The 61,996-nt window shown below is 39.3% G+C and overlaps 1 protein-coding gene across 1 annotated transcript; it reads left to right on the top strand.

Moving 5' to 3' along the window:
* The first annotated feature begins 23,690 nt into the window (after nucleotides 1-23,690).
* Nucleotides 23,691-58,649, top strand: LOC137272812 (glycine receptor subunit alpha-2-like). The gene is made up of 9 exons (XM_067805214.1): nucleotides 23,691-23,826; nucleotides 41,213-41,321; nucleotides 47,277-47,341; nucleotides 50,111-50,178; nucleotides 50,305-50,531; nucleotides 51,320-51,402; nucleotides 51,610-51,744; nucleotides 55,984-56,366; nucleotides 56,560-58,649. Exons 2-9 carry the CDS (start codon nucleotides 41,248-41,250, stop codon nucleotides 56,704-56,706), a joined length of 1,182 nt encoding a protein of 393 aa, XP_067661315.1. The 5' UTR covers nucleotides 23,691-23,826; nucleotides 41,213-41,247; the 3' UTR covers nucleotides 56,707-58,649.
* Nucleotides 58,650-61,996: the final 3,347 nt, after the last annotated feature.

The raw sequence follows: 61,996 nt of genomic DNA, 5'->3' as shown, positions 1-61,996 counted from the left end.
CTGGACTTACACTCACGTGCAAAAGATTCATGTCACCATGTATATTACTCTCTCAAACAACAGTAACAAACATAATAGTGTGTTCAAGGCTTTATAACAATACAAAGCTATGTTTTACAATTCTGTAGGCTATCATAGAGATCAGGCTTGATTCAACATGTTTGTAGGCTATGTTGACGAAAGACGGTTGATCGCTCGGTTTTCGGGCACATACACATCACAGCACTAAAAGTTCCAGAAGATCTCTATTAACGCGTGTAACCATCTCCGGCGTTAAGGCATGCCTCGACACGACGTCGCACAAGTCGTCTGATCACGTGATGTGGTACCTGTAGCCATTGTCCCTGCAGGACCTGAATCAACGCATTCCTGGTCAACAGAGCCGGTAAACGCTTTCGGGTGCGACGTTACAGATGGTTCGACAGGGGCTCAGTCACATACCCTACCATCAAGTCTGTTAAGTTAAAACCTACTTTCATTTGTGAAAAGAATTTCGTTGCTTCTGAGGAACATTCCAATCTACGACGTCGTTGTTCACGCGTCAACGTCATGCCCTTGAACGTTCGGTAGGCAGGGATACCATTTGCACGGAGACGTCTGTCTACTGTCCATCTGCTGACTCGATGCCCAAGACCTTTCGTCACTGGTGACGTCACAGTCTTCCGAGTGGGCAGTGACCCTTGGTCTTCCGCTCCTTGGCTTGTCTGCTGTCCTGCCAGTTTGTTTCAAGCGAGTGGCCAATCTTCCAACTGTTCGTTATGCGCAGCCATTGATTCTTTGAATCACGCCATTGAATCCATACGTGTTTTGTTGGTCATACGGGTGTAAGTGATGACAGAGAACAGTGTTTTATATATAGATTGCATACGGGTACTTTCCTGCACGTGCGGGCAGTTTTGGCGCCCAAAGTCATTTTCATCGCTTAAGACATGTAGCGAGTGTTTTTCCTCCACATATACAGTGTTCCCAGAAATTATTGAGAAAATCTTTGGTTTTTTTCTAATGATGCTAAGATTGGAAAAAGGGCTTTCACTATGCACTAAGCATACTAAATAAGGGAGACAACTCTTGAAGGCTTAGAAGGCACCTCATTACGTCAAGAGTTATCTCCCTTGTCTGAGCAGACGGCTTCCTGTGTTGACATGGCAGAATTTACAGCAAGAGGGAATCGAAAGCTCATTCTAGATGATTTTGAAAGGGGTGAGGCTGATGCCAAAGTGTTAGCTCGTAGACATGGTATTCCTCTGTCTACAGTATACAGAACTTTGAAGAATATTCAAACAGGAACCGGGATAGAGCACAAAGCAGGGGCAGGTCGGCCTAGGAAATTCAGTGTTGTGGATCGCCGAAGACTTGGGCAGATTGTGAGTAGGGGCAAATTCAAAAGTGTTGAGAACATCAGAAATGAAATGATTAGCAGAGTAAGTCCTCAGGTATGCAATGAAACAGTTAGGCAGGAAGTCGCGGTGGCTGAGCGGGCTAGGCGGCTGACTTTGTGTGCTGGCGATTAGGTGCCTGACTCTGAGGGTGCAGGTTCGAATCCCGGATGGGACTCAAACGAAAAAAAGCACTAGAATTTGTACTTTACTAAGAAAGTGAAATCCCAAATATGACATATGTTGCATTTGACCACTTTCTAAATGGCATCGTGTAATCATAGATAAGAGTCACTGTAATAAAACACTTTTAAACGATGATTGTAACGTGTAAATGTGGATGATTTTAATTCTCGCAAGCATAACATATGTGAGCGTGTGACGTAATCATTATCGTTTGGTGGTTATCGTCATCGGAAATGTGTTTGGATATCGCTGCACATTGGGGATCTGTACTTGTGTACCAATTTACGTCTAATGCTGTTCCATCAGCCGAAGCCAGCATGACCGTGTTTGTGTAATTAGGTGTAATCCATGTGCTTGAATGTGGCATTGCTACACTATCAGTGGGGGACTTTTATTTTTGGCCACAGCCTTCGCGTTTTCCCGAGCCAGAAACTGCCACTTGGAATGTTACTGATGTTCCGGTGTTGCTAGTATGAACTGTGACTTGATTGCATCCTGCATGTTAAGAAGACATGAAATTTTCATTATTAAGCGCCGGAGCAATAACTGAGGCAATGACTTGTGTGTAGATCAGTCGTTGCTGTACATGGTCGATTGGCTCGATACATCGCTATATGGCTGTAAAAGTGCCGATGCGATGTAAAACTCACCCACTCACTCGATTGAATCGAAAGGGCGTATGTCAGTATCTGCACTCATGAACCCTTGCTGTAACGTTCCATGTTGTACATTGCTTCAATGAGTGTGTTTGGGTTCTGATTAGCATGAGTGAATATGATAACATTGGAATCACGCAGTAGCTCGGGGCTGAAAGTGGATCTTTATCGAAAGAATCATCGTGTTTTTGAGAGTGAAAAATGTCATCTTCATCAATTCATCAAACAAATCACGGGGCAAACCGATGCCACAATGGACAGACACTAAAGTTATCGTGTCAGATATTTTTGCAAGACGATACATGACATTTGCTGCATACCTCCAGGAAAAGTACCAGAGTTGTACATTTTCAGCATTCGAAGGGACTCTTCGAAATATTCACGTAATTGTTTACACAGTTATCAGTGATTGTTCGAACCATTTTGAATGCGTGATTAGCATAAGAAGTTTTGATAAAAATAATGAGAAAATAGCTAAATTCGTGTTCTTATTCCAATTGTGTTTATGTAATCAGGAAAATAACAATAAGGTTTTAAGGTGCTTGGCACGAGTAACAGGTCTTCGATTGAAGCACGAGTAAGTTATCAGTGATATATAATCAGGAAAGTAGTCTGTCACAACCTGACCCTAGTTCATCACCATGGAGTAGCCGATGACTGGATTAGACATCAACCGACACACATGTGTGATGTTGGTTTTCTTACATGGGTTTCTCACCCACGGGTACAAGAAAAGTGGTGGACAGCGTCACAGAAAATTGGCAAATGAAGTCATGACAGTGAATACTCTAATACTGTTACTGAGTGACGTCAGTGCTGCAACTGTGCTGGAAGAGAAAGAATTGCTCAACTTTAAACATCAAAGCTTCTAATCATATACGTTACATACAATTTTGTCCACATTTTGTAAACTTTTACAAACAAACGTTGCTATATGACTCTGAAATGCCTGTTTTAAAAAGCGTCGATTTATCTTCCAGTCACTTCCACATCACTTGGTTCCTGCCCAACACGCTAATTACAAAACTTTATTGATAAATCTCTGTTACAAGAAAAACCCATTTCACAGACAGTAATCCACGGAATGAGTTGGAGTGAATTATAAAATACACATTACTTGTCCAACTATTGTGATATACAACAATGTCTGTCAATAACGTTCCGTTCGGACAGTACATGCGTTCCCACAGTACGAGGTTGCAAACGGACTGCACACTGCCAGTCGCAATAACGAGAAGCTCCCACGGAACTCCAGCGACACAGTAACACCTTACCAACACTGAAAGTTTACTAAGTACACTCGGTAATGGTAGTGAGAACACTGGTTTCGATCAGGCTCAGCGTTAACTCGTCAACGTATCTTTACGTAACGGTTCATTGGTGTATGTCGGACCTAACCTGTGGAATTGGTTTTCAGAAGTATGAACAATGGAAATGCGACCTGGGACCTGGGACCTGAGACCTGGGACCTGGGACCTGCGACCTTTAGAAGTGTTGAGGAAACCGTATTAAGGTGCATAAAAAATTAAATGTTTCTCAGGCCCTTTTTTTCAAAAGTGACGAGGGCTGTATGACCTTATTTATAATTTTTGATGGAAAAACATGACGGGGAACACATTTTTATTTTTTCTCTCTTTCAGAAATACAGCTTGGGAAATTTCGCACGTGTTTATGAGTTGTAGATTCAGTAAAACTCATTCTTGCAGACACTCATTCTTTTTGTCGACCAATGAATGATCGGGACGCGGCCAAGTCAACACTATTTTTTTGTGAATGGCAACAAAAATTGTTATGAGCACAAATAAATGTGACGCGTCGATGTCCGAGAAACAGTTCACTCTTTTATTTAGCCTTAAACTGCCATATTATCCGTTGTTATGTTTTATTGTGAAGTTTACATTATTTGGTTTCTCACAAATAAGTAGAGGCTGACCACGTGACAGGCGAAACGTGACCGCGAAATTGACTTCCTGGCACTGACGGACGTATTGCCAAACATGAAAAACAACTAGTCTAAGTAAACTCAGGATCAGTATTATTCGGTACACTGCTATATTGAGTCAGTTAACCTTTTGAATTAACCAATGAGAACACAGCTTACTAAATCGCAAAAGTTTACATTCGCACATACCGTTTGAACCTTTACCCTGAAAACGTTTGTAGGCGAACGATTCCGAATGCTATTTTCAACACGATCGCTTCCGAGTGATGCACACAGAGGACGCCATTAGTCGCAACAGTGAGTAAGTAACCAGTCGCTGAAAATAGCGTTTGTGTCAATATTCCAGGGTGTCATCTTGCGGAAATATATGCTAATAGTAACCATGTTATCAGAAACCAGCAAGCGCATATCCTGCATGTACAATATCCGTGTTATATATGTTCGTTTCTTGAGGGACCAAGGTCAAGACGAAAAAATCCAAAAACATATTTGTAAGAACCCAAAATTTTAACCGTTGTCTAATTGGTGTCTGGCGTTTAATTGGACGGTCAGCTGACGCGACCTTTTAGTGTGTGAGTTTAGTTTTACGCCGCACTCAACAATATTCCAGCTATATGGCTGCAGACTGTAAATAATCAGACCAGACAATTCAGTGATCAACAGCATGAGCATCGATCTGCACAAATGAGAACCGATGACATGCATAAACCAAGCCAGCTAGTCTGAGTCCGACCCCGTTAGTCGCCTCTTAAGACAATCTGCGTTATTGTGTGTACATTCTAAAGGGGTATCTCCTACTAGACACAGTATATCAGTACAACGAATAATACTGAGCCTAATATTAGTTAGACTGGAAAAACTGCAGTAGCCCTGTAGCTGTAATGATTAAGACCCATGAACTCTGGAACAGTTGGTAAACATGAGGTCACCTATAGCGTGTAAAGGTGAAGTCACATGTAATGTGTAAACAAGAAGTCACATGTAATGTGTAAACGTGAAGTCACGTGTAATGTGTAAACAGGAGCTCATATGTAGCGTGTAAACGTGAAGTCACATGTATTGTGTAAACGAGAAGTCACATGTAATGTGTAAACAAGAAGTCACATGTAATGTGTAAACGTGAAATCACATGTAATGTGTAAACGAGAAGTCACATGTAGTATGTAAACGTAAGGTCATATGTAATGTGTAAATATGAGGTGACGTGTAGCGTGTAAACGTGAAGTAATATATAGCGTGTAATTATGAAGCCACATGTAGCGTGTAAACGTGAAGTAATATATAGCGTGTAATTATGAAGCCACATGTAGCGTGTAAACGTGAAGTAATACATAGCGTGTAATTATGAAGCCACATGTAGCGTGTAAACGTGAAGTATTATATAGCGTGTAATTATGAAGCCACGTGTAAAGTGTAAACGTGAAGTATTATATAGCGTGTAATTATGAAGCCACATGTAGCATGTAAACGTGAAGTATTATATAGCGTGTAATTATGAAGCCACATGTAGCGTGTAAACGTGAATCCACATGTGGCAAGTCAACATGAATTCACGTGTGGCGTGTTAAGGTGAAGGCACGTGTAGCAAATGAAACTCTGTACGCTTCATGCGGGTTCTAGAATGGTGTATACAGTAACTATTAGATCTGGCATTAACTTTCACGTCCAGACATTTCGTCTACAATATCCTCAATATATGAATTTCACTATTTCGCAATTTCTTCTTTAGTCAGCCTTAAAACGAACCAGCTATTCGTTGTACATATCTGTAGTGTCCACGTGAGTGCTATAAATGGTTTAATAATTTAAAATTGGAAGTAATCCTATTTATCTCCCATCACCTGTTCCCATTTGTAAATAAGTGTGTTGTCCGATAATGTATACGTTTGCTTTTTAATGTCGAGCTCGACAGCAGTCCAATAAAGATCGGTAATTATGGGTAAACACTGGGTAGGAATGATCCTTATCAGATAATTATGGTGTCATGCACTGAACCAAATCACCTAGACTTACCATCTGGTCTATTCAGCCGTCTCTTACAGGACGTATAGCTATAGCTACATTCACCAGTATCGTCTTGCGATCAGTTACATCAACACAAGTTATTTTTGGCATCTGTGAAACTGCAGAAACAGACCTTGTAGAATACTGTCGACTGTATGTACTGATATGTTTTCTATCGGCATTCAGTATGTTGAAAGGTCACAGTCCTGGCAAAGTAAACATTTTAATTATTTACTCATATTCAGCTTGTCTTTTTGAGGGTTTAAGTGAAGATTCTCCCATCTCAGGTCAATATACATTGAGTGTTTTTCACAAACAATCTACAATATTAAATAAACGCAAAGTTTAAATATATAGATTATTTCCTTAAATCTAATCTAATGGTTTAATTCGAATTGGAAATAGAATAATATTCCTATCTCACTTTTCTAAGAGCATGTTAACAACAATCGGTATCCAGAGTTGACGTATTGAATTATGTTTGTCTGTCAGTTGGATCTAACTCATGAAAAGCCGACGTGTCTGTTGTATGGAAGGGCGCATAGCCCTTGTTGTTTTAATCAATCCGGTCCATGCCGTATGACTAGTGGCAGTATGAGTAATGGGCGTATTAGTAATGGACTACAACCTTCTTCCGGTGTCTTCGCATGGGTTCGTTGGTAAAAGTATTAATTCACGCATCAGCAGTGATAGAAATTTTTGCTCACTGATGATGATGATGATGATGATGATGATGATGATGATGATGATGAATTCTGCGAAGGATGATATAAGCTCAATTCCAGCAGATTTTCGCGTCCGCGTGCTTTTCCAGTGTTTGAAATGTCAGGTTTTGGACAATCGAAGGACTGTTGCTTCTTTTCGATTATGTATTTTACAATTACTTTTACCTATAACTTTTACTTGTAACATTGCCCAGCAATATAATAAGGCTATCACACAAAAATGCCGAAAATGAAGGTAACTTTCTAATTGATATCGATATTGTCACGAGGGTGTGTCGTTTTATTGAGTTTGTATTATTGATTAAGTAGCAGTTATTATTGGGTCACAATGTTTAGAGTTTTGAGTGATAGTTATTATAAATAACATTTCGTATCATAAATGTTTCGTGCTATTAGTATTTTAGCGGCAGGCCTTTAAAGTAGTTCTGTAGAGTTACCTCCCTTTGAGAATGGTTTCACTGCGGTAAATACGAGGTTGCCCGAGAAATGTCGCAGTTAATGGTTGATTGAGCTCGAATGTTCAAGAATCAGTGACTGTCTATATAAAGGCTGGTAATTATGTTGACCACGCACACACGGACGCAACCGGACGCACACGGACTCACACGGACAACTGGAGTACATCATTCGGCTAACGTCAATCTGCCCGCCTTTGTCAACGCTTGACTTACATGACCGCTGCCTAAACGCTCGACGTGTAACATTCACCATAAATGCTTCTCACTCTCAAACCATGACGATGGTGAGTTCATATTATGATTGCAACCTATAACTTTAGATTTGACACAACCTCGATTGTGAATCATTACATCTTGCTCTTTGCTCAGTGCAAAATATTGAAAATTTTAGACTTGCCAGTGTTATATTTTGCTGTTTCTGGGTGGATTTCTTAAACCACAAATGGCAATTTTTAACCGCAACGATATAATGTCGATATAATTACCTATAGCTAAGGCGCATTTGTAGCTCAGATAGATCGGTTTTACTATGAAATTGCATTTATTGCAATGTGGTTTAGCTAAATACCTTTAGGCGACAAAGAGTTTGTGCATGTCTATTTTGATGTGTATGGTTTGGACAAGTGGACGTAACCTTAACATAATACCGCATTTCATTCAGTGAACGAGGATAAGTACATGCCCTACATCCGATCTAAACTGCTTGCAAAGTATTCTCCAAGGAAACACTGTGACTAGTGATGCACTGGTCTTATGATTTCCTTGGTGAATACTTGGATGGATAATGAGAAACAGGACGATGGTATTGACTTTGGCCGGTATCCTCCCAATAAGGAGACCTCCCAAAACGCAGGCCCGATAAAACAACACTTGTTATGGCTTTTGCATCCGTGATTGGTAGGCTGATTAAGAAAAATGGTAGCATGCATGTAAAGAATTTTGACAACGTAGCAAGTGATCCTTTATTGCATCAACATATATGTAGTCAATAATACTTTAAAGTTGTAGAACAAAATTCATCTAGGCGATCCGATAAGAATCATCTTTTACTGGAAACATGACAATTCACACATATTTTAGAGGTTGATTCAATCCTCTATCACGTGATGACTTTGACCAGGAGTGGGATGTTTCCTTTTGAAAACTATATTACTGAACATAAGTTTGAACATTTTACTGATTGTGTAAATGATGAACTAACACCATTACAGAAATTATATCTGCAAGGGACGATGGTAAACTGAGTAAACCGTCAGGAGGCGACGGTATTCCAACAGATTAAGGAACAGACACTTAAGGATTTGGTTGCACCCTACCTTAGGTTATCGTTGTCACAAATATTATGTAAAGGTCATTTGCCACCTGAATGGAATACTGCTATTATGGGTAATAATGAACATGGTAACTATTTGGAGCATAATGTTGTTGAACACTTTGTTTAAATTATTTACGTATATCATGAACAAGGTAAGTAATATCTTTGTCGAAAATGAGGGCGTAATTGGTGAATGCCAAGGAGAGGGTTAGTAAACATCATTCAACAGTTGACACACATTCATTCTTCGATCTACTGTTCAAATGCATAGAACTTGATTCCACTGTGGTTTCGTGGATTTCTAGAAAGTCCAAATGAATTACTTTATCTCATTTTAAGAAATGGTATCCGTGAAAAAAATGTTTCGTGTTCTTCAACATTTACATGACAACGTGAAGTCTGTTGTAGTTGTCGGAGAAGGGGGAAAACTATGTGATTATTTTGATTGTTCCACTGGTGTTAGACAAGGATGTCCTCTTAGTCCCGTGTTGTTCTCCATATGTATTTAAGTGAGGGGCAGGCTTTTCATTAACTATGGGTGGCCGGCATGGCCCACTTTTAATTATTGTGCTTTAACTAGGTGACCTAAATACGACTGACCTTGGTAGTACCTATATACACTACCCATCGAAAGTTTATTGAGTTAATATTTATCGTCAACATCGGCAATATCGACAATATTGAAGCCATATCGTGACGAGAACAATCAACAATTACATTGTATATCAAGAATATTAGAAACTAAAACCCAGCTGACTAGGAACAGTAAAACCAATAGTATATCACAGATATCCACTTTAAACTAGTAAATATCGAAAGTTTAGACTCGCCAGTATAAATGTAGCCACTTACTTTAGACAACAGTTCTAACTAGAGTTCTTTGCAACATATTCCATTCTGTTTAAAGGATACTGTTTACACATGAACTGATGTATTTTAAAACAAATTCGTAAGATATTGACAGGATAAATGTCACGACTTCAGTAAATGCTGAAAGCCAGTGAAAAACTTTTAAAACCTTGCACCAAAACGCAGCTGTTCACATGCACGATGTTTGCACATGCTGTTTAGCATTTAGTTGCATAATCGTGCAACACATCTGCATACACTTTGTTGTTGCATTTTGGTGACCCCAAGTTAGTGGAGAAATACATTTTCCATGTAAACATATATATACACATACCATATAGTGAGTGACTTAAGTGCGGTTAAACATTTGATTGGTAGTATATGTTTACATTTCATCCGGTAGGGTGATGCATGACGCATTCGGCATGTTGCTCTAGCTTACAGTCATTAAGTTAACTCTGTTAATAGCATCAGTACACAATGAGGACAATTTCTTCCCAACAAACTTTATGAAAACAAAGTTATAGACTCTTCCAACATGTACGAAAGAAATGCAATGCTTAATGCAAAACAACACTGGAAGCAAAATACAATTTTCCCAAGATACCATAATAAGAATGGTATAAGTGCTTCCGGTTTATGCAAGTCAAGTAGTTTGGGTTTCATCTGGGAAACATTTCCTTTTTTCATAGGCACATTTGGCAGCTCAATAAAGCCACAACACAAGCTGAAATTAATCGGTTCAAAACATGTACTGTCGCAAAAAAAGATTCACCTCACCAAAGTAGAGATCGGCGTTATGTCCATTATTTCTCAAGCAGATCACAAAATGATATGTTCATGGTATTCTTACTGCTTACACTTAGTAGTGATACTTAGTGATACAAATCCCAGCTTAAAAGAATTGAATATCTTGCAGGGATATTTTTTCTTCAACATTTCCATGAACAGAAAGCAATACTTGTTTTAGCAACGTACTTGGCTTGCATACAGTTCACATTCACTAGTCTTTGAAGGTTCCTTGGATTAAAAGTCACCATTGTTGTGATGTTTGTTTGTAATATCCCTGGACATTTTCCCCAAGGCAGATCAGACTATTCGTTGATTGCATGTAAACAAGGTGAAGTTATAGAACCTTCACAATTTTATGTTCTCATTTGATCTGATATCGAAGTTTTCAATAACGAAAATGAAATTATTGCTTAATATGATTCTACGTACAAAGCGTGTAAAGGAACATTAAACCCAGCCTAGCAGATATGTGGTGAAATTATATGATATCGCGATGATTTGGTGCCTCGGTGTTTTAACGCGCGTCTGCTGAACTCCGTTTATCTACTTATTCATCCCTCTGTGCGATTTATGCGGAAGTGTGCACGGTCAAGCAGTCCATAGAAAGTGTTAGTTTATTATGTCAAAACTACGAGTGGATGTCAAAAAGTAGTGAGCGTAGCTATATTCTCGATGTCCAATGTTTGTAAAGTTACCATTTTATCTTGAAGGCCCATCCAAAGGTTTAGTTATGTGAGTGATGTGGTTCACGAGATATGAGTCATCACAACACATTGGGGTGTAATATTTGAAAAATATTTGCAGATAAAGAAAGTGATATGTCATTTGGATAATGGTATGTCCTCAGATATTGTTATATAAAATATGTTCAGAATGGTATTGAATGTGTTCCCGTCATAATCAACAGCCAAAGATTTGGATTGGTTGATTTAGATTGCGGGGCTGCTTTAAAGAACATCCCCACTTTGATCTTTTACAAACATTGTGTCCAGATATTCAAACTGGCACTGTTTACAATACAATGAGAGCTGACACTTGTGTGACCATTCAGCATTTAGCTTAAACAGTTAGCATCATGTATGAGTAGTGAAAACATTAGAATTAGGTATGTCCTTTTGATGACGTCATCTGAAAAGGGGTGGGCATGAAGAGGGTGAGTAATTTTGGCAAGCGATTGTAGTGTCAAATAATTTTGGCTTACTTATGCACTTTAATGTATAAGTTTGATTTTAGCGGACTTCTACTTACCTCAAACACAAAAAATGTTTCTTGTTTGTTTTGTTTTCCCGAAGTTTGTTATGCAATTATTGCAGATTTTTGTTTTTTTTTTGTTTGTTTGTTTTGTTGGGGGGGGAGGGGTACCAAGGTATAAACACAAACACAGTGCACGTCGTGAGGCTGGTTTATAGCAAACAGGTATTATGTAGGCAAATAAGGCATAAACAGCTGTATCAACGTGGTGAGGCTCACTACTTTTTGACATCCCCTCGTATGTGCTTTTACTTTGGCCAACAGGTGGGTAAATGCGATTTACGCCAAACTGTATCTGCATTCAGTTCAGTTCTCCCAACTGCGAGAATAAGACATATCGGACCTGAAACGTTTATACCACTTAATTATTCTGCCTTTATCCTTAAACACGTACTTGGAAGCTGACCTCTTGGGTGTGTCTCGAGTACACCTTCTCAACTGACACCCTTTACAGACCACCTCTACAGTGTAGCGGCTAGTGCGTGTGCCAGCAGAGCGGAAGGTGGAAGTTCGATCCTCGGCCGCTTCATACCAACAGACATTAAAATATGGTAGGTGTTGGACTCTGTCGGGTGCTCGACATTAATGGGTACTGGTTGACTCAGACTGAGTACAATATGCCTGAGAGGGGTAGTTTATGCTTAACTGCGGCATGGTATCTCAATAAACTAGCACAGTAAATACCGCTTGTCTAGACTAGTACAAGCAGCCACACATGCACACTCATGCACACGCATGCACGTCGTCATATCAGCGAAATCATCTTAAGTGCGACGTTAGCCCCCTTTCTCCTCACCTCTTTGGAACATGAAATCTTGGCGTGCTTCAAGTTTTACTAACACAGAGTAACATGTAATGTATGCTCGAGGCTATGTGGCTGCTGTAATATTTCCATATGTTTATATATTTCTAACGACTGACAAGGACCATACTGCAAGAACCTACCGGTAGGCATTATGTATTATACCTCACACGACACAGTTGGCTCCTGTGGCAGACATTGTATCCATGACATGGCACAAACTACACTCATGTCTTGGAGAAATAATGTGGCACAAACTAAATCCATGAGTTAGAGATATACTGTGGCACAAACTACACTCATGTCTTGGAGATATAATGTGGCACAAAGTAAATCCATGAGTTGGAGATATACTGTGGCACAAACTACACTCATGTCTTGGAGATATACTGTGGCACAAATTAAATCCACGAGTTAGAGATACACTGTGGCACAAACTACACCGTGTCTTGGAGATATACTGTGGCACAAATTACATCCATGACTTAGAGATATACTGTGGCACAAAACAACTTTATTGCTCGCATCATTTACCACAAACTAAACGCACCACACAAACCATCATTAAGTTATTGCTAGTTGTCACGACTCCCAGTGAAGATATATGTCTGTTCTCTGACCAGTATGACGGCAGTAATTTGAAGAATACACTATATATATATATATAGCTAGCATGGCATATAGAATGTGATCTCAACGGTACGACATTGCAAGTGTGTACATTAATCCAAATGTTCTATCTTTAATGCTCATGTGTTCCATACTGAAAACACATTTGCGGTATCGATAACTGCACTGACATAATGTTATCGGCGCTCCAAGTGTTTTCTCAAAGGTGCAACACCAACGTTAGCTTAGCAGACCTGGACGTTTCTCGACGGCGAGAAAACCGACAGCTTCATTTACTGGATGTGTCGGGATCTAGTAATTCAGCCTAATGTATATCCGGTTCCCTTCAGGAAATGAAGGACGGACACGTCTGGTTCATTACTTGTGTTTTAATATATGCAAGTTGATGTGAGGAGCTATTAACGACATCTTCCGGTTCGCTGTGAATACCTGCCGATCAAGCCAACTATAGTCAAGGGACAGGCGCGTATAAAGTACTATATGTCAGTTCCATCGCATATAACTGTACACAGTGGGTTTCTGTTACCATGGATACTGTTCCCATTGTGTCGAGAACATTCGGCTATGACTTTCATAGTGTTATCGGTTTCATGTAATGGACAGTGGTTCAGCACATGGTATCTGGTGGACAGTGATAATACTGTTAATTAGAGCAGCCGGTATATTCAATTTCAGGAAAGATTTCATTTCGACTTCGCACGGTTCAAATTTCATTGGCATTAGTATGAATTATGAATGTTCGTAAAAGTAATAGTGTGAATATATACCTGTAGCCACGCTTATCAAATCTATACCGTGTGAGACATGCGAAAACACTGGAATCACCACGATGCAAATATTCATATACCCTGTAATTCTGGTGACTACGCATTTAATGATGTGCTACGACCTTTGAAACATCTAAATTTGACAGTTTCTGCTGTAATATCGATATATTGATTCAACTGGCTTTATACTTCTCCGAATTCAAAATGATATCCCCTTCTAATGAGTATGGAATACTCCGATAGAACTTGATATTTTCAAATATGTGTTGGATCCCAACAATAGGTGTATGATAATAACGAACGAATGAGGAATACAGAATGTGAACCTGATGAACACGTCCGAAATTAATTCTGAAGAATGTTGCGTCAATGTACCTTCACTCTCAGTTCATTAATGGGCAATCACGTGTAAATAAAGCAATGCAGGGGCATGTTGCTAAAGTTAAAACACTCGGTCGGGCCAATGGACAGCCTCTCAATCATAACCCTTCTCGCCGATTCATATCGCTCGGACTTGGCAGACATACTGAATTTAGAAAGTCGTCGTCTGTGCTCGAAGCTGAATTATTAGTACGGATATTTATTTGTAGAATATTCAGTTTGGCAGGTTTGGAACCGTAAATAAAGTCTGGTACAAAGAACTTTAGCCCTGGGCGTGGTTGTCTACATCAGCGGCAATGGGAACAGCAGGCACTCTCTGTGAATAGCTTTTGAGACACAATGATTCCATTTACGTTTTGAGATTGATAGAACTTTATGGCGTGCAATTTTGTCTACTAAAGTCAGGGAAACCTGGTGAGATTCATACCAACAGACACACAGACAGATTGTTTATTTCTAGTCTCGCCTCATACATTTGTGCATTTAAAACATCGTCAACAGCTAATACATAAAAAACATCCCTTATATGATTATGAGAGACTAACATATGAAAGCGGGTCTTGGCTGTGAATTTACATAGAACAGGACTAGACACTGAACACAAGAACTTTCCTACATCTGTAAAATTCATAACATTACAATTTAAAATTGTGCACTAAACCAACAAACATTTAGTAAAAGACTCATACAAAGGACAGTATCAATACATGCATTTCATCTTCAAAACCAATCAAACAAGTAAAACACACTATCTCCTTTAAAGGAATATTACTGTAGTGACCAGGTTCTGCTAACAAGGGGTCAACGCCACATCTAAACATTGCGATCGCTCATTCCAAGCATTATCTGACTAGACATGAACTCCCTCAAAGCAGTCATGCTAATGTTTTGTAATGCCTGTGCCTTAACCTTGCAGCTACATCAGTAGAGAAACATGTTCAGTTGTATCGTACTCCTGGGCCAAGTAATAACTCTACACTTATGTGCTCTGGTCAGAAGGACGTATGCAAGTCACGCCATCATTACATTTAAAGGAACATAAGATACGCGACGATTATGTCATATAATTTCCAACGATAAAGAACAACATATAACTGTTTCCATATTTATATTTAAAATAATTGGTTACATATCGTATGCGCTTGTTTAAAACAGATTGTAAATGAATGCTTGATTCAGATAAACTATAGCTTAAATATTCAAGTGATCTTAATGCTTTTATGTGATCATTTCCTTGACCTGATGCGCCAGTGACGTTCACTTCGCTTTGATTTCTAAACCTTTCATTATTGATTGATCTGTCAAGTATCCAGTGCCAGCGGGATAATAAAGATTTTAAAGAGAACAATACACGATAAAACCAGGCTATAGATTGCCATCAACTGAATGTAGATCACCATACTAGGGACCATGGGGATCTACAGTATATTTGCCTCCTGTATGGACCTTTGTTGGATTAACACCATTCCTTCGTTTATTAGCAATTTTAGAGTGAGTGAATGAGTTTTTACGCCGCACTCAGTAATATTCCAGCTACATGGCCGCGGCCTGTAAATAATCGAATATGGACCAGACAATCCAGTAATCAACGACATGAGCATCGATCTGCGCAATTGGGAACTGATGACATGTGTCAGCCAAGTCAGCAAGTTTGACCACCCGATCCCGTTAGTCGCCTCTTACGACAAACATAGTCGGCTTTTATGTCAAGCATGGGTTGCTGAAGACCTATTCTACCCGTACCTTCACGGATAGCAATTTTAGACAGTGTAGCCACAAATTAAAAGAACATATATACAACAATTAAAATATTAGTAGGTTTAAATTTACCTCTAAAGAGAACAATACTTTTACAATGCTTCAACACTCTTTGAGGGCACAGCCACTGACAATCGCAGTTAGAATCTAAACTACCAACAATAAAATATTTACCTATTTACAAACTGTTCTTCAAAATGTATCTAGTAATTCTGTATCTGTTAAACATTAACACTAACACTTAAAAGATCCTCCCCTGTTTTGACTTTGAAACGTTTATCCCTTGTAATGGAAAAGTATGTCAAGGTGCAAGGAAAAATGTGTGTGTGAGTAAGAGTCAACAATGGGATTCCCGAATTACATGCATTTCATTAACCATCCACAAGAAGTCGTTCGCCGCAGGAACAGATATTAAATGTATAATTTATTGATAAAGTGTCAAGAAAACGTAAAAAAGAAGATTTCATTTGATATGATGTTCATCAGCCTATAGATGCCCTGATGCCCAATTAGGTTTTTGTTTAATTTTAGACATGTCCACTTTGTTAGGGCGACAGTGCGACTTCACAACTGTATGGCAACGAATCCACATAGGCCAATCATACAATACATCTCCACTTTGTTAAGGCGATAGCGTAACTTCACAACTGTCGGGAAACGGATCTGCATAGGTCTGTCATGCATTACATATTTTATCAATGCAGATTATCAATCTAAAATGGACTAATGAGGATGGAGTCATGTAAATTTGACGTACAAATATTTCAAATGACATTTTCAAAAGCAATGTTCATTGTTGAAATCATTTAGATTTGTATTGTTCGTCGCAAAACACCCCACGAAAGCATATTATAACAGATAACACTTTCTCTTAACACATTTATACGTGTTATAATCGTCTATCCTATATTATCAATTCGTTAACCCATATGCACATGATACTGGCGATTAATCATTAAACTCAACCATTCAACTATGACAAAGCATTATGTCGTACCTCAATGACATAGGAGGCATGGAAATCAGATATGCAAGTTAGAAAGCCGGAAGTCTGACTTTTTTGCCGATACACGTGAGCTCTCAGTAAATTATACCAAAGATACTGTGTAATCAAGTGACACAGACATGCTGTTGAGATATCGTTATTCACGTTTTAATTATTCTGCAAAACCCCGTTCAGCACTTGTTAAAAAGTTCAAAATAATCCGAGGAACGTTTCAGTATAACAGTTTTAAGGTTGCTGTTTAATGCTTTGTTCTTTCGTTTGTGTGTGTGACGTATGGTAGTCCGTGACTTTAGTAAAAAAGAATGGGTATTCAAAGCTCCCTTTATTTTAACAATGAGTCAAAGTCAAAGATGTTTATTCTATTTCAAGCTTCCGGTCCATATACATTGGAATTACACTGTACAATCAAATACAGCTTTAATACACAGATGATGTCAACTGAATGTCACGGTTGGACATTACATTATGTATGTATTGTGATGGTTTCAACTTGATAGATACAGTTATCAAAAGTAGACAGGACATTTTCTAAATGCTACAGAAGATGACTTGGAGAGGTAACATTCAGGAATACATTGTTTACGTAAATCTATGTAAGATGGGCAGAAAAAAAGTGAATGTCGTTTTCAATAAATAATTTACATAAAGGGCAAATTTAAATTCCATGGACAGACTGGACAGACGTTTTCCTTCATTAATCACTGAGTTTGACAGTCCTATTCTAAACCGTGTTAATGAATTTCTCAACTTTTTGGAAGTTAAATATGATAGGTACTTTTCGGGTTGGACTATGGTTTTAAATATTCTGTCTGAATCATAGGCGTGAGCAATTATCTAAAACCGAATGCCAGTCTTGATGAAATATAATTATGGCTGTTACTCTGAATCGATACGAAAAACATATTCATATTGTCAACCGACTGATTAGCCACACAAAATCACAACCACGAGAAAAAGAGGAGATTGCTGATTATGAAATGCCCATGTTATTTTATTCATCTCATCCAGATAAACGAGCATATTGTAAACCTTCTTAGGTAGTCTATTTTCATGCAATTTTCACCCAGTATTGTATGATATAGGAATTGATATACAAAGGATGTCTCCCACATTTGCTATATACTATCCCACACAAAGAAACGTCACACGCTAATAGATGTATTTTTTCGATACTTTCAAAACGCTGGAATCTCCATAGAATAATATAGGGTGTATTTGTGAATCAAATAGCATAAAAATATTTTGGGTGTCAACACGCCAAAGTTATGCATAATTGACAACAAACTAATTAATGCTTTCTTTGCTCTCAAGGCTAGTTCTGTAATCAGCAACCGATATTTTTCAAAATAATGGTTGCACTAAACATATATAAAACCAAGATATGTGTACTGATTTCTTACAGTTACAAGTTGACTATCAAAACTCCACCTTTCCCTTGCCGCAACTGGACCACCTTTTCTGAAAATGACTATATGTGTGTTATCAAGGTTCACGGATTTCGTTCTAAAATATTTAACTGTGTCTGAAGCCCAACAGCTGATTCTGCTAGAAGAATAATACCATCGGCAAATAATAGTATTAGGATTTCTGTTAGATCTGGACACCATGTTTTCCGTTTGCCATAATGTCGTGGTATAATTAATTGATGACAGGGGAAAAGAGGATTGGACTGAGAACACAACCTTGTCTCATGTCTTGTCTCAGCGTACGCATGCTTTCACATTATCATACATTGCTTTCAGAACTAATAGTAATTTTCCTTTAAGCCCAGAATCGCGTAAACAGTACCAACGATTTGAACGATCAACACAAACTAAAGTACATGCACAACTGTGCCCACATAAATAATTAAACTGAACATCACTGGACACTCTAAATGACTTTTAATTAACACTGGGTTGCATAAAGACATCACAAGCAACAATCTTTTGATGATGGTGAGCTTCAGTATACACCTTGCACATTTAACAGAAGAATATATTGTGTTACGTCAAGTAGTAGTTTTATTCAGAAATGGGTAGCGTCATGTCTGTTGTTTAGATTATAGATCGCAAGTTACATAGTTAATAAACCCAATACTGACCGTCAAGCCTTGATAGAAGCGTCAGATCACGTAATCGCAACTTTGCTCATTAATTTTCGTGTATGCAGATATCTGAACACGAGTAGGTTTTAACGGTTAGGCCACAAAAATTGACTTCAAGATATTTGTTTCCATATGCTTCAAAAATTATTTGATAAGTGATTTTCACTGTATAATAATTCCAAACCCTCTGCAATTCCTCTGAACGATAATACTGGAGCCTTTCATGATAAATCGCGAGCAAGGAAGGTCCTATTCCATTGGACTGGGAGTGGGGGAATTACAGAATATCAACAGTATCATGAACCTCAAAAGGACTTTATGTAAGAGAAGGCACGTCCAAATGCTTGAGTGCCCTGGTCCTTCTCTTCATTTACCTAATTTGGGCATAAGGGCGTCACACTGGTCAGTTTCCGTTTCACTCACTGAATCTGGTTCTTTCGGAAGAATAGTAGACAGATTAGCAGAGATCTGTCTCAGGATCAAATTTCAGTATTAATGAGTTGCCGTCGTCGACCTGGTCAAGGGCGATATCTCAACGGATAAACGAGGTAGCAATGCCCACGTCTAAACAAAATTGGAATCTAACAGTGCAGACATCTCAGCAGAATGGGAATGTAACAATGTAAATATCTCAGTTGAATGGGGAGGTAAGTGTGCATATCTCTGTACAGAATGGGTAGGTAACAGTGCACGTATCTACACAGAATACGGAGGTGAAAGTGCAGATCTCCTAATAGTATGGGGAGGTAACAGTACACGTCTAAACAGAATGAGGATGTATCAGTGCAGGTGTCTAAACAGAATGAGAATGTATCAGTGCAGGTGTCTAAACAGAATGAGGATGTAATAGTACAGATTCCTATACAGAATGGAAAGGTAGCAGTGCAGATGTCAAAACAATGGGGAGGTAACTGTGCAGATGTCTAAATACAATGGGGAAGAAACAGTGCAGCTGTCCAAACAGAATGGAGAGGTAACAGTGCACATGTCTAAACAGAATGGGGACGTAACAGTGTAAATATCTAAGCATAATGAGGAGGTGATAGTATAAGTGTCTAAAAAGAATGAGGAGGTGAGAATGCAAATGTCTAAACAGAATCAGGATGTGGCAGCTAGTGCAGGTGTCTAAACAGGATGTAGAAGTGCAGATTTCTAAACAGAATGGAAATGTCACATTGCAGGTGTCAAAACAGAATGAGGATGTAACAATGCACATGTCAAAACAGAATGAGGATGTAACAGTGCAGATGTCTACACAGAATGAAGATGTAAGTGCCCAAATGTCTAAACAGAAAGAAAATGTAAATATCTATGACGAATAAACAGGTGACAACGGAGATGTCTAAACAGAAGGGGAGGGGAGGTAACAGAATAAGAAGTTATCATATGGGCTACTGGAAGGAACTGAAGAGTATGGATGATAAAACATTAAACACTAACGCCTTTTGACCGTGTCATGTAAAGTGGTTCTGAGGACTGAAAGGTATATGGGACTATGATTGATCAGCATTGCATCGTTAACAAATGCACATCCCGTTATTGTAAGTGAACATAGAGTATACTGGCTATTGGACAGTACTGGGGAAAAGAGTACCCGGTACCAATTGAAAGAAAACTTAATAAAATGACTTTATTAAAGCGTATCTGAACCGTTATGTATGCAGACAATAGATGTTTGTTCCAATTTAGTTTACTGAACCAGCTGATACAATTACCAGTGTAAAATGTAGATAACCGTCGACAGAAGTCCGGTGTATTATCAAGGGGCTAGACATAGAACTAATTACACTCTCCAGATAAGTCATTACGAACCCCGCATAGACATTCACAAGACTAATTTGTGGTAAATTGTGCACATTATCGCAAAACATGAAGCAGTCAAGGTTGAATAACCAACTAGTGGGATTTACTAACAAATGTAAATGGTGCACTGCTGAGTAATTGGGAGATTAATGTATTTTCAGTTCCAACGCTTGGGTTATATCAATAGTAGATCAACATTCGCCGATTATATGGATATTGTAATTTCTTGCAGAGGGGAATGATGTTGAATTAGTTGTTAGCGAATGGACAGCTTGGATTGCTATTTTCTTATCGCCATCAAACTGGTTTTACTATGTCTGAACACTTAGTCCTTTTTAAGATATAAGAACATTGATGCCATTCAGTTGCAAGCGTTCAAAAACTTTCTTAGTGAAAATGACACTTTGCTACCGAGCCAGGAGTTGCTCACATGTAACATTCCGTAACATACGTAGTTTTTCACAAACTTGAGTCTTGTGTTTCATCCCAAACTTACACTAATGAATCCATGAGAGGGAATTCGAGGGATGAGCAGTATATCCGTGACTATGAAATGATACTTTACTTTACTTTATTTTACTTTTTGTTCAGCTTTACGCCGCACTCAGCAATATTTAAGCTATATGCCGCCGGTCTGTAAATAATCAAGTCTGGACTAGACAATCCAGTGATCAACAACATGAGCATCGATCTGCGCAATTGGGAACCGATGACATGTGTCAACCAATTCAGCAAGCCTGACCACCTTATCCCAGTAGTGGCCTCTTACGACAAGCATAGTTGTTACTGAAAATCATTTCTGGCTCGCGGATCATTGTGGTTCATACGTACAGCAGCCAGTGAGCGTGACCTGATCCCAATAGTGGCCTCTTACACCAACCTTAGGTAACTCATTTCTGACTCGCGGAATCATTGTGGTTCATACGTATAGCAGCCAGTGAGCGTGACCTGACCCCAGTAGCGGCCTCTTACACCAACCTTTGGGTACTGAAAATCATTTCTGACTCGCGGAATCATTGTGGTTCATACGTACAGCAGCCAGTGAGCGTGACCTGATCCCAATAGTGGCCTCTTACACCAACCTTAGGTAACTCATTTCTGACTCGCGGATCATTGTGGTTCATACGTACAGCAGCCAGTGAGCGTGACCTGACCCAGTAGCGGCCTCTTACACCAACCTTTGGGTACTGAAAATCATTTCTGACTCGCGGATAATTCTGGTTCATACATGCGGGTACAGTGACGTGCAGTAAACGCGGACACGTCATCGTATCTGAATTGCGTACCTGCGCAGATTATTTACAAACCGCCGTGTAGTTGGTAATAAAGCTGCAGGTGGCGTAAAACTATACTCACTCACTATTAGGCAGGTCAAGCTATGATCACAATTCTAACTTTGGTGTTTGGAAATGCATTGCAGCCAAGTTTGAATGAAACCGCTATTAATATGTAGGACATGAGGCTAATAGAAAATATCAGTGGAAAGGTTTCACAACAGAGAATGTTTGAGCGGTTAGCAATCCGATCAATCTTGTCAAGGACTGTCAGCTGAAATTCTTACAAGTTCCGTCTTCTTGACAGAGAATGTCTCCACGCGCAATATAACAGCAAATGGTTGTGACTTCTGTGACGCGTCAGGGATTGGTTATGAATAAAACACGTCTTAAATGTCATTGTGATGCATTCTACTTACGAGAGTACATAGAAATTCCTTTGGATACTCCGGCTTATAAAAATGTTGAATTTAATACCACACCATGATTACCGATCTCTTAGAAAAAAACATGACATAAACCTCACAGCCAATATTTTTCAAACATGCAACAATGTGACAGACTCACAGAGAAACTGCAACAGCGATGACCAAATTACGGGCGTAGTTGGGTAGAGAAGGCTAGATACCCCGTTCCTTTCGTAATTGCCTTCCTTTTAACTCCGAGCCTGATTAACCTTCAAATAGGTGATGCGATCTCCATATAACTGTACCTGGAATACCTTGGATCTGATACAAATATTGATACCTTATTTGTTGAAAGTCTTTGTCCATACGCAATACTGTGTCAAGGCTACGGCCAAATATGCGTCTGGTTGGATATGCCAGTTTGTAATAATTAAACCTTTGATTTCTCTCATTACATATAACCATGGGATGATCCCGATACGTTATTGATTAAACCTCGTTTCCTGCTGTTCGGTGACATTTCAAGCATAGCAATGGAAGCCTTCTATTATGAAACCCCATAGGCATAGTGCATTTGTTTGAATCATTGTAACAGATTCAACATTCCACAGTCAGGAAACGAGATTTGCTAACGTTACACACCCTCAGCACATCCAGGTCTCAAACAGATATACAAATATGGTAAAAAGAGCATGTTAGGCAAGATTGTGTATGACAAATTATATCTGGAAAAGAAGTACATAGGACCAGAAGTATCGATTAATTGAATGTTCCGCGTGAAGTATCTGGTAAGATTTCCAGGGCTTACACAGTATTTGCTGTGACATCGTCATCGGTGAATTAAGTACTTACAGAAGGTGTTGATTATCTGACACTGACATTACTTTATTGGAGTTTCAGTTATCTCTGAAGCAGATTCTGGAAAAGATGCAAGTAGCATGTTTGATAAACAGGCCACGAGGGTAAATCGCTGAACTTTAAATGACACTGTGTCATTGTTAGTGAACAGACGTTACTATCCAAAGCGTTGACCACAAATTACTGATTGACGCCATTCCAGTGTATGCAACATACCGTTACTAACTATTACTGGGCATATATACTTGAGTACTTTATCGACTAGTATCAAATTGAAAAAGCCAATCATTTTAGTGAATGGATTTGTTCATGCATATTCAACGATGTGGCTTGCTTGCGAGGAGATCGTCGGCAAGAGCGTGTTGCAAATTAAAGCCGAGTCGACCGCCACCTGTGGACGTGGATGTGACAGTACGCATTCTTATATGTGAAGGCTGTAGACAGAGGCAGATTACCTCCACATCTCTCCACCGTAAGGACTTTGCGCCACATCACAGCTCGTGAGTAAAACTCTCAAACGGTTTTAAGGGTTTAACTATTGCTCGGTGTCTGGATATTTTGCTACGAAAGTGTATAACAAATCTTATGACAAAATGAAGTATAATAGCGAGGTTTTGTTACTCTGTTATGGGAGGACTTTGTGCATGTGAGGGCATGGGTTGAGGCTGGCACGTGCATTTGCATCTTTGGCACTTCTACTTGTCGCCACTACAGATACTGCTCATGGGAGTAAGGTTTGCTGTTCGTTCTGTTCAATGGAAATATAACAGAGTGGCATATAGAATCGAATGTCAACAGCTGGCGTTTGCTCGTGCAGCAAAGCAACTAAACACAATGAGTAGTAATTATTTACCAGTGCTGATGCTCATGGTTTTGCTTAAAGAGACGCACAAAAGTGTATTATCTCCTGTCTATTCTGTCCTAGATCAATAATACATGTATCTTCAGTAGTTGCGTGATCTGTATGTATTGTGTATTGAAATAATCATCTTACAGCCATATGCATGGCGAATAACCATGTTAAAGGGTAATCTTACTTCCATTTTCTGTTACGGAAAAGGGATGTTAAAATTTAACCTCATTGAAAGTGTTGTTGGTAGTTGTCAGTTTTCTACCCTATCCCTGGTGCACTGCCTGGTGTGAATGATTCATCAAGTGGTCCTGGGATAACGTTCTAGACGCGCCAGTTAGGGTCTTGATTAACGATTACTCTGTTTGCGGCCATTGGGAATATCAGGTTAACAGTCATGGCAAGCTCCGTGTTCCGTTCCCGCCAAGCTGAAACACATACGTACAATCGTATTCATGTCGCTTGACATTAAGAGCACAGTCTGTCAACTCTTCACTGATCGTTATGCTCTCTCATCATCATTTCGTATCCCTGTCTCTGCAACCGCGTTTAGAAATAGAACTGTGTCAAACCGCTCTGCAGATGGTGTTCAGTCTTTCAACGCAGTCGTTTCTTCAACACATAAATACACAAAGAATGGTGATATTTTAGGAAACGTTACGACGATCGAATTCAACACACAACACATTTCTGGATTTTGAAGAAAAACAACAAAAAACTACCTTGACAGAAGACTGCTTCGTTCATCAATAACTGTGTTATCTGTTATCGATTGATTATTGATTCTGTTATGGATTTTATCCGTTTAGATTACGTTTTGCAGTTATTGTTTAAATGTTGGCCAGGTAATCCATGTAAAATCTTACAGAATTTCATTTTAACGGGAACTTACTCAAAAAGACTTTTTTTAAAAAGTTGCCTCACGTTATATTTACGTTGGTAAAGGTATACGTTTTTGATTTTACCGTTTGTTAATTACAAGCGACGGCGGGTAGTCTACTGGTTAAAGCGTTTGCTTTTCACGCCGAAGACCCGGGTTTGACTCCCCACATGGATACAATGACTTAAGTCCATTTTTGGTGTCCCCCGCCGTGATGTGATAAATGTTGCTAAAAGCGACGTAAAACCAAACTCACCCACCCATTCGCTCTTAACTACAAAAGAGCTCGAAACGTTATGAAAATATACACTGATCAGATATATCATTGTATCATCATTGAGATAGGATTTCCACGTGATAACTGATAGTATGGCAATAGTAAAGATATCATCGGTAGATATGGTATCGGAGGTTGCTACGTATCTATACTCCAAGTGTTTCATATTGCGACTGAGACAAAATACGATGTAATTATGGTTAGAATGTTCAGCATCTTTCGTTTCCAAATGGCTTTGCACATTACGAAATACAATGAACACTTGTCTCATAAAAGGATGTGGATGTGTCAGACTCATATCAAACGGTAGTTACGAAAGAACAACTTTGACGGCTGAAAAGATTTGGTTTGCACAAAGTATTCAAATATTTACAAGCTGGTGCCTGCGGAAGTGTTTCTAGCAACAAGGGGAAAGTTGAATGACGGCGTAGCGATGAGATAGACAAGCTGTCATTTGCAAGTCACAAATAACTGTTCCTTCATCTCTTACAAGGCATCACGCTGATTTACACCTGAGATATTTTCTAGTTGTGTATGCAGTAGTACACTCCCTTATTCTGACACGGAACCTGGGCACATACCCCGTCAGGGTTAACTGAGCCGACTTTTACGCCACTTTTAAACATATTCCAGCAACATCACGGTAGGGTACACCAGAAATGCGCTTCACACATTGTACCCATTTAGGGATTCGAACCTGGGTCTTCATCGTGACGAGCAAACTGTTTAACCATTTGGCTACCCCATCGCCCCTTACTCCGTCAGTAAGGGACAGTTTCCGAAATCCAACCTGTCCCAGTAACGGTATATGATATACGTTAACACACGTTAAAATCTAAGTTTGTATAGAGAATAGTTTCTAAATTAGAAAGACATTCTACGAACAAACTTAAGATGATTCACAGAACGTTTTTTTTGCAAACTGAACAAATTATTCATTGAATGATGTTTATATTTTTCCCTTTGACAAAATTTTGAAATTAATGGAAAAGAAATATTTTGAAACGACAGATTGTAAATTAGCAAAGGGGTTCAGTGGCCTATTACGAGGTGACGTTCAAACTAAAAATCCGAGATTGTCACAGGATTAATGAATATTTTTAAATCATGTTGCAGAACTCGTTTTTTTTTGCTTTGCAGTCACCGCAAAGGCAATGAAATGGGTCAAATATGTCATACAAGCATATGGTAGAGCATTCATGAAAGCCAAGGTTTGAGTCACTGTCAAAAGTCGTAACGATGTCTCCGGACGAGAAACCTATGCGCAATTGTTAAGTGGATACGTCATATCGCATATGTTACATGTGTTAAGTGGATACGTCATGCCGCATATGTTATATGTGTTAAGTGGATACGTCATGCCGCGTATGTTATATGTGTTAAGTGGATACATCATGCCGCATGCATACGTTATATGCGTTAAGTGGATACGTCATGCCGCATACGTTATATGTGTTAAGTGGATACGTCATGCCGCATACGTTATATGTGTTAAGTGGATACGTCAGGCCGCATACGTTATATGTGTTAAGTGGATACGTCAGGCCGCATACGTTATATGTGTTAAGTGGATACATCATGCCGCATGCATACGTTATATGCGTTAAGTGGATACGTCATGCCGCATACGTTATATGTGTTAAGTGGATACGTCAGGCCGCATACGTTATATGTGTTAAGTGGATACGTCAGGCCGCATACGTTATATGTGTTAAGTGGATACGTCAGGCCGCATACGTCATATGTGTTAAGTGTTATGTGTTAAGTGGATACGTCATGTCACATACGGCATAAGTGTTTAGTGGATACATCATGTCGCATACGTCATAAGTGTTAAGTGGATACGTCACGTCGCAAACCGCATAAGTGTTAAGTGGATACGTCATGTCGCAAAACGCTTTTAAAGACCATCGTATCGCTATGTAAGCAGATCCACTGTTCTTGCAACTGTCACATTACGGAATTATTCTCAAGATCAAATTTTATCTGCAACAAAGCCATGAAGATTCGGGTTATAATTGATCTTCTGTTATCCAAGCTTGTCGTAAAAGGAGACATGTCATCGGTTCCCAATTGCGTTGATTCATGCTCATGTTCTTGTTCACTGGACTGTCTGATTCAGACGCGATTATTTACAGACCGCCGCCATATAGCTGGACTCACCCACTTACAACACAACTGTCTGGCCAGTCCATCCCTAGTTATTTTACGGTTGCATTCAGTATATTTGCTATATGTTTATTTCAGAGTACGATTTCAGTGTAACACTTTCCCATTTGAAACATGCTTCTGGTAATGATGATTCTTCACATCAGTAGAATTCGTGCATGTGTGCAAATCGTATTCAACCATTGACATGATAAACAGTTCATATGAGCACACGATATTTTGCTTGGTCGTTTACCCGTTTTGTAACATTCGATTAGGGTCGTGTAACCTATGTGTATGTTCTTTGCCCATGCATATGCAGTGCATGCAGATTTCTCATTTACATCACGATCGATTGGAGCTGAGAATTTTTTTATGACTCCCATTTCCCGAGAAGACTCTTGAATGATGTGTCCAGCCAGAATTGACGGCTCTTTTACTCAGTTCTTTAATGGGGATATGCAGCGCCCATACTAATGCGCACAGCCCATACGACACTTCATCTGGGCCTATGAATTTCAGCCAAAAAGTGAAAATATGTTATAGCCAGCTCGTGACAACGATATGCCTCTTCGAGTGGAATTAGCCCTCAGTGTTAGAGAATAGTAACTATCGACTTGCTGATCGATCACAGCTTGAAATTTCGACTGATGGGTTTTCCTTCACATTCGTTGATTCGCTCACCAAGAGAAGATACTAAGCCAGTGATACTTCAATCCTGATCAACTGTCTCCCTCTCCATCCCACTGTGACATCTCATCTACCTGGAGCTCAGAGTAAGTACATCTCGTGTGTATCGTAAGTGTTCATTCAGCGTGATGTTAAACAGTGTGCAGCCTTCCCTACAAACAAGCAATGCACATTTCGTAGACACATCTTGACGACGTGATCGATAATGTTGTCGGCAGTCAAGTCATAATGTCGGGAAATCTACACTCGAACCAAGTACATGAAATAATGATCGTTTTGAAAATTCTTAAATGGACGAAATCAAATGGGATAAACATGAAGAAGTCACACATTTGTAATAAATTGAACACTACTAACTCTTACAAAGATGGCGATAATGAAGATGGTGGTGGAGGTAGTGGTGGTCATATACTCTTAGAAAAAGTAAGGGATCATGGGGTATCAATGTTATCAGTAAGATAAATAGACGGTAAGCATCCTATGCAAAAACATTCACGTTTATGAAACGTTACACAAAACCACAACTTATAGTTTGCACCTGTCTTAATTACGTAGTAGCGTATCAGCGTCGGGTATGAATCCTGATGCAAACACTTTGAAGGAAGATCAGTCAATCTCCTTGGACCATTGTGATTTCCTTGATTATATTCAGTGTTGTGTATGAGTTGGCGATGTGGCGCGTGTAACGTGCGGCGCCTGTATGGAGCTATTGTATGGTGACAGGAGTCAACTGCAGCATGCCTCAATGGTTCACTGTCATTGATAAGGTGACTAAGTATAGAACTAGTACCAACAAACCGAACCTGGTAGCGATCGATCCGATTCACTAAGCAATTCTGTGATAGGCGTGGTCGTTGTACTGTGCCTCATAACATACTTGTAAGGGGCTATGCTGTGGTGTGAACTGTGAAGTTTGCCTCATATTTACTGGGCAAACCACTCAATATTTTGCAAAAAAAGGTGTACACTGGCCTGTACTTCATCATTTGCAAGACATGCAGTGGTCGACGGACGTGATGTGATCCCGATCCTCAACTAATAGATCAGTATGCCTCACTGAGCACTAATCATTCTTGAACGTTAACCTGATTTCCTGTATTATCCATGACATCACCTTCAATCAAACGTCAATATTCCTTGAAATTTATTCCATATCCTTATTTTAACCACGAGGAAAATTTATGTCCATTGTTCTTGAAAATGTTTTATTAGCATAACTGTTTAACTGACCTGGGGCAATTAATTCCAGTTTTACAACATGAAATTGTACCTATTTTGATAACCTCCATTATGCCTTAAACCACTAGGGAATGTTATACTAATTGTTCTTGGAAGTGTTTTATTAGCATAACTGATTAAGTGCGCTAGGGCAATGCATCATTTTATTTGAGAAAATAAAAATTGTACTTATTTTTGTAATCTTCATCATGCCTTAAATCACAAGCAATTGTGATGTCCATTGTTCTTGGGAGTGTTTTATTAGCGTAAGTGATTAACTGACTTGGGCCAATAAATTCTATTTTAAAAACATGAAATTGTACTTCTTTTGAGGATATTCATCATGCCTAATGCATTACACGCATATTAAATACGCATGCCCTCGCTGTGTAAGGCGTTTAATCACTTTCACTACGGTAGTTATTTAAATAAACACTGCTTCGGCGAAACCTGCGAAGAGGCTGTTTAAATATCTCCCTTGTAAGGGTCATTAACCTATACATAATAAGTAACTATAATAAAAAAACAAATATATCCTAAATTTCTCTGTCACATACTTTCCGTGAGTTACTTTTTAATATTGTAATTATTATGTTCAAAATCCATAAAAGCATTATGAAGCCAGCCTAGATCTGGGCTACATGCATTACAACCACACATACACACGCAAGCCCACCGTGGTATGATATAAGACGAAATATTCCCAGGTACGACGTTAAACCACGTTTCACCTCACCTCACCTTTGCACAAGCGAAGGGCATCTTTTAATTGAAATGTTGACATAACTCGTTGTTTCTAATACCGTCTTCGCAATACCTGTGGCTTTGAACTCGAGGTCCCACTAAATATGTCCAGGACATATGCCTTAAACGTCTTTGAAATTATGTCCATATACAGTCCTCGAAACATTCCTCCTAGCAAATCTTATCTTTTGGTGCATTTCTTTATGACATTGAATTTTCTATGACTCTTGACAGCAATGTTATAGCAAGATTCAGGGAACAGCTTGATGAATACCAGGACCTCACATTTGTAATGTCTCGCTTGCATCTCAAGTACACTGTCGTCAGACTGTCCATTGTTTTCGGTGCCCTTGGTTTTGTACCGTTAGATCTCATCGAACAGATCATTTGTATGGTTCTTCAAATGAAGTGCAGACCTTCTGACACTCTGGACCAACAAACCTGCAGTTGTTTCTGCTGCTTTTTTTCTCCACATGTGAAGCACTATAATAATTCCCCAGCTATTTTAAACGTGCCAAGGCTGTTGGACAGAATCACAGTTTGAGGTTGATTTTGTTGGTGGCGATGTACTGCTGGACGGTACAGCGATGGGACTAAACCAGGTGAAGTCCTTCACCAATTCTGCCCTGTCTGAGTCGCTTATTTGTGGAAAAGCTTTCTGAAAAACCTCTGCATCGTGAGTACAAGCAGTGTGTGGAACAGAATAGCAATCCAACCGACTCCTTCGCCTGGATCAATTCAGCTGGTCTCAAATCGTTTCAAATGTGAAACTGATGGCTTCTTTTTTGCTGCTCAGGACCAGCCATGTCCCACTCGCGGTAGCCAAAATGCCGACTGTGTAATGAATTTACAGAGACTGTCCAACACCTTGTCAGTGAATGCCGGTCCTTGGTACATACACAATATCGTAACAGACATGATGGCATGGCTCGCCGCTTCTACTATCCTTTGCGCCATGCCCATGGCTTTGACTTCAAGGTCCATCCTTAGTAGGACCCTGAGCATGTCCATGGCGTCATGAAAAATAATACTTTCAAACTTCTGTGATATAGGCCCAGATGCAGCGTGAGAAGAATTCCGGCCAACAAACCTGACCGTGTCCCTTTTTTCAAGCCTACGAATTTATTTATATCATACAGTAATGTGATTGTTAACATTCAGTCAATCATTCTAAACATCGCCTTTGAAATATCTCGCTTGCATCCCAAGTACACTGTCTTCAGGCTCTCCATTGTTCTATGTGCACTTTGTTTGGTACCCCCTGATCTCTTGGTGCAAGAGCAGCCCTTCCGATACTCTGGCTACTGCAGACAACTGCAGTGTCGGGGAGTCTAAATGTTCTCCAGAAAGTTCTTGGTGAATTCGACAAGGCAGCGTTTCCTGGGAAAGGGGCCGCATAAAAATTTCATGTGGCATAGAGAGTGGCACGACAGCTGCCGCATGTCACATATATTCTTTTTATATGGAGAAGCACTCTTTGCTACGCAATGACACACTCTTATTTGTTTTACTTGGAAAGACATCACACTAAAGCCAAATGTCACACTTGTGAAGGCAATCAAAAAAGAGCCACGGCATAACAGATATTCGGGAAATGAGTCATATAATAACTCTAACATGTCACTGTGAGAGTTTGTTTTAGAGAAGAATACCTTTGGGCTGCATGTCATACTGCCAGTTAAAATGTGGGGAACTGTTATATTCAGATCTTATGGCCTCTTGGTGCTCGTTAGGCGGTAATTTACACTCTAGCATGTTGGCGCGTTTTCTGTAAATATGTCGTCCTGATAACATACAAAGTTATATATGGAAACGACTTTGTCATACTTCTTTTAACATAAACATTTATTTTGCTAACAAATAACAAATACATGGCTATAAAGCATCAGCAAGCAAAGAAGAGCCTGCTTGCTTGGTATCGCAGTGCCTCAACTTGGTGCAGGAGAACACTTTAAGCATGTCTTGGTTGTTTGCCACAGTATCTCCTACAAAACACGTTCAGCAATGTATTTGCGTTAGAGGAATACCATGCTAAAGAGGGGGATAATTATTTTATGCCACTAACCTGGGCAGAACCTCGAATGACCACAATGCATCAAAGAGGTCCTGTATGACTGAACTACTATCTGCAAATAATTTTAGATCATTTTGCGGCATATAACCACACTACGCACTTTTTGATATGACGAGTGAAAAAACACCACATGTTATTGTAACGGTTTCATATTTGTTTGCTGCTGTTTTCTGTCCAGTCGGTGAACGTTGATGGTCGATGGTTTACAACCAGCATCTGATGAGAGAAACATTCCAGCATTCCGCACACCAATAGGGTCCCATATGTGCTTACCAAAAACGGAATCAACAGATTTCCCAAGTTATCGAGCTGTAAGAACAGTTCGCATAATGACGGGTACGCGTAGCACGCCAATCTCAAATCAATGTCTCCCGCCCTCAAGGGGTCAAAATAATCATAGAGGCAAACATAATTATGATATGAATATAAACGGCTATTTGACTGGTCAAAATCATTGGCGATAAGTGCTTCCATGTGTGTATATCGAGTGTTCTACTTTCAGTGTGAAAACCGTAGTATCTGGACTACCCTTTATATTCATTAACAAATAGAACAGATTGGAGCTGCCATCTCCCATACCCTTCCTAGCTATCCTCTCTAATTCTCTTCTCATACATGTCAGTTGTAATTGCCTTCTCTACCCATTCGCTGCTTAAACAAAGACTTCCTCAATACATTAGGTGTCAATACTGTAAACATTGATACTGTATTGACCAATGCTGTAAGTATCAGGACGGTGTCAATACATTAGGTGTCAGTGATGAAAACATTGATACTGTCTTGACCAATGCTGTAAGTAGCAGGACAGTGTCAATACATTAGTTGACAATTTGTGCATTAACACTACGAATACAGAATGCATAGATGGATTAATGCTGTATGAACGCTTTTGGTGTGAGTGCTGTAAATATCAAAGTTGTGACACCACAGACGCAAAACGATACCGTAAAAAAGTAGTATTTGTCGTGCACATTTCAATTTCAGATGTGAAACATTGCATATAAAGCTTTTACTGGTAAGAGCTGAAGGTCAATCGTGTTGTTTTGTCGCTTTGAAAAAACTGTTTTTGATCATGGCATAGCCTGTGATTTTGAACACAACTGTACCGCTTAAATGGACCAAACGCATTTGTATGCATCCACAAATGGATCTCGAAGTGCACTTGACTTACAGGATAATGCCTGCTCGCAGGCAGGCCTTCATTGTGATACTAGCATGACATGACATGTACGCGGTCTAGATAACTACAAACTCAACAGAGCTTTCGCTGACTTCTGTGATACCTTTGATGTTTGGGGATCAAAGGAAATATGGAGTAAATGGTCAATGTTGACAGTGAACAGTGCCTAACAGTCACATGTATTGTAAGTGCCAATGGTCCCTAGTATGCCGTTGATCTACCTTCACGTGCTGGCAATCTATAGCTCGTTTTTATATTGCAGCGTCGTATGTAGTTAGAGCGTTTTAAAACTAAGTACTGGTTTTTAATTTTAAACCTATATCTGTGATACACAAGTTGTTTTACGTTAGTGTCCTTCGTTGACAGGGTTTTATGATTTATCTACATTTATTATACAGTTATTATAACGATATTGCTGAAATACTGCTTATGTGAGTTCAACTTTTAGCTCACTCACTCAACATTTACATTCTCTAAAACGCCAAGCTTACTTTGGTTTCTTTATATCATCCCTTATCAATATTTGAACAGTACAAACACGAAATTATTGAGTATTGCCTGTGCTGATTCATGTCTTGTTAAACTACTGATGTTTAATGATGTAGACATTATATATAAACATCTATTCAAGCAAGGGATCATTAGTGCGGTACGATGACAACCACAGTGATGTTCACCGATATGCAATGCATAAGCATACCTTCATTGTCTAGTATGTATATATAAAAATTACTTTTTCACCCATGCTTTCAAAAGATGAAAAAGTTAAAGAAAAGGAATTATCAACCTGTCATGCGTTTATGGAATATATGTGGACGTGTACCAGATGACGAAAGTGGTAGCTGTAACTGTTTTACATCCGACGGTGCAAACCTGGTTGAGTATTTAATGTGCACAAAGTTAATTAATTTCGTTGATACATAATGCTCTCGCGATTTGAATCAAATTACTTTTTATTTAAATTCTAGTTCACGTTGAGATAACTGTAACCACGTTGACAATGCTATACCCAAACAACTTGTTTTCCCGGTGGCCAGATACAGAAGGAAACACAACATTCTGACAGTGACTTAATAGCTATCTGTCTAACTTGTCACTGGGGGTGTTTGCGCTCTTAGCTGTAAAACCTTCAGAGTCTGCTGTACAGCATCATAATGTTTACAGTCTAGTGCCAGCGGGGCTTGCACGCTTGTGGGAAAGGGAAAGAAAAACATTGGCATTCTTCTGAAGTTTCATGTAATGAAGAATGTATAACATTGAAATGAAATGAACATGCATTATTAAGGAAGTTTAAAAAGGTCTTAGAAAACAAGCCACGTCAGTCAGTTTTTACTTTGGTTGTATTCAATATAGAGAACTTTGTCGCAGGCACTGAATATTGTCATGAGACAGAATTTACTTTATATATGTATGACAGAAACTTAAAAAGGGTTTTGTCTCGCGTGAAATCCTTATTAAGAAAGCTGAATTATCCAGCTTCGTGTATAAACAGTTCCCAGTAGATTGGTTATTTCAAAACTATTTTTAACATTCCGACTAACATAATGGCTTGTACCTTTGTTTCCTGTGCTCAGAACCACCTCTAATGGCTGAAGACATATACCCAGCTGTGGTGCACGCAGGTAGCCAAAGTACTGTAAGTGTCCATGGTCCCTTCAGTGGTCGTCTATTTGCAGTTGTTGGCGATCATCAGTTGTATATATTGTATTGTCGTAATTTGAAGTCTTATTTTAGAGATAGATGCTAGTTGTTTTTTTGATATTGTGATATTCTAGTCACGTTTACTGTTCGTCGATGACAGGTTTTTCTAATTTACCATAAATTACTATGTAACACAGTTGAATGTTCTCGTCAGAATATGGCTGACATATTGCGATGTGACGTTAAATCTAAACTCACTCACTCCTTTGTTCGACATTAACTGATGATGACACCAATAATACTATACAAACAGAAATGTGAAAAGAAGAAATAGTCATGGCTCTGCATGCTTAAAGGTGTAGTTAAGTCGCTGGACTTGGTGGATTTCCTCCGGCGATGTGGAAAGAGGTGACTTGTTGCTACCATACTTCTTTTGACAGCATACCCAGTGATTAGGGCTTTTGAGGGGCAATTTCCCTCTCCACAAGAAAGACAATACCAATTATGTGAATAATTATAGAAGACTTGCATTCCTGGTGTCTGGTGTAAACTATTTACGTATGTTTTAAATAACAGATTTAAACAGTTTTTGCGTGTGTTTTTTTTACCGTTTAAGTGGTTAAAGTGAAGCATCTTATTGCCGCTAAGTATACGAGCAAGATATTAAGCTAAGTACAAGAAAACCCCTAGCTTCAGGTCACAGGTTTACACCAAAGTCCACCAAGAGGAAGACTGATGAATTCATCACTGGAATAGAAAAAGGATTCCAATATCTAGCTCCGAATAGTACCGAAACACGCCAAGACATCACAGACCAACAACGGGATAACACAAGAATCAAAGTTGAATTAAAAGACAATGACACCATCACAGGGGCGGATGAGGGCAAACTGGTGTTATTATGGATTCAGGGGAATTCATGCAGCTGGTTGACAAATTTGTGAAAGACCCCACTACGTACAAGGATACAGCTAAATTAGAAAGACTGCATAAGAAAATCCACTAAACTCACTCACTCACTCACCCACAGCAACAGCGAGATGCATTGTAGATGGTATAGTATTCTACAAACTGAAACAAATACAGTCACAGCCTCAATGCACCAGAGCCACCGTCAAAGTCCGAATACGTGTATGTTCCAGAGGCTCAGTCCTAAACAACACAGCCCAGCACCTTGCCAAATCACAAGCATCATTGGGAAGAAGGAAATTCCTGAGCTGTGATTGAAACATATTGCTATTCAATAAATGAATAGGGATTGCTGAACAGCGTCTTATGACTTACATCATCACCGATCCAATACAACATATAACAGAAACAGAACATGATATACATTACCATACAGAAGTCAACAACTCCGTGTACCACAACAACATCTGAAAAACCTAAAACACATTGATGTTATAATATTTATGTCAGATGAACACATGAACAATTGGCCAGCTACAATTCCTACAATTACAACACCACCATACCACTGCAAGAACCTCTCCAAATCTTGAACAGCAAACTACAGACTCACACTGAACAGTTGGACACATCCGTCATCACAGACAGCATTATAAAGTGAACAGCCTCTACCTATTATTTCTCATGGAATAGCGAGGTCAACCAGCAGCTTCACGAACCTGTCACTTCAGACAGAACATTGACAACACAGACCCAGCTCCATAGCCATAAGGATAACAGAGCATAGACCTCTAAAAAAAAGCTTACATGAAATCTGCCATTTCGCAGTACCTCATCAAAATCCCGAACGCCATATGTCCCGGCAACAAACAGAGATTCTACATACCAACATCAACCACTGGAAAAAGAAGAAACTTCAAGAAAGCACCAAGATGTAAAGAAAAAAAGAATTAGCTCTGAACCGTTGTACAAATATTATATAGAATGTGTAATCCATAATACAAAAAGTGGCATGTATTCATGTTCGTCCAACTTCATTGTGGTTTTCAAGAAACTCTGGTACCTGATTATGAATACTTGTGTAAATCCTCCTGGGAACAATATATGTATAGGAGCTTTCGAAAATTCCCCACGTGAGACGATCCGAAGTATGTCGTAAACGTCTGTCTGGGGCCGTTCAGTTGCATAAAAAGCGGAAAAGCGGAACTTTGAAAACTCAGCGTTCTGAGCACCTGCCGTAGTTGTCATCACTCCAGCTCATAACGCCCCCAATACCGGAAGTCCCCTTCCGGAGCACATGGTCTGGTATAATGTCCACCTGTACGCTGATAGAGGAGTCCTGCTGTCAGCTTAGTGAAGAAGGTAGCCTGACTCATGGGTGGCGTGTACTCCTCTCTTTACCCGCTCAGTGTATTTTAATATTACTCTGTCTCCGGTTCAAATTCCCAATCCATTCCTAAGATTACCAATGAAAAGAATTCATGTCACATTCACTTTCTCCCGGGGGATAGTGTCACGAAATGGCTAAACTATTGCCGACGTAACTATTCATCTTACCTCGCTCACTATAAAGTCAATTTTCACAATTAAACCTTTGCTTTACGCGCACTATAGAAAATGCATAATGATATGATGAATTGAAGAAATACAAATCATGACAAAATGGCTGTTGCTTGAAAGCTTTGTCCTTTTCGTGAAAATGTAAAAATATTAATGAAGTCTTGGTACATTTTATGTTCTGCATTATTCTTGCATTTGAACCGTTTCTACCATTTTTCTTAAACTATCATTTTGTATATGATACATGTATCTATTCTGCACTTTACTTTCTACCATATGTGCGTTTCTATATTTGTTACAATGCCGATCTAAATGTAGTATTTACAGATTTACTACAAACAAGTCAGCGATGAATACGCAAACATTGAAATACACTAATATATACAAGCACTTTAGATATATTGACAATTGCCACGTTTGTGATGATCTCTATGGAATTGTGCTTTTAATTACCCCCAAGGTGACCAGGTAATCACTGTAATACTGTATGCATACCGTGAGTATTTTTCAGTACAAAGGTTTACCCAACCGCAAGAGGAATGCATTTCAGGGACAAAGTCACGAAGCGTCGAAATACAGTAAGCCATATGACACATGGCCAATAAGCCACGGAGACCTAGGTATTAATAATCAGGTTTAATCAGGTGCAGACAAACATTAGTGCTTTTGTAGCACAGCGCCACAATAAACATATGTCACACATATAAACTGTCTATCACCTGTTCCGAGGTACCCGCTGGCGTTATCTAGGTATCAATTCAAAGAAAAACGTCTTCACGTAACTAACTGTCTTTTGACTATAAAGGCTACGTAGTGGTCGCAGGTGCATTTCATCGAACATTATCGATAAATAAATAAAGGATCTGCTACTGTATGATTGTAAGACGTTCAGGATGGAAGCATTGTCGATGTACACATCTGCGTGACCCATAAACGCAGTGTACTGAATAACATGTTATATCGCCTTAATTCACGTAACGACGCACACGACATTCAGCGTAATTCCAGGTTACCTTTGTCAGATGAAAAACGTTGCATTGTAGTCAGTTTACTTTATATAAGACAGGGAAATCGATTTTCCATTACTGGTTCTGGTGACTCAAGATGGTGATGATGTATGATGTTACCTCGATACGTTCGAAGCTATCATGGAGATGTTGGCTGCGAATGATTCAATGCAGACGGGATGTTGCCTTGAACTGGGTGATCTGGCTCTGATGGTACATCTTTCTCCACCTGTAATTTTTGGGGCATTATGAAAGATGTATTTTGTTTGTCCATCTCCACACACACACACACACACACACACACACACACACACATACACACGGAGGTCTTAAAGTATATCAGTGGAGGTATGGCACTAACGTAAGTTTAGTTCCCTTGTGCGCCGCCTCACTAAACGGCACAAACGAACTTATGAATGACATCTTTCTTCATTTTCTGCTTGCGACGTTTTTGGACATTTTTAACCATTGTCTAAGAATCTAGACAATGGTAACATGAAGAAAAGAGAGTCTATATATGTGAGTGACACAAAGAAACCAATGTAATTAACACACTTGGCTAGGCAGAAAATTGATTAAAGCTAGTAAATACACAATGGAAAAGAAGTTGTACAAACCGAAGCTGTAGTTTAGAAGAGTACGTCGTAGGCTGAAATATAGCGAATGAAATCGATCTCTGATGACGGTGCGCTTTTGGTTTGAACGGGTTTGGTGGGTTTGTGTATTCTGAAGATCACTTGTATTGTTCGCAATCATATTGTGATCAGTCCAGAAGATAACTTGTACTGTTAGCAAGCATACTGTGGTCAGTCCAGAAGATCACTTGTATTGTTCGCAATCATATTGTGATCAGCCCAGAAGATCACTTGTATTGTTCGCAAACATACTGTGATCAGTCCAGACGATCACTTGTATTGTTAGCAAGCATACTGTGATCAGTCCAGAAGATCACTTGTACTTTTAGCAAGCATACTGTGATCAGTCCAGAAGATCACTTGTATTGTTCGCAATCATATTGTGATCAGCCCAGAAGATCACTTGTATTGTTCGCAAGCATACTGTGATCAGTCCAGAAGATAACTTGTATTGTTAGCAAGCATACTGTGATCAGTCCAGAAGATCACTTGTATTGTTCGCAATCATATTGTGATCAGCCCAGAAGATCACTTGTATTGTTCGCAAGCATACTGTGATCAGTCCAGAAGATTTATGGGTTTGTTGGTAGACATTCTCCACGAAATGTTTGGGAGACACTGTGCACCACCAGGTAAACTAAATTTCTTAATGAACCTCATTATCATACGCTTTAGCATGCATGAGCTGAAATTAAACATACCTATTCGAGATAGTCGATATATTTAAGGGTGTGTCTTCCAAGTGCATATTTACATGCACATGAAAGGTACATAGTTCTTTGTCTAACCTCACAAATAAATGCCGCTGTCTGACTGGCTGAGCTCTCTTCTATTATTTTCAATGTTCCCCGTGTACAAACGAGGTGCAGTGCAATACACCTAACTGCCAATAGCAACTCATTCGGTACTTCGTGGTACTTAGTATTTATCTCGAATAACATTAAATAACGCATGAGGCACAGAAATTACCGATGTTTTGCGAATGGAAATTGAAGGGAAATGGAAGGGAGATAACTCTAAATCTGATTTTCTTGCGTCGTCCTCAAAATCTGGCGATGCGAACACATTAAATTCTCTCTCCAGTAAAATAAATTTTGACAAAATGTAGTCCCTGTGAATATTAAGAAGGGGAATTACATCGCGGCGACTTTACTAAGACAATACCTACGGGAAAAAACAGCAAGATGCAAGATTCGTATCGTTTGATTCACACAGGTTGGCTGAAGTGTAGATCCCATACCCATGCTTCAAGTTAACATTGAGGTGCTCGGTAAGATAAATACGTTATTCAACCTACTGTCACTCGGAAAGCATCCACACTAAAATATGTTACTGTAAATAAACTAAACCCCTAAACGAAACTTTAGATACGTTACGTCCTAAACATACCCATACAGAACAAAGTAGATTGTTTGTGAATAAATAAGCGAAAACTGGAACATGACTAAACATTAAGGGACTTTGGGTTCACCTTCCACAATCAACATTAACTTCACAAGGACAAGCCATCTGTATTGGGGCTTGTCAGCGTGTATGTACTGTTGCATTCACAACATCAAGGCAACGTTGTCTCATGGCTTGCCCAACATCTGCGAACACAGCATCAGGCTGCGTGTGCCATTACTGTACCAAGATGGCGCCCAGCGTTTGGAACATTCTGGGGTTGAGACCTCCTCCAATAGCATTCTGGAGGTTTATTAAGGTTTACCTGTGTCAGAGTGGTGTGGAATTACGCGACCTCTACACAGTGCGTTACTGGTTGACATATGAGTTCGGAAAACGATTACGCAAAAACGACCCGATGTCGTATCCGTTTGATGCACACGTGTCCTAATGGTTTGCTATTAAATCAATTAGCATTATAATATATACCATATATATCATATATTTGTTATCGTAAATCTTCACATTGTCCCAAGTGAACAATGGGCTTCGTGCTGGGGATCAAATATAGGAACAATTTTTATTAATAACCTCATGGTATTAATTTATCATGAATTACTAGTATGATATTAATACAAGTACTTATATAGTTAAGTTATATTCTGTGTAAATGTATCATGTGTGTTTCAGCGTACCTGGCACCTGTTTCATGACCAACGCCTGCAATGCCGTCGTTGTTTGATGTCTTCAGACTTGTAACACTGATGTCATTAGGACATACTGTTTACGCTCAATCAAGGTATGTTATATGATGTCACACAATGTGTCACTATTGATATCATGCTTTAGTTATGATCGCTTGATTATTGTCCCACACTGGCCAGACACAACAGTTACAGTGCTACATAAACATGTAATAATTATGAATGCATTTTTCACGTTATCACTGCACATTTGACAATATATGTAGTTTATCTGTTTGTACTATTCTTGTACAAGAAGAACAAGTAAGTGTGATTAAAGACATGTAATGAATTTTATCTTCCATCAACAATTGAGAAAAATTTCTATGCAATGATATCATCTTTCATTCGATCAAGTCGGAATCTAAAATGCAAACTCTCTTCATTTTTAGGGAGATATTTTTGTGAAAATAACAGTCACCACAGTGACATTACAAATCCAGTCATTTGCCCAAAGACATGGAATTAGCATGACCAACAGTGCAGCAATACCATCGACAATTGTTTGTGCAATCCACAGAAAGGCAAAACCATGACAAGCGAAACGTCTGTACGTTAACAAAATGCATTTTTCCCCAAAAGAATCTACATGTTTATTCCCAAGTTATATATATATAGAAAACCGGGAGCCTAAAAACAACAAAAATGCGAGCAAGTACACCTGTGTTCTAGAATGGACAAAAATTCTCAAAAAAATCACAAATCTGTTTAATGGTAACCCTATGCCAGTAGTAAATAGATTCAGAGTTAAGATAACATAATATCAGGGATTGTAAAAATAAGGACAATGAGGGCAATATTCACGTCTAAACCACAGTAATACAATTGAGAAAGGCTTGGCATAGGGTATCATTGTCTAAAGTGAACGCACAACGATGGTCTATTTGTGACTTGAGCTGACAATAATTATCTCTCCTCATATACACAACCATTAGCTGCATCTGACAAATGTTCTATGCATCAAAGAAGGGTTCAACTGCATTCCAGCACTCTGGTGTAAAAGGTGAAACGTTGCTGGACAACGTCTATCACTGTCTCACAATAGTGGATGCTGTGAGTAATGGGAACCTCCCACATTGAAAACAGACGATGTTTGCTAGAAATTAAGTTGTGACTTCGGTCCATATCTTTGATCACATCACCAGTAGTCCTCATCACTACGTCATGTTGGTCAAAGAGAAAATCACCCTTACACGATAGCATTTACAGTCAGTTTGACTCAAAAGTGAACCGATCAATTACAATATAACCAGAAAACGAATATACATGAAATACTCAATGAAAAGCTGATCATTATCAAAACATCCGACCAGCTCTGGGGTGTTTCCAGAATTTATGTCCTTAAAATACCAAAAAAATTGTTCAAATTATTGACTTCGAGAAGCGTGTGCACAAATGCCAATAAAGATATTGATTCATTAATCTGTGTTGTGCCGTCCCCATCCTTTCTCGCACACCTGGCTGCCGAGTTTGTAATATTTGCTTTTGAGCATATATATCATAGTAAACAGTGAACATATTATTGTACAAACATTAATCATCTTTTAATTCTAACAAATGATTTTGAATATTCCCGTTTGAATATCAAAGTTGATTTTCAGACTAAAACCAGAAACAGTAAACCAACAAAGAACAAATGGTGTTTACACAGTTTATGATAACAAATCGATGAAACCTACTGCACAGAAAAAAAACGATGGTAGTGCACAACAGAGATCGTTTCTACATATTATAATTATCTGGGTTTATTGTTTTCAGATAGCCTTTCATGGTATAAATCGATTTAAAATGTGGTAAAGCGAATAACGTCTTGTGCACAGTTAAGGTTTTGGGTAGGACACTTAAAAATAATTAACAACTAGGAGAGTTCTATGGATATACAAAGTCTTTAATATTTAATACTTTTCGGAGTGTCTTCTAACACCGTTATCAGTCACTTGCTTGATAACGGTATTAGAAGCTACACCGAAACGTTATCAATCTTGATAACGATGTTAGAAGCTACACTGAAATGTCGCTCATATATTATAAAGAATTATCCATAGAAATCTCCTAGTTGACCATCACACCCAAATGCCACTTAAAGAAATTCAAAATAATTATCCTGCTAATTTGTTCAAAATTTTTGACGTTCAGATAAAGCCGATAGCTTGGTACGCTTCGGAAATGTGGGGTTTTCAGAAATGGCATGCTATTGAACAGTTTCACATAAGTTTTTATAAGTATGTGGAAAAGAAACCAAGCGAACGTACAACGCTTTTGCTACCTGCTGGATCATTTTAAAGTAAATTACACTTTCAATAAAAAAAAGTGTTAACATGAATTAGGTAGTTCATCACTGGAAGTGACTAAGAATTTCTGTATCATGAATATAGCATTTGTGTGTATATTTAAAAAAAACTGTAATGTCCAAAAATCCAAATAGGTAAACAACACATACAACATTACAACACCGTATGCAGTTAGTAAAACGGGAATAATTGTCCTAGGACGTGTTTCCATTCTGCTCACGTGGTATGGTATGATCCTAAGTGAAGTGGATGGACTCCCGAGTTATTTGGGCCTGTGTCGTCTGCAGGAGTGTGGAGGTTTTCAGTTCAGAAGAGGCAATGTCATCTTTGTGCCACATCATAAATGCAAAACCAGAATCGTCGCTAATAATTAATGCTATATTAAGATCACAATCCATACCTAGCCATATTAACACTAGTTCCTTTGACACCTGTTGTTGACTATCTTCAATGACCTCGCCCTTCGCTGCATGCCCTTTCTGTTCCCGAACTCTGGCATCACGCCACTAAAGGGAAACATCATCATCCCATTTCCAGTAATTGGAAAAACTTCGAATGGCTTGTAGTTGGATTCCATCAACATTGGGTATATAATTACGCACGCAGTAAGAATACCTGGCTGTATGTATGTACACAGATAATTAACTACAATAACAGGAACGTAGGTTGTTATCACTGATGTTTGCAACGTGGGATAATTGGTGGCAAGGAAGTTTATAACTTGCAGGCATGAAGACCCAGTGACATTATGGAACACTATTATTCTCTTTCGTCTCGGGTTATAAATTTATTTGAGACATCAAACTTTTCTTAATCCATCTTATAAGTGTTTGACATTCCGACCTATTAAATATGTAACAACATGGTGTTAACCCTTGAAAAAATGTAATTAGAGATGGATATAGTATCTATGTTGATTTTTCAACAATGCCTTTTAGTTAGCTAGTTGGAACGATGGCGCATAACCCGACTCCAACAAATATCGACGCGTTATTGCTTTTTATAACACTATTCACAGAAATCATGTAAACTTTCGAAAACTTTTGATTTAATTCCCTCAATAAAAATTTCAGTATAAAACACGTTCCATGTTGAATAACGTGGTCAGTGTGACTCGGGGGACACTGGGGAAATATCCTAGACATAATTAGTCCTGACGGTTGTTCAGCGTTTCTTTACCTTGGTGCAGACAGTGTATTTTATGTGTTTAGTATGGATTGATATGACCAAAAGGAGAGCCGCCATAAGCAAGAAAGCATTGATGGCACACAACGACTCAAAAATAAGTTTCTAATACATGTTTTGGTCACAATTCAGGTATATATTTAGACCGTTAATATATAAGACACCCTATTCAATATTGGGATGATTTCAACACATGTAATTTGTGTGCAAACAGGGACAACATTATTTGTCTTGCATATTTTACACAGTCTAAGTAAACTTATCCTCAGTACTTTTCGTCACACTCCACTACTGAGTCTAACAAAACCTTATGGGAGGTCGTGTCAGGTAACCGTTGAGACTGACCAATCAGAACACAGCTTACCAAATCGCGAAAGTGTACATTCGCACATACCTTTTGAACGAACGATTCCGAATGCTATTTAGCGTACGATCGCTTCCGGGTGATGCACACGGCGTACGTACTGCCATGACATCGGTGAGTAAACTGTCGCTGAAAATAGTGTTTTTGGCAATATTCAAGGATGTCATCTTTCGGAAATATTAGCTAATGGTAACCATGTCAACAGAAACCCCAAGGCGTATATACTGCAGGTCAAATAACTGTGTTTTATGCGGATTTCTGTTTGTGGAGAGATCTGTGTCAGTGGCTTGAATAGCTTGTAAGTCCCTCCGATCCCTATATAGTAGCCGATGTCTGATGGGTTAAATCTGTTTAACCGTCTCGCTATAGATTGGACGGCCATTTGCCGCTCAAAGGTTACCTGACGCGACCTTCTACTAGGTTTTGTTAGACTCAGTGGTGGAGTGTAACTAAATACACTGAGACTAAGTTTACTACGATTGATATTTTACATGTACTTCAAATCCTTGTGTTCAGGAGATGCGAGAAAAAACACTTTCAAATGCAGGACTCACCGATTGATTACAAACACAAAATCATACATGAAATACTACATTTTACTTTGAGAACACATGTCAAAGTTTATGACATGTATTTTCCAAACGTTACCCTCTACATTTTCATGAGCATGTGACGTATATTTGAACTTACCATGTTTTTAAAATGTAGCATGTTTAAAATTTTAAATCATGGCGAAATTTGCCTACACTCATCGACGACTGAAGAGATGGTGCAAATCAGGCTTGTGTCCATGCAAGTAGCAAAGATACTGTACGTCCAAAGGTCTGGCGATCCATCTTCAGTTGCTGGCGACCAAGTGCTCATTCTAAGTTGTAATGTCCAGAAGGGGTACACGCTAGTTTCAGATCCCTAGCTGTAAGTATTTATTGTTTTAGTCACGATACGGCTGAAATATTGCCAAAGTAACTTTCAATTTAAGCTCAGTCATTCATCCCCTAAGTCATGTTTAGTCATGGTCAAACGCGCAAATCAGACAGCAGGGTACATGTGTCAGGCTGCTTTTCCGACTGCTACCTCAAACTATTCCATCATTTGTATGGACATAATTCTTGATATCAGTGTATCAGTCTCCTTTATATACTCTCCCGAAACGCTTTGTCACACACATAATCATTAGAAATAATTACCCAATGATGAAACACATGATTCGTGATACCACTCCCCATGCACAATTTAAACAGACATCAGTCGCCCTTTCATTGCCAGTACAAAGCATTGTGCCATCATTAACAATGTCGATGTCCAGCACTCTTTGAAAATTGCTTCCCTCTGAAGTTCACTGAATTGAATTCCCATATCCAATAACATCCCGTAATATATTGTTGAGGACGTTTTTCAAGGCACGTGTCACACGGCTGAGTCATGTTGTCTTTTCCGTGGGAGTTATTACTGCCTGGTTGTTCGTTGCCTTTATTGAATTGCTCTTGTCATATATTTGAAGGCAGCAAAATATACCCTAAATGCGCACTGGTGTCCAAGAGATAATTGTGAGCCAAATCTCCAGACTGGTAACCCGAACCAACACTCTGTGACGCTGGATTTTGTACGTTTCTGACAGAGGATAAGGGAATCCCACTTATGCCTCAATCTTCTAAAGAAATCTTAGCAAAGTACATGCGCACTATGTATATAGCACATGCACGTCTTTATCTCTAACAAGGACTGTTATGATTATGTGTCAGTTCCATTAACGTGTTGTACACTTCTATTAAATAAATTCTATCCTAACTGTACTTGGACATGAAAGATATATGTTGCATGAGGGTTAAATATGTTTATTACGTGATAATACGTTAATGAGAACATTGTTTCCAGATCTGTGGGTAGAATTAAGTATTACAATTCATTGTATGAAATATTTCTTGAAATATATTTTGGAAGTACAATTTCGTCGGTTAATATTAAATAATCAAGACGCATCGCTAGGATATCATGAGTCAGGCAGTCAAAGATTTCATAAAGGAGTAATATTGTATTACTCATTACTTTGAAAACGAACTTTAAGAAAACGTAATTGCTAGCGATGTTGTAAAACGTCTGTATAATTTGTCCATTGTTCGTTTTATGCATGACAAAAGTGCCGTACTCCATCAATATTTTGTACATTTCAGGACGGACTTTATCAAAGCACTTCTTGAGGATTATGATAACAGAGTGACACCAACGTTTGATGAAGGTATTTATATTTGTTATGATTTCCTTTACCTGCAAGAAAACTTGCTACCCATCGAAGACTATTTATTTTCGATCATACCACAAACCGATCCGAATGTTCGTAATTAAAGAAAGTGATGAATTTTCAAGAGCTCTGTGCCATGTCGTCAGAGAGACAACGTTACCTTACCTTGAAAGCGTAAGAGTGACATACGCAGTTCGAACAAGCACCAGTACAGATGGCTTGTCCCTGTGAAAGACCCATGAAGGTCCCGGGGTAGAATAGGCCTTCAGCAACCCATGCCTGCCATAAAAGGCGACTAAGCTTGTCGTAAGAGGCGACTAACGGGATCGGGTGGTCAGGATCGCTGACTTGGTTGACACATGTCATCGGTTCCCAATTGCGCAGATCGATGTTCATGTTGTTGATCACTGGATTGTCTGGTCCAGACTCGATTATTTACAGACCGCCGCCATATAGCTGGAATATTGCTGAGTGCAGCGTAATAATAAACTCACTCACTCACCTCAGTGAAATTTAAGAGTGAAATATAGTCATCGTGCTACTGTTGACTGTGGAATTGCACCAGGCTCATTTTAATGCCAAATCCTAATATTCTATTGCAAGCTTATTACGTTCAAAATCAGCAGTAATAACTGATTTTAGGCGGTGTTAATCATGAAGTGAGGTATTCCCATGATTAAAATCACTCAACCACCTTGCAACTGTCCTGTATGATGGAGCTTGGTCCCCACACACAATGACCAATCTACACGGAGTTAGGTCGCATCATCAGAAAACTGTGATCTCATGAAAACAGAGAAGCGTCATATTGGATATGACGTCACAAAATTTAGTCAGATGATTAAAACCCATTCGAGGTTTTCCATACATGTTAAATGTGCGGGGTTTATATTTGATATATAGGTATGACAATGATGTTGCCATTATTTGTTGAACAGCCCTCGCAAAAACGCGTAAAACTAAAGTTTAACTCAATCACTCATCAGTACTGTTGGCACTTTGGCTGTCAATATACATGAGAAACATCGGGTTGTTATCATGGCCTTCAGCACAGCTGAGTATAGGTCAGCTAGTTCAAGGCGCGAAAGGCGGGCTGACTAAGCCGTCTTGCAAGGTATCCAGCGAGCAGGGAGGTGTCGGGATGACCACTGTGACTATGTTCCCCAGTCCACCCATGAATGGGTACCTCGTAAGGTATCTCATAAGTGATGGCCATCCATTGATCGTCGCAAAACAGAGCGCCTTTGAGCAGTTGTACTATATATGGCGCTATACAAATGTATGTATGTATGGATGCATGCATGCATGGATGCATGGGTCCATGAATAAAGTGCTGTAGACCCACTGATAGACTTCTGTGCTTGAAGAAACAATATCGCAGTCTAATAAAACCGGGATGTACTGGTGGAGAGAGACAGACAAAGCCAGCACAGATATAGCGTTGACAAACCATGAAACATACTGAATATGTCCTTGAAAAATGTGTTTCTGGTATGCGAATTGGGGCAAGAAGTTTCCTTTAGATACACACCAATTGATGAATTATGAAATCAGAACTCACCAATCGTAACGTTTCACAAATACTGATAATTTACATCATTAATGAGATAAATAATGAAACAGAGCCATCTGACTCAGGTTGGCATTCGTCAATCGTTGAATGTCATATTACCATGGTTTGTGTCAGATGACTGACCAAAGCGCCAAACTGTCTATCGCACCATTTGACATGAAACTAACTCATTATTATCTAGCTCCTATTGTCGGGATGTTTCCGGACTCCACGAAGCATACTCCTAATCAAACGTACAATATCAGCTTGCTTCAGTCCATCCAATTCTTCCTATTTCCATGACAAACTGTTGCCATAGTAAAATTGAAAAGAACAACCTCAAAAGCCCCAAAAGGCACATCTACATGGTATGGAGACACATCGACGCCAACGCCTAAGCCGACGGAAACTCAACAAAAACCAGTATATCTCCCGGCCCTTCGGAGGAGACATAATAATTATGTTTGAAGCCCAAACCCCACGTGAAGTTCACATTCAGAAAACTGTTGGGACAGGTTACGTCACTGGTTGTTGCATTGGTATTCCCAGTCAATATCAATATCTGCGTTACGAAAGACTTTGCGTGCAGTATGGGGCGTATGTTTGTTGTGTTCACAGTCCAGGACAACGTACCTGCATGAATGGCAGATTGTCTTGATCAAAACATGATTCCGATTCTGTATGGCAGGATGATGAACCACAGCCAGAAAATGCTCCCCAAAACATTACTTTGTCATTTGCAGTGCGGAATGACGTAACCTGACTTGTACGTCAACTTGGTATCGTGCAACGTTTGTTGAAACTGCATTATCGCACGACTACAGGGATCATTGGTGCAAAGGTGGTACACTTATGACGCCGATTTGTGAGATGTATAGTCGCTTTTATGGCGTTTTCCTGTTCAGTAATGTTTGTGTGCTGTCATTCCAATACACGTGCAATCCTGTTTGTTGTACTTCACGCAAACGGACCAAATTCGCATCGGTCGGCTTTGATATGTTAATCCGACTTGTCGGTGTCATTTTTTTTAATTTTGTATGGTACATTACCCACCCACTTGTGCCTGCACAAGCATCTTTGAAGCAAAAATATGAAAAATCTTTTCACAAAATATGAAAAAAGTGAAAATATTTTACACATATACTGTAAGCGAGTACTTTGCATACATCGGTTGTATAGAACCGCCTTGTGACAAGACCATTTTGCATTTCTAGGTACTCCAACTGAGGTTGATGTTTCACTTTTCATCAACAACATCGACTCCATAAGTGAACAGACAATGGTAAGATACAGTTTAAAGTAAGTTCCATTACAGTACTCTTCCACCTCTTGACATTTACGCTGCTATTTACACTATGGTTCTCTTTTACGGAATGATTATGTACCCAATTTCCGATCTCTCTTTCAGGAGTTTAGTTTGAATGCCTTCGTAGTCCAAGAATGGACAGACAAACGCTTGGAGTTCCTTGGCCTTATAGATGCTGAATATTTAGAGCTGGACACGAAACTAATGGACGGCGTGTGGGTACCTGATCTGTACTTCTCTAACGAGAAGCGAGCGTCCTTCCACTCTGTGACTGTACCCAACAGGATGCTACACTTGTATAGTGACGGACACGTAGTTTACAAACTAAGGTAGACATTGAATGTTCTAGAATACTATATACTACATCATGTGGACAAGAACTAGGTAAAGTTAACAGAGGACACTCTTTGTCACTTTGGGAACGTTGCGTTGTAGCGTGTGAAAGAGAGACTATATGAACCATTTTGCACCACGAGGCGAGATTACCCTGAGTCATTGGGGACGTGATTATTTTGGGTCATTATCATGGTGCCGGTTTGCATTGAGAACATGTTGGGCGTCTGTAGGTGTTGATGATTTTTGCGAAAGGTTAAGAGTATCTTGTGAAGAATTTCACTTTGATATTGTTTAACATTATCATAAAGAAACCCCACTGAGCTTATATTCTTTAAAAGTATATTCAGTCGTCATCTGACAAGAAGCTATGGCGTCCAGTTAAAAGCGAGTCCCTTTATATCAAGTTTACTTTACGGTGGGCATTTTCTCCAGTTTGAGAAAACAGCGGCCGTCATTACAATAGCACATGTGTTATCATTTCACCAATTACAGTCAGACAGTGTTATCAGTCAGTTCATGAAATGACTGAAATTTTGGCCCTGTGAGTTACACTATCTAATTTAAATGGTGTTTCGTTGATGATAGTTGATATATGATAAAAGAAAATATACATATTATATTTGAATGTATCTGAATGTCACATGTATGCGTCGACTGATAACAGTCTGAATGTCACATGTATGCGTCGACTGATAACAGTCTGAATGTTGCATGTATGCGTCGACTGATAACAGTCTGAATGTCACATGTATGCGTTGACTTGATATACCTGCATCCATAGGGTGTCTCTGACGGCATCCTGCCCAATGCAGTTACAGAAATACCCAATGGATTCTCAGATGTGCTCCCTGCTGGTTCAAAGCTGTGAGTACTTGTTGGAAACATTACATAATGTTACGAGTTACATTGCACGATGGTTAATCACTGGTAATTATTCTGTTTGGTCTGACTTCATTTGAACTGATACAAGCAATAAGCGCGGTACTGCTTAAGTCACTAAATATTTGTAACACATGGCCACAGCGGAAAACAATCTGCATGCTGTTGAGGTGATTTTCATTTGGTCTCCAGTTGCCTTTTCCAAGAGAAGTCTGATGTTCAAATGGAAGGATGAGGAGCCTGTCAAACGACGGATGAAACTACAGCTGCCTCAGTTTAGCTTGAGAGATATAGAAACCCGCAACTGTACAGACGAAGATGAAAATGGTACGTATGGCTACGACCAAGATAAGCAGTGTTAACGTTGTTTTGACTAATTTTAGGTCTTAATTTTGCATTTCAAATAAATCACAAGAAGCACGTGTTGAAAGGCGAGTCTGTTATATGATTCCCAACCAATATATGAAACAGCGCGATGACTTACTCTTTCAAGAAAGACAGATCATTAACAGGAACAAATTTTGCTGATATTCATACAAAATGAATGTTTTCCAATTAGCAATGTTTCATGTCGGCATGCACCAGGAATGATTTGTGAATGTAGAATAAGTAAATACCGAACATGTTGGAGAACACAATCACGGCCAAACACACCTACATGAAATGAAGATGCAACATGAACTTTAGTCGTAGGAAAACGGGTTTTCATTTGTCTCTTATTACAAATGTACAGCAAGTGAATAGCCTGGCTTTTCATCACTGAACGTTATCAGACGCCGGGGTCAACAAGTGATCTACACAAATCCGCTCAACCACGTGTCACAACTTCAGTGCAGGAAAGGTTCATATGGGTTCGTGATCGACTCAACCTGGCCAGATACAGCTACAGCAATACCATGATTGTGTAGGATGTAGCCCGCGAACAGTTCGAAGAGTCACTCTAACGGATTATTCAGCATCGTTGTCTTTAACGTCAAGGACACGGAGTGTGGTGAAAACTGCAGCTTCTCCGTATAGTCTGATGACGTCGTAGGGAATTCTACCCTAAAAACGGCATACAGGAAGTGGCCAGGCATTCCCTAGCGTTCTGGACGACTCAAGGTGACGTCGTGAAGACCTAGGTACTATTGAGGCTCACTCGACGACAACCAGTCGCCGCAAAGCATCGCGAAGCATCACTAATGAGCCCAGAGAAATTTTGATAAGCATACAATGATAAATGCATTGTATATCCCAAGTTTGAAAAGAAATTTCAACCCTGCTTGTACACGTGTTTCTGTATTCTACATACGAAATCAAATATATCTTGGAAGCACATGTGTAAAAACGTACCAGTAACTTTAACTGAACTCGTATACCTGTGCTACTTGTCATTACGTCAGTGGTCACATGCAACACCTTTGTACTTGTGCATCTCTAAAAACTGCATGGAGCACACGTATCGAAAACTTTTTACGTCAGTTTGGCACGCTTAATTTGATGGTTCAAACCCTTCAACGGCAAATGAACGGCGCATCAGACCTTTTGGGTGATCCGTGGGAGAATGTTTTAACGTCACTTTCCACTGGTCCCAAAGCAATGTCGTGACTCTGTGAGAGCAGTAATAAGATTCCCGATGGTCCACGCGTTTCAACGTCAAGACAGAACATTTTCAATTTAGATGCGGGTAAACCATTTCCGGCAAAGGTTCCAGACTGCAATTACCACTCCTCATGCCATTCAAATACATCTCGAAACAACCAGGAACCGAATACGTCTTTACGGGATACGCCACCCCGTAGTTCCGTCATCCCGTCCTCGTCACCGCCTTGTCCCTTCCCTTTCCTGACAAAAACGTCAAAGCAGAGGTTTGCCGAAATCATGCTGTCAACCTCGGTTGTGGCGGATTGATATTTTTACAGATTAGTACCGATTTACCGCCTCTACTGATGATTGTTATGCTCAAGTCTGAATGTCAATGAGAACAATCCTTTCGTGCCGGGGCTCATGTTAATTTGAGATCGGGCCAGAGAACATGTTCAGTTGTTGTTCAGAGATATCAGGTGTGGGCTCAGATTCTCGGACCGTATCTTCAAACTCATGGCCAAGGATTGCCATTCAAACAGTAAAACGCCCTTCACACGCTTGGGTTACTATGGCTTTTCTACTGCAGCGCAATGTTCAGGTATTGCATTGATTTATAAATTCATTATATGAAATTTACAAGGAACTTTGCCAGAGCAGATGCTACGTTTTCTTTACAGCAGGTTGAGATCAAATGTTATTGCAGGTTTCCACTTTCGTAGCCACGAAAATACATTCCTCCTATTCCAGCGTCTGGTACAACACCTGGCGGAAGTTTCTGACAATACAACTTTACACACAAGTGCACAACATTTCCCGTAGAATTAATGTAAAAAATATCGTTTTCTTCGAAAAGATGAAACCTCGTGTCAGCGCGTCAATTCCATTTTGTTGCGTTCAGTATTAACCGTCTTCAAAACATCTCGATGCGAATATGTTACATTATTCATAATGGAAATCGATGTCCGGTCCTGAAAAATGTGTCAGTGTTCTTATTGATAGGTCTGTCTTAAGATTTTCTTTGTAAATTTGGATTCTCTCTGCATGCCTTAATAAACAGCTTTTTTAGAAAAAATACACTGGAAGATGTATTGTTCCTCTGGTAAAACTGACGACGAAGGCACTTATTACCAGTCCCTCAGGCTTTCTCTCCCTGCCGAAACAAACATTTAAAATGCACTGATACCCCACAAACGATATATAATGTACTTCATTCTAATAATGCTGATATTATTAAAACAGTTGCCATAAACTGTTCATAAAGGATATTATGTCCATCCGTTAATCACATGTAAAACCGTCACATGTCCTGTAGCTGTACCTGAGCAACTTCAATTGTACTCTGGGTCAATAGGGATTAACTATTGAACAGAACCCGTCTGTCTGTCTGTTACGTCCTTATTTGTAAATAATGTATTTTGACATAGCTTGACCAGTCTCAGTCTTACGCGATCAAAAACGTCAGGTGGTTGACTTTATTCTATTTTTATTCCGTTCAACGAGGTCAGAATTTCTCGTATATGTGCAGACTGTCCTAATGTGAAGGGTTTTAATGTTGGTTTAAAGTATTCACGGCCTCATTAAAACTGCAATCACATTAAGGACATTGTGAAGGTTTTCCTATTCAATTTCCTCCACCAGCCTTGGAAAATAATCCGTCCACCATTTAGTACAAAGAAACACGTCCAAGAGATAATGTCAGCTAGGGAGCAATACAGACTGTGCCGGACAGGCACTGCTAGCTGAGCGTTACGTCTTGTACGCCGGTGAACATCCTGTTTTTGAAATAAAACTAGATATAGATGTCGTTCCAAATGCAATGAATTTCCTACTCTGTTACAATTTGTGTTTCTTATGAGTTCCAAGGTCTATGGGAGTAAACATATGCCTGTCGTTCCTTTAGGATCATAACGTACAATTTTTGCTCTTCGTCTTCCGAGTCGATAGCTCTTGCATGTTATACTGTACAAATGAAATATTATTTCTCTTTGGAACCAAAAAAAATATCAAGGTTATTTTTTCGAAGAGATGAAAACGATTCCTCAAAGAAGCACACAATCACTCACTGCTGTTAATCACATTACACATGTACATTAAGATATGCATAATCGTATTAGTAGCAAATAAATTTCATTAGGAACAATACATTGTCACATGTTTCCTACAGTAGACACACGGCTTAAGAGATTTCTGGCAATCGCGTAATTTAATCCAAAATCTTGATATATTTTATTGATATTGATCGGTAATGTAATCACTACATTACAACAACAAAAAAATTGTGTTCGGCTTGAAGTGTTGTCAGAAGCTCCTGTTCCCAAGTTACCTGTTACGGTGAACCTGATTATTTTTTATGGTGGAGGCAGCCTAGAATTCCCAGCCACCTATTGTCTCCCTTACTGGAGGTTTGCTCTTCATACGTCTGCACTTGGGTAAAGACAACCCCTCTGGGAAATCAACATGCATAAGTCACAGAGACGCTTCAGATTAAAACCAGAGCACTATGTTGGCAATGTTTACATCATTCAGGCTCGAAATGGATCAAGTGGCAAAAAAATGGCACGCGGAGTTGTGATGTTTTCACTTTATTGCGACCCTATCATAATATGCCAAATAGAATTTTGCGCTTAGAGCCATTTTACATGAATTGAAATACAACACTAATGAACTGATAATATCCATCACGTCATATGAAATCAGTGCTCTTCAGAAAGGTGGTAATTAATTCATTTACATACATATTATGTAACACTATGACGTGATACTGTCGTGGCTTTGAATGCTTTTGATTTAACTTTCGCTTACATTAAGACAGGAAGTATTCAAGATGATGTTCTGTACCAAATGAGACCACTTCGAAACATTAATAATGTGACAAAGTGAGATGTGAGACTTGAACCTGTTGAACGTTCATTTGACATACGTCCAGTATACAGTGTTAATCAATAGTCAACAATCTGACAGCTCAACGAAATTTTAATGAGTATTGTATTTTGATTCCAGGTAATTTCACGTGTATAGCCGTTGACTTCCTTCTGCACAGGAACATTGGTTTCTATATGATACAGATCTACATTCCCAGCATGCTCATCGTTCTGCTGTCCTGGGTATCTTTCTGGCTTAATGTGGACGCTGTGCCCGCACGCATCTCTCTCGGTATTCTAACTGTCCTTACCATGACGACACAGAAGTCTATGGCCATTTCATCTCTACCCCGAGTTTCCTATGTGAAAGCGATCGATGTGTGGATGGCAGCTTGTCTTTGCTTTGTTTTTGCGTCTTTGCTAGAATTTGCTCTGGTAAATGTCATGGACAGACGACAGGTGAAACGCCGTCAAGCGCCAAAGGACATCTCTCTGGACATTGTGGAAAAGTCCCCACTGAGGGTAAAAAACAAAAATTATTTTTGTAATCATAACTGTCCCTCAATTTGCTTCAAGTATGTTTCGTTGTCCTCTGGTGAAGGTTTAAATTTGGGCGTATTTGGGCTTCGTTAATTGCTATATTACAAACAGCTCATTTTCAATGGTGTCCAACTGGTTCTTATATCTGAAAGGTATGTGTATAACTTTGTTGCAGCATGGAAACAGTGAACCAATATCCAAGTGGATTCAAGATCCCTCGGGGGCTGCTAGAGCGAAGAATGTGGACAATGTGTCGCGTGTGTTTTTTCCTGGCGCTTTCATCGTCTTCTGTGCTGTATACTGGATGGCCTATAGCTTGTAGATAACCATATAGTACAACTAGAGGCAAGTTAAACGACACGTGATGCCTCGGCCAGTAGTATCATCAAATGTAATGCGGATGTTTTTTTGCAATATTTCACTTTGTTTGCACTTAGAAAATACTGATACAATTCTAAATTGCATTTCATGACAGATTGTTGGTGCAAGCATTTATTTATGAAAAACGGAAGCAACTGTGGGTTTGCCATTACACATGGCTTTCTTGCACTTGCACTGCTCTATTTTGTTTTCAGTTTAGCTCGAAACACCTGGGTTATTTGCCCTTTCTGAAAATAATTTTACCTGCATCCCAGTTTCGATTTTGGCACTAGTTTTTCAGATAAATGGATATGTCGTTTTTTTCTTATAATAACATCATCCTGAAACATGATAGTAATTGCACCAGCACTTTAAACATACACATCATGGCCAAATTCCACGCTGCCAAAGGCTTTCGTACTGGCTTCAGCATCACGTACTAGTATTCCCCTGTGACCTTATGTCAATCGTGAGAGACATAGACATTTTGTGCACATATAATGGAACATTTGATGCCGCCAAATGTCATAACAATGTCAACTCTAAGTGCGTTTCTTTCAATTCACGTCACCGCCATAGCATAATGAATGACACCATGTTCCTCTGCCATAACAGTAATGCCCACCATGTACACATGGAAGAAAGTATCGCAACACCTCTCATGTCTGAACCTATATAGACCATTTATGTTCATAGAATAATTGTTTGTTTGTATGATTGTTTGGACATTTCGGATTTTCGATTCTGTGTGCATGCGAATATCCGTCATTAAGCAAATACTCGTATCATGTTTCAGTAAACTGTTCTGTCCGCCCGACAACATGGAAAATTATGTAATTGGGGGTTCATTGTAAGAGATGTTGTTTGTCATCAGTGAAGTATCATCAACAAGCTAATGACGCGGAGGACGCTCAGCGTTCAGGTCCATCATGAGTGGCGACTCTTAAAGAGGTTAGATCAGTGCTTCCGTCGTTCTTGCAACAGAACAAAACGGTCCGAAATCGACGGAGTATAGAGCCAGACAACCAATTAGACCTCTGTACCTATCCACAAAACACAAAGCGACACGACTAGCTTGGATTTAAAGTCACTGGGAAGGGTCACCTGGTCAGACGAATACCAGTTTCCTCCTTTCACGCAAGGGGTCGTTGATGGTGTCGGGGTTCCTCTCTTGTGACCATAAATTTGACTTTGTGACGATCAGACAAGATCTGAATGGACAACGGCACATCACGAACTTCCTAAATAAGGTTCCCCAACCACCTCTCAATCACGGTCCTGTGCACAGAAGGCCAGTTGCCATGGGCGTCAATGCTAGTTCACATTACATGTAGGGTGATTTCGTTCAAGAGTCGACAACAACTGCCCACTGGGAATCCAAATCTCAATCCCACAGAGCATGATTGAGAGATTATGTGTCACAAATATGCCACAGAGATCCTCGAGTATTGAAACAGGCAGTCAAGCAAGAATGGAACCCAACACCTCATATTCAACGTCTGATACAGGCGACGATGAGTGGTCAGTGATATCGTTGCAGTTGGCGGAGGTTACAACAGATATTGTCTTTGAGCTGGGGTATTAATATTTGTGCGAGTTCTTGAGGATTGTCTGCCAGAATTGTGTAAACGTTAACTCCAAACGACGATAGTTAACTGTGCTACAAAATAAGTCATTTTTACCCTTTTTGAATAATAATTTTTTTTCTGAATAAAATACAGTTTATCGCTTAGGTTCACCATATAATTATAACTTTGATGTCGGCTCATCCTGACAGTAAGTTAAACTACGGTTTAATAAAGTAACATTTACTATAGGGTTAACCGTGGCATATTGATACCATGAAAAATATGGGATGTACTGTTTCCATGTCTACAGATCAATTTTATAAAAACATTCTGAAGGAAAGTGTTCTATATCTTTTTTTAACTTGAACATGTGGAACATTCGTGGCGGTCTGCCGCAAGCCACGTTTTGCTATAATTGCCTGTTCACAAGTTCCGCTACGAGGAGATAAATCGAACATATTTCTGAGCTGCATGTGGTATGTTATCATGTGTACCACACAATACTACATACGCATACGCATACGCATACGCATACGCATACTACATACACATACTACATACACATACACATACACATACTACATACACATATTCAGATACGCATTTGCTGGAGAAGGTGTTTGTCGATAACACTGCTGCCTGCCAGAGTGAGTGAGTTTATTGGCTATAATTCGAATACAGTTTTGCCAGCAAAAGACATGAACATAGACTGGAAAGGTGAATACTGCGAACGTATAAAGAGCAAAACTGTAAACACGTTAACAGATAGTAACCTGTCAAACTCATACCAGTAACAATGAGGATTTACAGTACCTCTGCCACCAGGAGATTACTGTTACATATGTGGCTTACCTGCCGACTAGTGTATATCAGTGAAGTTCGCAAGAATTCGACACTAAAACAGAGACGCATACTTACACTTCGAACCACGTTGAACGTAATCCGTTCTGAGAACAGAGCAATTGTCCGCTTCTTTACGGCATTCCAAAGCAACACCACAATCTGAGATATGATTATATACAACCAATATGAGGGAGCAACCTACATCTTCAATCAAGATTGGTCCAACAATCCCAACAGCCCTTGTATATTTGGACTCTTTCAGAACAAATTGTTTATACCTTGGGGTAGGTGAATATACACAGTCAAGCTGGAAACAGAATTAGATATTCTGTCAACTATACTATCCAACAAAAGTGGGCGATATTCCATTTTGGGGTGATGTTACTTGGAAGCCAAATGATGATATATGAATGCATAGGGATTTAGAAAATGATTATTCCGTTCATGACGTATTGTGAATTTGAGCAAGTTTTTATAATGTGCAAGTGAATATGGTAGGAGTAAAACTTGATATTTACAGTAACACTTGTCAGTATGTTGTACATCTCAGAGATACAACCAGACTGAAAGTTGCTCTGATTTTAATACTCAGTTTAAAACTTGGTTAGACGTTGCTTTTGGGCATGGAACCTCTGTCAAGACTGGGATTGTCAAGTGAGGTGTCAAATGACAGAGCATTTCGTTTCCGAGTCGGTAATTATAGTCCTTTTTGACTCGAAAGCGGACCGATGAAGTACAGTCCAACTCGAAAACTAACAAATATAAAATGCTCAATGAAACGCTCATCATTATCAAAACATCAGACCAACCCTAAAAATGAAAAATTTGTTGAACAAACCATCGTTCAAATATTGACACAGTTTACTGTTTTGACGACGGAGAAGTGTAAAGAAAGTGACAGCCAGGTGTTGGAGAAGCACGTGCACAGGTGCCCACAAGGTTATTGGTTCATTAGCTTATATTGTGCCGTTTCCATCCTTTCTCGCACACCTCATAGGGTCGTTCCAGCAAAGCGACTATAGTACGAAACCGTGGTCACATTCCTTCTGAAAAAGATGACTTCCCAAGGGATACACCTGTCAGAGTGAGTGGATATACGATTCATACTCGCCTACAAAGATATAATAGACGATCACGGTTGACGGTCTGTCACATCATGTCATTTGTGTCAAGAACGGCGGACCAGGCGTCGTTGGTGGACGAGGTTAACTTTGGACTTTCTTGACAAGCCCAACAATGTGGCGTGGATAAAATGAGTGTTTTCATAGGAGTGACGTTGGCTCAGTAATGATGTTGAGTGGGTGTGCCTTGACTTTACATGTCCTTAACGGACGTGACTGTGGGTAGTCCTGTCATGACAACATCTTTGAGGTATACGTGGTGCTATCTGCGCGCCGTCATCAGATTCTATGTTTCAACATCAATAACCACCGACCATTCTCCACGAACTTGGTGCTGCTCTACAGGAAGTCTTGGGGGGTAATAGTCCAACCTCATATTGTATGTGTGTTTAGAAGTATGATTCATCGAGTCCAGAATCGTCAGATTTACTTTTCATGGTAAATGACGTAATTGACAGTAGACTGACTTGGTCGATTATCTGACCAAATGTATGGTCATCTAAAGTTCAACAACTGAAACATTAGATGTAAATCTCAGTCAGATATCCCTGTACACTATTCAACTATTTAATTCCTTAAAGACATAACGTGTAATTAGACTCTTTCAATTTCCCCTTTCGGCGATTCTTTTCGTTTCGATCATCACAGGCTCTCGTGCCGTTGCAAGGATTAAAGATTTTCAAATAAATGTTTTTGAGATGATCCACGACTCGAAATGCTTCACAGTACAATATGTGTATTTTAGTGTACCGGAAGCATTTCGAATTAGGGGTCATCTCAAAAATGGTTTTAAATCTTTAAGCCTAGCAAAGGCAGGAGGGTTTGTGTGATTAATCTCCATCTGAGACCGAGAAAATATCACTTTGTCTTGCCTTCTATGTAGTACAGCGTATCATGTTTTTGTTGTTCTCAATGTAAGCTTGAAATTAAAGTCAGGTGCATATATATTTACTGCGGAATTAAATTACATAATTTATCTGCTCTATCTCAGCGCTTCCTTTAACCATTGTTGGGAAAAAAACTAAAAGAATCATATATGTTAACTATGTTTATAGAGTCGAGTTCTGGGGTAACAGTGATCAGTAAATTTCAACAGACATTTCTACAAATGTAGCATTCTACTTCAATTTCTCATTTACTATTGCCCGATACTTGATCTGCAGTACAGTGTACATAGGGTTCATTGACGTATATACAAAATGAGGTCCCTCGCCAAGAAGAGCAGTATCCTTAGCATTGTCCTTGTCAACTTGTACTCAGCAGAAATTACACAAAGGGCCACCAAGGGACTTCTCGTGATTACGGTGATTCACGGTGATTCAGACAAAAAGTATGCTTGGATGTCTTTCTACTTTCCATGTTCCTTGACTGAGTGAGTTTAGTTGTATTCTCAACCAAGTCCGCGAGCCTGATCCTGACTACAAAGCTCCGATTTCTCGAAACAAACTTAACTTTTTACTCAGATTTCAAACTGGGTTTGACAGTGTCATACAGCTGGAAACTGTTAAGTGTCCGATGATTAACAGTCATCTGACGCTCATCTGATTGCCCTCTGCAGTCTGTCCGACGCGCCGGATACTCGCCCATGGCTAATTCGATTCTCATCGGAGAGTAACATGATATTTAGCACCGTCCGATTGTTATCCGTTGTGACGTCGGAATATAATCAGTTATTTACTCAACTGCCAGCAAGAGCTCTCCGGGCATTAGTATCACCCTA

The sequence above is a fragment of the Haliotis asinina genome, chromosome 2, assembly GCF_037392515.1.
Source record: "Haliotis asinina isolate JCU_RB_2024 chromosome 2, JCU_Hal_asi_v2, whole genome shotgun sequence".
Classification (NCBI taxonomy): Eukaryota; Metazoa; Mollusca; class Gastropoda; order Lepetellida; family Haliotidae; genus Haliotis; species Haliotis asinina.
This window is presented reverse-complemented; position numbering and strand designations above follow the sequence as displayed.

Excerpts from the sequence above, each read along its gene's own strand:
- LOC137272812 (XM_067805214.1), top strand. The coding sequence starts at position 41,248 with ATGCCGTCGTTGTTTGATGTCTTCAGACTTGTAACACTGATGTCATTA. Across the intron at positions 51,745-55,983 it reads TACAGACGAAGATGAAAATG|GTAATTTCACGTGTATAGCC; the intron begins GTACGTATGGCT and ends TTTTGATTCCAG. Across the intron at positions 56,367-56,559 it reads TGGAAAAGTCCCCACTGAGG|CATGGAAACAGTGAACCAAT; the intron begins GTAAAAAACAAA and ends ACTTTGTTGCAG.